This window comes from Anomaloglossus baeobatrachus, chromosome 3 (assembly GCF_048569485.1).
Source record: "Anomaloglossus baeobatrachus isolate aAnoBae1 chromosome 3, aAnoBae1.hap1, whole genome shotgun sequence".
NCBI lineage: Eukaryota > Metazoa > Chordata > Amphibia > Anura > Aromobatidae > Anomaloglossus > Anomaloglossus baeobatrachus.
The window spans coordinates 88996737-89068598 of NC_134355.1; the positions used below are offsets into that span (position 1 = coordinate 88996737).

Consider the following 71862-nt stretch of genomic DNA (forward strand, 5'->3'; position numbering starts at 1 on the left):
CTTTAAGGGCTTCATACCTTTTTTCTAGAGTAAAAAAAGCACCTAATATATACACGACATAAGTTGTTTGTGCATTTCCAGATCTAAAAACTGATGGCTGAAGTGTTGGGAGAAGCAGTTTCTTTACCAAAATCCACATAAAAAACCATGGCAAACACTGAATGAAAAAGTTTCCTATTGATTTCAATGGGGAAATGATCCTATAGTTCACATGGTGCTATTTTTTTTCGTTCATTTATGTGAAGAAGGAACACGACAATTCTTTAGGTGTTTCTGCTTAGAAGAAATGCTGGAAATTTAATGACTGAATCAACTTTTGTGCATGTTCCCGTAGTTCCTTGCCTTGTCCTCTGCGGGTTTCGGTGTATCCAGCCTCCTGTTCTGGCGTCTTGATTCATTTGTTGCCTGCAGCCAATCACAGGCTACGGATGTCACATAGGACGAGAGGCCATCACTGGAGCCCGGGTTTTACAGAGTCCTTCAAAGGACCAGGCAAGGGAACGATTGCACTGCCAGAGGATACAGTTACGTCCCTGGTCATAAAGAGGTTAATAGATAATATTTCCCACATGTCTACTTAATATCAGCACAATTTTTGAAACACAATTTTTTTGGTAGGAAGTGAGAAGGGATCAGAGTTCATTGCAAATTTCTCATTTTTCCAACAATATTTACAGAACCATTTTCTGAGGGACCACATCACATTTGAAGTGACTATAGAGAGGCCTATGTGACAGAAATGACCTAAAAGTGACACCATTCTAAAACTGCACCCCTCAAAGTGCTCAACACAACATCCAAGAAGTTTATTAACTTAAAGGAAAAAATGAAAATTTTACTTTTTTCCCCAAAAATGCAGCGTTAAATTTGTTGTGCAATTTCTCCTGATACCCCATATGTGGTGGAAATCTACTGTTTGGGCGCACAGTAGGGCTCGGAAGGGAAGGAGCGCCATTTGACTCTTAGGGCTCATACGCATGTTGCGTACTTACATGTATTTACGCTGCGTATTGCACTGCAGTGTAAATGCATGCGTCCTGCGTCCCCTGCACAATCTACAGTATGTAGATTGTGCATAATCCGTGCGCACATTGCTTTTTTGAACGCAGCGATTTGGATGCCAAAATTTTGACCTAAATCCGTGCGTTCATAAAAGCAGAATGTCAATTATTTGTGCGTTCTGGATGCAGCTCCCGCTCTGTCTATGGTGGGGGCAGCAGCCAGAGCGCATGAAATCAGCTTTTTTTAACAAAAATACTGCATCCATTACACAGTGTATCTGCAGCGATTTGAAGCACACATGTGCGGTCAAATCGCTGCAGAATATTCAACAGATACGTGCGCATGAGCCCTTAAGGCCCTGTTACACGCTACGATTTATCTGACGATCTCGTTAACGATCTGACACAGCCAGATCGTTGATACGACTTGCTGAGATCGCTCATAGGTCGTTTATTTGCAGTCACACCTAACGATCGCACAAGCGACGCAAAATCGTTCAGCGATATATTGTTTGACCCAGGCGGTCGTGTGGATGTTGTTCGTCGTTGGCAGGGTGTCAAATGTACCAATATGTCTGCTGCGATCCAAACGACGAACAATATTTTGAAAATGAACGACGTGTCAACGATCAACGATTTTCATCCTATTTGCGATCGTTCAGAGTCGCTCATAGGTGTCACACGCAACGACGTCGCTAACGATGCCGGAAGTGCGTCACGAAAACAAAACCGTGACCCCGCTGACATATTGTCAGATAAATCGTAGCGTGTAACGCCGCCTTTAGAGCGCAAAATTGTCTGGAATAGATAGTCGACGCCTTGTTCCGATTGGAGAGCCCAGATGTGCAGCGGTGCTCCTCCATAAGTGACCTCATTTTGGAAACAAGATCCCTCAAAAATGTATCTAGATGTTTAGTGAGCACTTTCCAGGTGCTTCACAGAATTTTATCACGTTGAACCATGAACATAAAAAAAGAAAAAAAATCTAATTTTTCCAACCAAAATGTTGGTTTAGCTCAAAATTTTCTATTTTCAAAAGGGTAACAGGAAAATATGGACCAAACAATTTGATGTGCAATTTCTTCCTAGTACACCGATACCCCATATGTGGTGGAAAGCTACTGTTTTGACGCACGGCAGGGCTTAGAAGGGAAGGAGCACCATTTGACTTTTAGAGCGCAAAATCTTCTTTAATCGATAGTGGACTGAAGTTTAGTTTATCATAAATTATTGAAAACGATCAAGTGTGAACAGATACCTATCAAAAACACTGCGGACAGCAGCTAATATAGTTTGTCTTTACAGGCATACACATAACATGATGATAAGGATATCCTAGTTACAATGGAAATTAATCATAAGTGATCAGAAAAGATGAAATATAAACAGATCTCTATCTACAGACCCCTTCAGTGTACCTTTCCTCATACTTACCTAGCCCTTTCCTTCAGAGTGCTGATATTTCTCTTTTCTTGTGTGGTCTATCATCTGGCACATTTCTGTATTGATGTTTTTAATAAAAAAAATGTAGCCATTGATCCTCTCTGTTGTCGTGTTTTACATTAGAGCGGCTAATATGGGTCCTTATTACCCCAACACATAATAACAGGGATAGCAGATTTATATTTTTTTATGCTTTGCTACTTTTACACACTAAAAACTATATTTTACAAAAATTTATTTGTTTTTTCTTCACCATCTTCTAAGAATTGTAACTTTTTTTTTTTTATTAGGAGCCATATTAGGAGTTGTTTTTGGTATTTTCATTTATACCATTTTTTTAAAACTTTTTGATCGCTTTTTATTACGTTTTGTCTGTGTCAGTATGATGAAAAAGTGACATTTTAGTGTTTTTTATTTATGTTTTTATGGCGTTCGCTGTACGAAATAAATAACGACAGTCTTATAGATTGGCATCGCTGCTCTGGAATGACCCAATTACCGTATGTGTATGGAGGTTTTTTTGTTTGTTTTAACAGCAAACACTGCTTCTTTTTTTTTAGTGGTGAAACTGTTTTTTGTGGGTTTTTGGGGTTTGTTTGGGAGGGGGAAGTTCCACATTTTAGGTATTTTTATTTTTTATTATTATTAATTTTTTTTTTTTTCTTAACTTCTTCACTTAGTCCAACCGTGGGACATAAATATTTTTTACTCTGATTGCTGGTGTCATTCACTGCAGGACTCGTGTCCTGCTTTGCCAGAGACCCGTCTGTAACTCACCAACAGAGCCTGTTAGGCTCTGCTTATAGCAGGATCTAAGGCTATGTGCCCACGGGACTCTGTATCTGTGGATTTTTCTGCAGCTAAATCCGCAGCATTCCCCCGGAATCCGCACCTTTTCATAGGTGCTGATTTTGTGCGGATTTCGTTGCGGATTTTGCAATTTTTTTTTTACATTCAATTGAATAGGCAAAATCCGCAGGTAAATCCGCAACAATAATTGACATGCTGCAGATTTTTCCGCACAGAAATCCACATGATTTCCGCTGCAGAAAAATCCGCAGCGTGGGCACAGCATTTCCCAAATGCCATAGAAATGGCTGGGGAGTAGCTGTGCTGCAGATTTCTGAAAAATCTGTGGCATTTCCACGAGAAATCCGCGGCAAAATCCGCGCATTTTCCGCAGCGTGGGCACATAGCCTAACAGCCCATTGTATTCTGGGACATCAGATAACTTCAGGGTACCATGTCAACCATCAGCACCTGTGATTACGATTGTGGGGTGGCGGGCAATGATGTCAAAGGGTGTCTTTTAACCCCCTTAGATGCCAGTGACGCGATTGACAGTGGTATTTAAGAGGTTACTCAGCTCCAATTGGTCCCGAGATGGATCAGGGTGTTATATACAGCTGTTGCTCATAGGGGGCACTATTCGCTTATTCCTCATCGCAGTTTTAGGCTATGTGCCTATGGGACAATGTACCCGCGGATTTTGCCACAGGTTTGTCCGCAGCTGCTGCCCAGAATCCGCAGCTATCCATTGCTGCGGGATTCGAGCATTTTTGTTGCGGTAAACCTGCGGGACAAGTGCGGAAATACCTGCGGACGTCCTGCTCTCCATCTCCATTGTGGAAAGGCGGGAGATCCACAGATATTTCAGCATTAATAATTGACATGCAGTTACGTGCAGCTGCGGCAAAATCCGCAGCATATTCCACAGCCGCACATACCGCAGCATTGATACAGCACCCCCCAAATCCCATAGGATAACATGGGGAGTGTCTGTACTTGCTGGAACCTGCGCATACGGCGTTAATGCAAGTCTATGCAAAAAAAAAACGCAACCTGCGGCAAAAAAAAAACGGTTGCGTTTTTTCTGCAAAGCGCCGGATTGTGCCGCACAGGAAAAAATGGATGTGTGAAAGCAGCCTTACTGATACAGGCACATTGATTGGGTATTGCACATTGAGTATTTGGTCAGTTTTAACCTCAGTATTCGTAGCCAAAACCAGCAGTGGTGCTCGTGTTTCTATTATACGTTTCCTCTGATTGTTCCACTCCTGGTTTTGGCTACAAATACTGAGGTAAAAAGTCACCAAATACTTAGTGTGCACGTGGTCAGATTGACCCCTGTGTGTGTACTATATACACCCACTACATAATACAAGTCAGCGTGTACTACCTCGAATTCACCACCAGGTGGCGACATTACCCCTGGATTATATAAGTGTTCCACTTTCTGCCTCACGCGCTATACCTATACAGTAGTTTCCTGATAACCATAAAGGTGGTGATAACTCATTTCTTCTACTTGTTACCTTTCTATGTCTATAATATTCGGGGCCTCATCTACAGGGATCAGACCACGGGGAGAACTGGAATCGGCGGCAACGAAATGAAAAAGGGCAACAGATCTCCTGTGGTAATACACAGTGCCCAAACTAAAGATGGCCGCTGAACTACGGCGTCTGTGTAGGGTCAGAATGTGTTGGGGTTTTTTTTGTTTGTTTTTTAAAGTTAGTTTAAATTCTCACTCATTAAATGGCAGCTGGATAAAAAGGGGGAGTGGTTCTTTTTCTAATAAATTACATTTAACTGTCCAGATGCTTGGGGTTTTGGGTTCTGATTGTGAAAGGGTTGCCTTATTCCCTGGTGGTTACATGCTGGCACAGCCACGTGAAGGGCCGCACACATACAATTCATGGATATGTGCTAAACTCTAGATAGACTGGGATCTGACCGATAGGACCCCTTTTATTCTTGTTACAATGATTTAGCCAGCTGTGTTCTTGTAGCCCGTCACCGTGTTCTTGCGTTCAGTCGCTGTGTTCTTCCAGTCCATCGTCGTCCTCAAAGACAATCTGTCACCATGTTCTCGTGGCCCATCGCCATGTTCTTGTAGTCCAGTCCGTCGCTATGTTCTTGTAGTCCGTCACCACGTTTCTGCAACCCGTCCCCATGTTCCTATAACCTAGCGCCATTTTTTTGCAGTCCGTCGCCATGTTCTTGTAGTCCGTTGCCATGTTCTGACAGCCTGTTTCTATGTTCTTGCACCCTGTTGCCATGTTCCTACAGCCCGTCCCCATGTTCCTGTGGCCTAGCGCCATATTCTCGCAGTTCATCACCATGTTCCTGCACTGCGCTGACATGTCCTTGCAGCCCATCGCCATTTTCCTGTAGTCCGTCGCCATGTTCTCGCAGCCCGTTGCCATATTTCTTCTGCCAGTTGCCATGTTCTTGTAGTCCATCGACATGTTCCTGCAGCCCACTGCCATATTTTTGCTGCTCATCGCCATGTTCTTGCAGCCCGTCGCCATGTTCTTGTAGTCTGTTTTCTTCCCCTCGTTTTCTACTATCCCGATGGAGCTGTTACACAACAACCAATCACCGCTCATGTTCCATTGAATCTTACATTGCCCAATATGAGAAGCGCGCTCCTATTGGTGGAAGGTTGTCAGCGAGATTCCCGGCAGAGAAGGTGACCTGTGCGCGGTGCTGTCGCTTCCTGCCGGTGTGCACGCAGGTGAGGCTGAGCTGTGGGGCCCGGTGTGCACGCAGGTGAGGCTGAGCTGTGGGGCCCGGTGTGCACGGTACAGGTGAGGCTGAGCTGTCAGGCAGGTGGCTGCGCCTCCCATAACATATCACACTCACTCAGTGCGGACTTCTCTTTACACAGTGATAACAGTCCTGTCAGTGTCACGTGATGTGGAAAGCTGCAGCCTGAAACTCCCTGCAAACCCATCCGTGTGTCTGCACCGGGCTTCAGGGGAAATGCTCTGATAATGTCACCACTGGAGTCCGGCAGCACGTGGTCACAGCTTATTGGTTGCTACGGGCAACGGTTCACTTTCGCTAAAGCTTTTTAATATACAGGTTGAAAAATGCTTCTGTCTGTCAGGTTGAACCAACCTGCCCCAGTTATACATTCGCCCACCATTGGGGTTGGCAGGAGGAAAGCATCTGCCCCTCCTCTCCAAGTTTCTGGGCCATTGCTACGTCTTGTGGGTGGGCACCACAATCTCACTGCTCTAACTGTAAAGAACCCTTTCCTATATAAATGTTACTCCACAGATAGGAAACGATTAGCACGTTGGGGACATTTTGTAAACGTCATTCAGCTACGCCGGTCGTGCGCCGTACCAAAAATACAACTACAGGAGGAGAATATTGGAGTACAAAATCATTTTATTCTTTAACCCCTTAAGGACGAAGCCAGTTTTGTCCTTAATGCCCAGGCCATTTTTTGCAATTCTGACCAGTGTCACTTTATGAGGTCATAACTCTGGAACGCTTCAACGGATCCCGGTGATTCTGACATTGTTTTTTCGTGACATATTGTACTTCATGATAGTTATAAATTTAGAACGATATTTTTTGCTTTTATTTGTGAAAAAATCGGAAATTTGATGAAAATTTTGAAAATTTTGCAATTTTCAAACTTTTAATTTTTATGCCCTTAACCCAGAGAGTTATGTCACACAAAACAGTTAATAAATAACATTTCCCACTTGTCTACTTTACATTAGCGCAATTTCTGAAACAAAATGTTTTGGGGTTAGGAAGTTAGAAGGGGTCAAAGTTCATCAGCAATTTCCCATTTTTTCAACAAAATTCACAAAACCATTTTTTTAGGGACCACATCACATTTGAAGTGACTTTGAGAGGCCTAAGTGACAGAAAATACCTAAAAGTGACACCATTCTCAAAACAGCACGCCTCAAAGTACTCAAAACCACATCCAAGAAGTTTATTAACCCTTCAGGTGCTTCACAGGAACTAAAGCAAAGTGGAATGAAAAAAAGCAAAAAATAAAATTTTACCTAAAATGTTGCTCTACCCCAAATTTATTCACTTTTAGAAGAAATAACACAACAAAATGAACCCCAAAACTTGTTACCCACTTTCTTATGAACGCGCCAATACCCCACATGTGGTCAGAAACCTTTGTTTGGACAAATGGGAGGGCTCGGAACAGAAGGAGCAATATTTGAATTTTGGAAAGCAAATTTGGCTGAAATAGATTGCGGGCACCATGTTGCATTTACATGTCCGCCAAGGTACCTAAACAGCAGAAACCCCTTACAAGTGACACCATTTTGGAAACTAGACCCCTTAAGGCTTCTATCTAGGGGTATAGTGAGCATTTTGGATCCACAGGTACTTCACAGATTTTGATAACGTTACGTTGTCACATTGAAAATTTTCATTTTTTTCTCAAAAATGTTGCTTTAGCATCAATTTTTTCACTTTTTCAAGAGGTAATTCCAAAAATGTGACCCCAATGTTTGTTACCCACTTTTTTATGAGCGCGGTGATACCTCACTTGTGGTCTGAAACCTTTGTTTGGAGAAATGAGAGGGCTTGGAACGGAAGGAGCAATATTTGAATTTTGGAAAGGAAATTTGGCTGAAAAAGATTGCGGGCACCATGTCGCATTTGGAGGACCCCTAAGGTACGTAAACAGCAAAAAAACACCACAAGTGACCCCATATTGGAAACTAGGCCCCTCAAGGAATTTATCTTGATGTTTGGTGAGTACCCTGAACCCCCAGGTGCTTTACAGAAGTTTATAACGTTGAGCCATGAAAATAAAAAAATAAAATTTTACCACAAAATTGTTACTTCAACCAGGTAGCTTTTTTTTTCACAAGGGTAACAGGAAAAAAATCACCATGAAATTTATTGCGCAATTTCTCCTGAGTTTGTTGATATCTTGTATGTGGTGGAAATCAACTGTTTGGGCACACTACAGGGCTCAGAAGAGAAGGAGTGCAATTTGACTGCAAAATTGGCTGGAATCAATAGCGGACGCCATGTTGCATTAGGAGAACCCCTGAGGTGCCTAAGCAGTGGAGGTCCCCCACAAGTGACCCCATTCTGGAAATAAGACCCCTCAAGGCTTTAATCTAGGTGTATATTGAGCATTTTGAATCCACGAATACTTCACAGAATTTGATAAGCTTAGGTTGCCATATTGAAATTTTCATTTTTTTCACAAAAATGTTGATTTAGCGACACATTTTTCACTTTTTCAAGAGGCAACAACAAAACGTGTACCCCACAGGTTGTTATCTAATTTCTTGTGAGCGCAGGGATACCACACATGTGGCCAAAAACCTTTGTTTGGATAAATGGGAGGGCTTGGAATGGAAGGAGCACCATTTGAATTTTGGAAAAGTTGAAGTAAATTGCGCGCACCATGTCACATTAGCAGGGCCCCTTGGGCACCTATACATCAGAAACCCCCCACAAGTGACCTCATTTTGGAAACTGGACCCCTCAAGGATTTTATTCAGGAGTATAGTAAACATTTTGAATCCACAGGTACTTCACAAAACTGTTGCTGTAGCAAAAAATTTCTCACTGTTAAGGGGGCTTTACACGCTGCGACATCGCTAATGCGGAGTTGTTAGGGTCACGGAATTGGTGACGCACATCCGGCCGCATTAGCAATGTTGCTGCGTGTGACACCGATGAGCGATTTTGCATCGTTGCAAAAACGTGCAAAATCGCTCATCGGTGACATGGGGGTCCATTCTCGATTATCGTTACTGCAGCAGTAACGATGTAGTTCGTCGCTCCTGCGGCAGCACACATCGCTATGTGTGACGCCGCAGGAACGAGGAACCTCTCCTTACCTGCCTCCCGGCCGCTATGAGGAAGGAAGGAGGTGGGCGGGATGTTCCGGCCACTCATCTCCGCCCCTCCGCTTCTATTAGGCGGCCGCTCAGTGACGTCACTGTGACGCCACACGGACCGCCCCCCTTAGAAAGGAGGCGGTTTGCCGGTCACAGCGACGTCGCCGGGCAGGTAAGTATGTGTGACGCATCTGCGCGATGCAGCGATTGCCCGTGTCGCACAACAGATGGGGGCGGGTACCCACGCTAGCGATATCGGGACCGATATCGCAGCGTGTAAAGTAGCCTTTAGGCTATGTGGCCATGATCCAGCGACACGGCGTCTAGTACCCAGTGTCGGCCTCCTGCAGAAATGTGAGTGTTGTCCACGGGAGAACGCAGCTGCCCATGCCCACGATTTGGGTTCAGGCTGCTGTGGACTTTAGTTCTATTCTACCTGCAGAGAACACTCATCTCCGCAGCATAAATTGACATCCTGAGGCTCGGGAAGCTGCGCCACAGGTCGATTTATGCTGCGGAGAAAAGAAACAGTGGGCACGGGATTTCTAAAAATCCTGCCACTGTGCTTCTACTGCACAACGCAGCGTTATGGACGCAGGGAAAACACTCTGCGCCCAAAACGTTGCAAACCCTGATTGTGGGCACACAGCGTAAAATGCTACAATGGATGAATGGATAGATGTCAAACATATATAACGTCCCACCCCCCTGCATATTCTAAGCTGGCGCCCTTTAGTGCCTTTCATGTGACACTAAAGGATGCCTAGCCTTGTATTTAGCCCAAAAAAAAAAGAATTAAAATAAATGACGTGGGGTCCCCCCTATTTTTGATAGCCAGCTAGGGTAAAGCAGACAGCTGTAGCCTGCAAACCACAGCTGACAGCTTCATCTTGTCTGGTGATCAATTTGGAGGGCTCCCCAAGCTGTTTTTTTTTTTTTTAATTATTTATAAATAAATAATTAAAAAAAACAAACAAACGTGGGGTCCCCCCAAATTAGATCACCAGCCAAGGTGAAGCTGACAGCTGGGGTCTGGTATTCTCAGGATGGGAAGAGCCACGGTTATTGGACTCTTCCCAGCCTAAAAATAGCAGGCCGCAGCCGCCCCAGAAGTGGCGCATCCATTAGATGCGCCAATTCTGGCGCTTCGCCCCAGCTCATCCCGCGCCCTGGTGCGTTGGCTAACGGGGTAATGAATGGGGTTGATACCAGGTGTGTAATGTCACCTGGCATCAAGCCCAGCAATTAGTTATGTCACGGCGTCTATCAGATACCCGACATAACTAATTGACAGTAATAAAAAAAAAAATTGACAACAAAAAAAAATTTATTTGAAAAAACACTCCCCAAAACATTCCCTGATTGACCAATTTATTGAAAAGAAAAAAAAAAAATCCACAATAATCCATTTGGACGTCCCACGTCGACTCTGGACCTTCTAGAATATGGGGGACACGTTCAGGGAACGTATCCCCCATTTTCTAGGAGGGCAGACCCTCCATTTGAGGAGAGTGGGTGCAAAGAATCTGCACCCACCCTCCCTGGGTCACAGCTGCAGAGTGCGAGCAGCCAGCACAGCTCTCTGAACACAGGAAGCTGACAGCTGCGCTCTGCTCATGTGACCGGAGTCTGCTGAGAAGGAGCCGGAGGAGGGGGCCGCGGAGGATCAGAGCTGCGACAGGTATGTATGACACCGGGGGACACCGGGGAACACCAGGGGGGGGGGTAGGGGGGGACCCGGCAGGGCCTAGGGAGCAGGTTTCTGTCGCATGTGTTATGGCACATACGACAGAAACCATAGGAACAGTGGAAATGCGGCCGGCGCGCTGCTGTGATCGCCGGTGCGCGCGGCCATCTTGGATTTTCGGGAGGGGGTTGGGGGTCGGGGGGGGCACTTTGGGGACACCGGGGGACCGGAGGGAACCGGGAAAAAGATTTATCTCCCATCTGGCATGTTTGATCATGCCAGATGGGAGATAAATCATTTTTTACCGGCGCGGTCATTTACTATAACTTGATGATCGGTATACGGTGTATACCGGTCATCAGGTGAGCGGGGACCGGAAAAACCGGCCCGAATCATGATCTCCAGGGTCTCAGCTACCCCCGGCAGCTGAGACCCCGGAAATTTTCTGACTCTGGGGGGCGCTAGACCCTTTTTTCCGACCGCCGTTAAAAAGCGGCGGATCGGAAAAAGTACCCTTATTTACCGCCGTTAAAAGGCGTATCGGCGGTCGTAAAGGGGTTAAAAATCATGTGTAAATAAATAAACATTAGATATATAAAAAGCAAAGCAAGGTGCTGCTATAAAGTACGGGGACAAATAGAGTATGGAAGCCAAGTGGCCTAGTATGAGCTGCACCAGTGTAATATAAAGGAGAGTGAACACCCTGTAAATAGAAGGGGTAGGACCCATAGTATGGACAGGCTGCCCCACTAACGCCGGTGATGATTCGGTAGGCACTTATGTGACGCCCTGGACCCCAGGGGTCACAGAATAACACATACACTCACACCCTCCCCCCCGGTCAGGAACATCAAACAAAACCCTTGTTGCCTCCCTCCAGGGTCTGATGTCCACACCAGGTGGGGCGGAGCCAGGCGGTTGGCCCCACCCACTGAGGAGTTCACAGGCCTGGAGGCGGGAAAAGTTAGTTCAGTCTTAGTTGAGTGGAGGAGTGTGAGAGGAGAAAGTCTGTGTGTGCCTGGGTCGGAGCCCAGGCACGATCAGCAAGGTCGGCAGACGGTGGTGGCTGTCTGCAGGAGTTGGTGGAGGTTTGCGGAACTGTAGGACCGGGGTCGGGCGGTGGCCCGCCGGTACCGAACCGGGGAGCAGATTAAAGCCAAGCACCAAGGCAGGGTACTCAGACCCCGATTAGGCTCGGAAGCCGCCGCAAAGGTTGAATTCTCTGATTGCGGTCTGGACCTCAGGGGTTCATTCCCAACCAAGTCCCGTCAGAAGGCAACAGCCCAACCCGTCCCGATAAGAGTCACCGCCAACGGCCAGAGATCCAAGGGCCAGCGCCTGCGGGCAAAATGGGCTCTCCCGACACGTACAAGCCGGGGAGCGGACCACCCGTGGGAATCCATAGGGGTCAAACACTTACACACAGGTGCAGAGAAAGACAGCCGCCATCAACCCATCCGGGAAAAGTGAAGACGCCGCAGCCGACTGCGGGCCCCGTCCATCCAGCCGTTTGGTTTACCAGAGACTCTGTTCTTGTCTACCTGAGTGAGTACACCAGTGCCATCCGGCGCCACGCTGCACCGCAACATCGCACCCGCGTCCACGCTGCCTCCCCACATCGGCACCTGCATCTATCCCTACTCCCCAACCGGGGCCCCGGGACCAACAGCCCCTACCCACGGAGGGGTCAACACCTTAGCTGCTCTCCGCCATCGCTCCCGGGATCCCCTGTCACCAGCAGCGGTGGTGCACACCATCACCACAACCCGTGGGTGGCGTCACAACCGACATCCCACCACCAAACCTCCCCCTTTTCACTCGTGGGCGAGGAGGCGCTGCTCGAGCCCCCGGGTCCGGCCCCGGGCTCGAGCCGCCGAGGGGCAGAAACACTGGACCCGAGTGCCAGCGAACCCTCAGGCGAGCGGCGTTCCCGACCCCTCCGCCCGCGACACTTACATGTGTGAGGAGGTTGTTTCGCCCTTCCTCCTCAGGAGTATTGTGTTGGGGAAGGGAGAGCCAGATTTTCAGAGTGTAATTGCACCAGTCCATGACTGGAGTAGTATTTCTGCCCTGCCTAACGCTGGTGGTTTTGATGGATCGAGGGTGTAGCTACCTGCTGGCTCCTTCCCTGTTCTACTTATTGAGACAGGGCTAATAAAAACTGCAGTGAAACCGGCCAAAGTCGCAACATATTTGCACATTTCCACGTTGCACAAAAATGTGACTTTTTGTACCAGAAATCGTAGCTGTAGGCTTTGTACACACGGCATCTTTAAGACGCTGACTGAGCTTTTTCAGGTAAAGCCACTTCAGGAACAGACCGGCAGTCATTGTCTTGAAGTGGCTTCATCAGGGATTTTACCGGCGTTCTTATTGCAAATATTTTTTATTAAACACCTTTTAGATGGGGAACATGTTTTCCGAAAGAAACTTTTAAAGGCAACCTGTCAGGTCCAATATGCACCCAGAACCATGAGCAGTTCTGGGTGTATATTACTAATCCTAACTGTCCCTCTATCTGGTAGCATGGATAAAGAGATCTATAGAAAAAGTATTACTTAAGATCTTTTACCATATGCTAATGAGCGCAGGGACTAGTCCCCTAGGCGTTAGTCACCCCTCATTAGCATGTTAGTATGTCCCTGTGGGCATGCTATCATGCTAATGAATACACAGTGTCACAGGATGATATCACTCACCTCTCTGCCGCCATCGCTGGATTTTGGCTCAGTGCGCATGACCCTGGAATTTCGCTCATGTGCACTACTTCAGTTTGAAACCAGGACACATACACCCGGCTTCATAGTGCGTATGATCCAAACTCTGGGGTCATGCGCACTGAGCTGAAATCCAGCGTATGGCAGCGGAGAGGTGAATGATATCATCCTGTGACACTCAGTATTCATTAGCATGTTAGTACACCTACAGGGGTGTACTAACATGCTAATGAGGGGCGACTGGCTGGGGAACTGACGCCCAGTGGACTAGTCCCCTCGCTCATTAGCATACGATAAAAGATCTTTAGAAAAACTTTTACTAATGATCTCTTTATCTATGCTAGTGTATACAGGGACGGTTAGGCAGGGATTAGAGATATGCAGCCAGAACTGCTCGTGGTTCTGGGTTCATATTGGACCTGACAGGTTCCCTTTAAGGAAAGTAGATGGTAAATATTCGTATATATGTTTCTTCCTGTGGTCCAGCCACTGCTTGAGTCTCAGTGTTTTGTCTGCAGTGGTGACATCATGTTACTGCTGCAGCCAATCACTGAGCGTTGTGCTGAGATGGAGAGAGCAAGCAATAGCAACAGGGAGAGATCTCAAGAGGTGAGATGTGAAAAAGTACCAACCGTCTCCGTGAAAGAGGGAAAGCACACGATGAGGAACTAAGTGCAGGATAGAAGCTGTGCTGCTATATGAGCAACGAGGACAGCAGAATGCCGGATGCATAATCCTCCAGTTCAGCCTGTATTACTGGGAGAGACAATTCCACATGAGAATAAGCTGAAACGTGGATCAGGCAGAAAACAGCATTTCAGGGGGTCTGAAAATGAATGAGGGAAAGAAGAAGATTGCTGTGTGAAACTTACTGCAATATGTAATGGATATCAAAAACCTTTTTCTATGTCGGAGGTCTCCATAGCCATTTAGCATGCTTTTAGAGCAGGGTTCCCCAACTCCAGTCCTCAAGGCCCACCAACAGTGCATGTTTTCAGGATTTCCTTAGCATTGCACTGCTGTTGGAACCAGCACCTGGGCAGGTAATCACATTAACACCTGTGCAATACTAAAGGCCCCGTCACACTAAGCAACATCGCTGCTAACGAACAACTTTTGTGACGTTGCTAGCGATGTTGCTGTGTGTGACATCCAGCAACAACCTGGCCCCTGCTGTGAGGTCGTTGGTTGTTGCTGAATGTCCTGGGTCATTATTTAGTTGTTGCTATCCCGCTGTGAAGCACAGATCGCTGTGTGTGACAGCGAGACAGCAACAACTAAATGTGCAGGCAGCAGGAGCCGGCTTCTGCGGAGGCTGGTAACCAATGTAAACATCGGGTAACCAAGAAGCCCTGTCCTTGGTTACCCGATATTTACCTTTGTTACCAGCCTCCTCCGCTCTCACTGTCAGTGCCGGCTCCTGCTCTGTGCACATGTAGCTGCAGCACACATTGGGTTAATTAACCCGATGTGTGCTGTAACTAGGAGAGCAGGGAGCCATACTCAGTGTACGCTGCTCCCTGCTCTCTGCACGTGTAGCTGCGTGCACTGGTAACCAAGGTAAATATCGGGTTGGTTACCCGATATTTACCTTAGTTACCAAGCGCAGCATCTTCCACGCGGCGCTGGGGGCTGGGGGCTGGTCACTGGTTGCTGGTGAGCTCACCAGCAACTCGTGTAGCCACGCTCCAGCGATCCCTGCCAGGTCAGGTTGCTGGTGGGATCGCTGGAGCGTCGCAGTGTGACATCTCACCAGCAACCTCCTAGCAACTTACCAGCGATCCCTATCGTTGTTGGGATCGCTGGTAAGTTGCTTAGTGTGACGGTACCTTAAGGAAATCCTAAAAACCTGCACTGTTGGTGGGCCTTGAGGACTGGAGTTGGGGACCTCTGTTTTAGAGGACTGAAATTGGCACAACTGGATATTCTTGTAGAAAATCATGCGTCTTTCTCCAGTCCCCGCTGTGTTATTTCCAGTTTGTAGCATTATTGTTCTTATATATATTTTTTGTTTTTGTGTAGATTGATTCCAGTGATGGGACTAAAATCAGTATGGAAGAGCTACAAAGTTTTGATTGTTATGGGAGCAAGTCTTGGAGTAGTGCACTGGGGCTGGATTAACATGCAATCTAATCCAGTATTTCATCCTGAGGGTCAAGGTCGATTACCATCCATTTTTCGATTTCTTTCGAGTAAAGAAATGGATCCAAAAGAGAAATAGTGGTGTGATTGTGGTTCTTTAGGTAGGTGTCTATTGCATCCATATGTATTAACAACTATTACATACAATAGTATATTATGGCCCTCAAAAACTAAAATTCGGGTCATTAATTTATGTCTTCTATATGTAAAATTAACTAATCTGTAGTAAAGTTTACACACTCCTTAGGCTATGTGCGCACGTTGCGTACAGTTCACTGCAGAAACTTTTGCAGCGATCTGAAGAGCACATGTGCGCTTTAAATCGCTGCAGAAATGTCCGTAGTGAAGCAGATTCCATGCGCTCTGCCTGCAGCTCCTCCCATAGACCGAGCAGGAGCTGCCGGCAAAGCGCACGGAAGAAGTGACATGTCACTTCTTTTTACGCAGCGCTTCGGCAGCAGCCGAAGCGCTGCGCTCTAAAACGCCACGTGCGCACGGCCCCTGCACAATCTCCATAGACTGTGCAAGGGACGCAGGACGCATGCAGTTACGCTGCGCTACAAAGCGCAGCGTAACTGCATGTATTTACGCAACGTGCGCACATAGCCTTAGGCTGCTTTCACACTACGTTTTTTTAACATGCGTCCTGAACGTTTTTTTAACGCAAAAACGGATCCAGTGCAAATGCAGTTTCATTTCAATGCATTTGCAATGGACTCGCGTCAACATGCGTTCACCTGCGTTTGTGTGCGTTATAGTGAGGATCCAGCGACTTGCAGTTTTTTAACATTTTTTAAAAACGCTACTTGTAGCGTTTTTGAGCTGCGTCCAAATACTGCAAATCGCTGGATCCTGACTATACTGCACGCAAACGCATGTGAACGCTGGCATGCTGATAGACAGGATCCTGCTTGCTCTACTGAGCATGCCTAGAAACCAGCCTCGGGTGATCAGTCTCTCTCTCCCCCTCCCTCGGTCTCTCTCTCCCCCTCCCTCTGTCTCTCCCTCCCCCTCCCTCTCTGTCTCTCCCTCCCCCTCCCTCTCTGTCTCTCTCTCCCCCTCCCTCTCTGTCTCTCTCTCCCCCTCCCTCTCTGTCTCTCTCTCCCCCTCCCTCTCTGTCTCTCCCTCCCCCTCCCTCTCTGTCTCTCCCTCCCCCTCCCTCTCTGTCTCTCCCTCCCCCTCCCTCTCTGTCTCTCTCTCCCCCTCCCTCTCTGTCTCTCTCTCCCCCTCCCTCTCTGTCTCTCTCTCCCCCTCCCTCTCTGTCTCTCTCTCCCCCTCCCTCTCTGTCTCTCTCTCCCCCTCCCTCTCTGTCTCTCTCTCCCCCTCCCTCTCTGTCTCTCTCTCCCCCTCCCTCTCTGTCTCTCTCTCCCCCTCCCTCTCTGTCTCTCTCTCCCCCTCCCTCTCTGTCTCTCTCTCCCCCTCCCTCTCTGTCTCTCTCTCCCCCTCCCCCTCTCTGTCTCTCTCTCCCCCTCCCCCTCTCTGTCTCTCTCTCCCCCTCCCCCTCTCTGTCTCTCTCTCCCCCTCCCCCTCTCTGTCTCTCTCTCCCCCTCTCTGTCTCTCTCTCTCCCCCACCCCCTCTCTGTCTCTCTCTCTCTCCCCCACCCCCTCTCTGTCTCTCTCTCTCCCCCACCCCCTCTCTGTCTCTCTCTCTCCCCCCACCCCCTCTCTGTCTCTCTCTTTCCCCCACCCCCTCTCTGTCTCTCTCCCCCACCCCCTCTCTGTCTCTCTCTCTCTCCCCCACCCCCTCTGTCTCTCTCTCCCCCACCCCCTCTCTGTCTCTCTCTTCCCCACCCCCTCTCTGTCTCTCTCTTCCCCACCCCCTCTCTGTCTCTCTCTCTCTCCCCCACCCCCTCTGTCTCTCTCTCCCCCACCCCCTCTCTGTCTCTCTCTTCCCCACCCCCTCTCTGTCTCTCTCTCTCTCCCCCACCCCCTCTCTGTCTCTCTCTCTCTCTCCCCCACCCCCCCTGTCTCTGTCTCTCTCTCTCTCTCCCCCTCTCTGTCTCTCTCTCTCCCCCCCACCCCCTCTCTGTCTCTCTCTCTCTCCCCCCCACCCCCTCTCTCTCGCTCTCTCGCTCTCTCTCTCGCCCCCTCTCCTCTCTCTCTCTCTCTCTCTCTCTCTCTCTCGCCCCCTCTCCTCTCTCTCTCTCCCGCCCCCTCTCCTCTCTCTCTCTCCCGCCCCCTCTCTCTCACCTCCTCCTCAGAGCTGCGGATACTCGTAACCAAGGTAAATATCGCGTAACCAAGCAAAGCGCTTCTCTTAGTTACCTGATGTTTACGTTGGTTACGTGTGCAGGGAGCAGGCAGCCCGGCTCCTAGCAGCTGCGGACGCTCGTAACCAAGGTAAATATCGGGTATCCAAGCAAGTTACCCGATGTTTACCTTGGTTACGAGCCTCCGCAGCTGTCAGATGCCAGCTCCCAGTCTATCACATTCAGTTCCACTGACTCCCGATCACATGACTCCAATGCCCGCCCATAAACTTAAAGTGACAGGATCCTGCAAAATAACACATGCGTTTTTTTGCTGTAAAAGCAGGATCCGCTTTTACAGCAAAAAAACGTTCATGACGCATGTTAAAAAAAAGTAGTGTCAAAGCAGCCTTAAATGGGTTCACCAAGAATGTGATAATATGGCCCCCTTCAAGTAATTCAAACAACAGCCTGTCCTAGTCACGTGTCGGGGTGGGCTGCAGTCCAAGGAAACGGCTCCCAAGACCTGTGTCTCAACTGACAGGAGCTGAATCCTAAACACACACATTCGGTTGACTGCAGGTTGGAAAAAAAAGTCTTTTGTGCTGTCAGTCTAGGAGATTTATTTTGTTTATTTCTTCTCCTGTCACAGTCCTTCTCCCGCAGCTCAATATAGAATAAAGTCTGGCTCACTCAATAAATTGCTGGTGCCTCCGAGAAAAATTAGATTAGTGGCAAAAGGTAACTCGGGCACACAAGAAAAATGAGAGTCTGAAACAATGATATTTGAACTTCAGTTCGCTTGTTTTATTGATGCAAAGGACCAAAAATTAAGGCTATGTGCGCACTTACCGGATTTTGCCGCGGATTTTTCGCGGATTTGCTGCATGTTTCGCTGCAGAAAATGTTCATAACATCTCTGCAGTGAATCACCAGCAAATCCTTTGGAGAAAAAAAATCCTGTGCGCACTGGGCGGAATTTGACAGCTGCATGTTTTGCTGCGGGAATCCCGCAGCAAAAACAAGTGCATGTCACTTCTTTTCCGCACATCGCTGCGGGATTTCACTCCATTGACTCCAATGTAATCGTGAAATCCCGCAGGGAATAACGCAGGCAGCAAATTCTGTGCGGTTCACTGCGTTTTCCTGCGTTATTCCCTGCGGTATTTTGCGGTTTACCTCCGGTAATGTACATCGCCTGTCTGCGGTTTTGCAGGGAAGTGATGTCATTACAGGAAGAGGAAGCCGTGCAGAGTAAACACACACAGACATCACAGACATAGAACACATAGACACAGACACATAGAACACACATAGAAAGAAAACGGAAATATAGAAAAAAAAGAACATGGGCTCCGCTGCATATTTACCTTCCAGCTGAGGTAAGCACACAGCGGCGGCCCGGTATTCTCAGGCTGGGGAGGGAGAGGGGCAGGGGTAATGTCCCCCGCCTCACTCCCCCTCCGGCAGCCGAGAATATCAGCCGCAGCTGCCCCGGGACTGTCGCATACATTATGCGGCAGCACCGGGAGTGTCCTTGGCTCTTCCTGCCGCCGTGTAGCAGTGGCGGTCAGGGTAATATAACAAGGGGTTAATGGTGGTGGGGGATCACCGCCATTAACCCCAGGCTTGATCATGGCAGCGTCTATGTGACAGCTGACATGATCAACCCGTAAGTAAAGTGAAAAAACACAGACACCGAAAAATCCTTTATTTTAAATAAAACCAACAAGCCTCGTTCACCATTTTATTAACCCCTCCCGCACCAAAGCTCCGGCGTAATCCACACAGCTCCGGCATAATCCACAGCTCCGGCGTCCTGCGCTGCTGACATCCAGCCGCGACTGTCACAGACACAGGCTGAATGCAGCAGACAGCAGAGGTAATTACCGGTCATTTCCCACGGCCGGTAATGTGAACTCACTGCCGACCGTGGGAAATGCAGCGATCTGTCATCTATCTATCCCTCTATCTATTCTTCTGTCTCTTTATCTATCTATCTATCTACTATCTCAGAATTAAATGATTTTTTTTTTTTTTTTTTTCTTTCAATGTGCTTTATTGCATTGAATGCAATAAAGCACATCCCAACCCGCACGCGGCAAAACCGCGGCAAACCGCATGCGATTTTCGGGTGCGGTTTCCCGCGGTTTTTTACCGCGGGTGCGGTAATCTTGAGAGCATGCGGAATTTTCTCAAGGAAATTTCATTTCCCAGTGCGCACAGAGCCTAAATCTGACGTATCGGCCTTCACATATAGGCCTTCCTCAGAGATGGTCTATACGGATATGAAAGAAAATATGCATTCGAGTAACTACTCAAATAGACGGAGACTTCATGATCTTACACGACTGCCTTTGTAAACATCAAAGAACCGATAGGTTGCGCACAGGTAATGTGAAGATGACTGACTGGAAGAATCGGTTATGTAATGCTAATCAAATAGTATGTGGTAGGAGCAGGGCTGCCAAACTGACATGTGTTTTTCCACAAGTATCAGAACGCTGGACTGGTGACTAATGTGATCACTTGATCAGACTAGTGCGAAAAAATTCTTTTATTTTATGGAAATCAGGCCAGTACCCGAAGGGTGTAAGAAGCCTAATGCTATCGTCTTGATCCTATTAGATAGTGGGCCCAGACAATTCTGAGTCAGGGGATAATGTGACTGGAAGGACGGGATGAATTCCTTGTAATGGAGAGACGCAGGTAACATACGGGTATCGATCGGCACACCGGAGTCTCTCCATTACAAGGAATTCATCCCGTCCTTCCAGTCACATTATCCCCTGACTCAGAATTGTCTGGGCCCACTATCTAATAGGATCAAGACGATAGCATTAGGCTTCTTACACCCTTCGGGTACTGGCCTGATTTCCATAAAATAAAAGAATTTTTTCGCACTAGTCTGATCAAGTGATCACATTAGTCACCAGTCCAGCGTTCTGATACTTGTGGAAAAACACATGTCAGTTTGGCAGCCCTGCTCCTACCACATACTATTTGATTAGCATTACATAACCGATTCTTCCAGTCAGTCATCTTCACATTACCTGTGCGCAACCTATCGGTTCTTTGATGTTTACAAAGGCAGTCGTGTAAGATCATGAAGTCTCCGTCTATTTGAGTAGTTACTCGAATGCATATTTTCTTTCATATCCGTATAGACCATCTCTGAGGAAGGCCTATATGTGAAGGCCGATACGTCAGATTTAATTTTTGGTCCTTTGCATCAATAAAACAAGCGAACTGAAGTTCAAATATCATTGTTTCAGACTCTCATTTTTCTTGTGTGCCCTTCTCCCGCAGCTGGCCAGTATGTATCCATACAATACAGCTCCGCTAAGATACAGGTCTGAACAGTTTTATATTTTTTTTTTTTTGGGAAAAGTTATAAAAATAAGTAAAAAAATAAGAAAATTACCCTTACTTATTCCATGTTTACTCTAGTGCTGCCCCCAGTCATTGTTGACGCAGGGATTGGCTGCAGTGTTCACATTCCATAGTCATAACTTCCCGCTGCAGCCAAGTCAACAATAGAAATGCGCGAACCTGAGGTCTGGTTTACGAACCGAACGCCAACTAAAAAACACAGGTCTCGGATTCTGAGCGAATGCTTTACGTACGAACTTAACTTGTGCGAGCAATGCTGTGCTTGGGTACGCTCTATGCTCAGCCCTGTGTGAAATGCTTGCTGTTTTTGAACGGCGCACACTGGGGGTAACAACAGCGTGATCGGATGTAGTGGGCACAGACAAAAACAAAAGTAGTTTGAAAAAGCCCACCTACTTTCCCCCAGAAGTGATCTGCTTATGCCGGCTGGCTGTATGTGGGCGGAGACTCAAACTGCCCTTCAGCAGTTCCAAACCTCATTATGCAAGGTTCGGTCACATAGGGGTTTGGTTCGTTCGTGGCCAGCGAATTGAACCTCCATAATTTTGCCCATCTTTAGTCAACAAGATGGTGGCCAGCAGTGAAGAGGGAGGGCTCAAGTAGCAGGGTAATTCTGACAGTAGGGTTTTGTTATGTAATCTGAGAGCAGCATAGTGTAGGGGCAACCAAATACACAGCTCACTACCCCAAGAACAGCATCCCCACAGTGAAACATGGTGGTGGCAGCATCATTGTATGGGGCTGTTTTTTTGGCAGCAGGGGCAGAGCAAATGTTCCGAGTCGAGGGGAAGATGAATGGGGTGAAACAAAGGGATGTTCTTGAGGAAAACCTGATTTTCTGTCATTGATTTGAGACTTGATGGAGGTTCACCTTCCAACAAGACAATGACCCAAAGCATACTACTAAAGTAACACTTAAGTGGTTTAAGGGGAAACATGTAAATATATTGGAGTGGTCAAGTCACAGCCCAAACCTTAATCCAATTGAGAATCTATGGTCAGACTTGAAGGTTGCTGTTCACATGAGGAAAGCATCTTAGGCCGCGTCTTAGCACTTGGCTCATGCTGGCAGCACAGCAGGAGCCGAGTGTCACTGCGACTGAGGTCTGATCATGTGATTGGACCACAGCTGCGGGGGGGTGGGCCGCCTCTGAGGAGGGTCGGGCCAGCACTGCAGCGGAGAGGGAGGGATTTATCTCCTCTGTTGCCGGCTATTGCCATTCTCGCTCTGCACTCGCGGTATAGCGGTGTATTGCGAGTGCACTGCGGAGGATCGCATTACACTCGCAAAATGCTGCGATTGTTTTCTCGGTCCGATTAGGGCTAAGAAAATAATCGCTCATGGTTGCTGGCACATAGAGTAATATTGGTCCGAGTGGAATGTGATGTTTTATCGCATTCCACTCGCTCCGATTTTCATGCTGTGTGGCTTAGGCCTAACTTGGAGGAGCCTTCAGTGAAGGCCTCATACTGCTGAGTCAGCGTTGCCGCTTTTTGTATTTTTAGGATCGTTGGGGTCCTTGAGATCAGATCCCTATAATTGTTTATCCTAATGATCATTTTTACAATTTCCTGTAAAGCAAAGTCACAATAGTTTTTGTATTTCGGTATATATTTTGTAAAAAATTTGAATTGAATGTAATTGCAATGGTTTTTTTTCTTTCCAGATTTTGCTTTTGAATCTACTCTCCTTGACCTGGAAGCCGAGGTGCCATGAAACCGAAATCATTTTTGCGGAGGAATTGGTTCTGGGTTGCTGGGATATCCTTTCTAGGCATTCATTTTGGGACGTATTTTATTCAGAAAGTTGCTAAGAGTTCTGCTAGAGAATCTGTGGCCATCAAAGATGCTAAGAGCAGCGAGTGAACACTTCTTATACTTCCAACTCCGCCACCGGACACGGTCACCACCGGATACTGTCAGGACTTGCCAGCGCACACTGTAATGTCACACATTTCCCCCCAGTTGCTGTAAGATTAATAAATTATATGATTTTTAAATCTTAAACTGATTTATTTTCTTGAGGAATTGGAGGCTCACACAATGGAAAGAGTGGAGCAGAAGAAGCAGTCGTCGTGTGCAGCCGGGCCCGTAACAGGTGCATTGCTCAGGCAGGCATTGAGCGTGATACAGATGATGGTGACCTCCTGCTATGGCCCGTTTGGGAGACTGAAGCAGATTCATAATGATAGTGGAGGGTTTGTCACCACCACATCACAATCCTCTGCCTTACTCGGGGGCATTTCTGTCACTCACCCTGTATTACAGATACTAGTCGCATCTGTCCGTAATCATATCTCTGCCTTCAGTGATTGTGGACTCTTTACAGCCATTTTTTGTTGCACCTTGATGGACAGGTGCCTGAGGTTACCGGTCTCTACCCACAAGGTGATCAGATTGCAGCACAGTCTTATGGATATGTGCTTGACTTACCTGAAGTCAGCGGATTGTGCTTGCAAAATCAAGGTAGATTTTACCCACAGTAAATCACTGATTGACTTAACCCGGTCCGTGCTATGTAGCAAGCCAGCATGCATGATGACCATAAGAGAAGTCGACCACGTCAGTCTGCTGATTGTAAAAGCTTTCCTCTACAAAGTGCCCAATGAGGCCAGTCCCAGTCATCTGTTAGGAAGGACTCTGATCGTGGCCGTGGAAGGCGCAAGTATAATGGACTCTGCCTTCATTCCTGGTGTGCTCGTTGAAGTGCCAGCCTGGAGTCGGAGCAGACCGATACCTTCTTCCGGATTACCCTCAACCAACATTAAGTTAGCCCTGTTTTCAGGATCCTTATGTGGAGAATTTAGTGATACAGGCGATGGCACCGTAGAAGTTATGGCGGGTGTAGATCCAGAGCAAGTCATCTTGGACCAACTGATTGATGTAGGGAGACAGTTAGTGGATGATCAGGTGCAAATAGTTTTGTGTCAAAAAGTAATCCACCCATCGCTGAAACAGTATTTGAAGGAGCACAATGTACTTGCTTTGGACAGATTAGGAGCAGCTCTGATGGATCCATTAAGTCAAATGACAGGTAATAAACTAGTGATGATGTATTATACCGTATGACGTGAGTACCTTGTACTTCTGGGATGTCAGATGTTATTGTTGGTGGCATTTCCATCCACAGTTCCACTGATGTCAGAAGTTCTTACAAACATTTTTTGATTTTTAAGGTGGTAATGCATTAAATAGGCTGTACAAGTCTGGAAAAACAGCTTAAAACCGTGCTACACATACAGTGTGTCCACCCATATCCTGTCCACCGCCATTAACTTGACAACGGCGGCAGCTATAGGCATAGAAGTGGTTTCTAGGTATAGTAAAGTAGCCATGCGCTACGCAATGAAACCACCTATAGCGCCACCTGGTGGAAAATAACAGAGTTCGAATATTTATCTCGAAAACGGAACGAGAAAAAAAGTGAATTACAAAGATTGTAGGGCATCATCAATTCAATACGAATCAACACCTTGCATACAGAAATGCCTTGATATGAAACCCATGACCCCCCCCCAAAACATTGAATGCTGGTCATGCATATGGCGCTCATTTTTGATGCTCAAAGTGGCCCCCGTCAGCTGCAATGCACATCTGGACTCTGGACAGCATACTGTATCTTGCTGCACATTGTGCAATATGGTAGGTGACACATTTGCACAAGCATCTGTGATACGTTGTCGTAGGTCTTGCAATGTTGGAGGAGGGGTCGCATACAACTGCTGTTTGCTGTGACCTCACAGAAAGAAGTCCAATGGGGTCAGGTCAGGTGAGCGTGGAGGCCACTCCACGCAGCCACCATACCCAATGTCGAGTAGGAGGGTCTCCATGAGGTATCGCTTTACGTCCGCAGCCTTGTTAATTTTACACGTTCTAATCGTAACATTTCTGTATGCAAGGTGTTGATTCATATTGAATTGATGATGCCCTACAACTTTGTAATTTACTTTTTTTCTCTATCTCGTTCAGTTTCAAGATAAAAATGCTAACTCCGTTGTTTGCCACCAGGTGGCGCTATAGGTGGTTTCATTGTTTAGCACATGGCTACTTTACTATACCTAGACACTACTTCTATGCCTATAGCTGCACCTGTCACGCTGTACAAATGCTAGTAAGATGCAGTACAGCGTAATCCCCACTAGGTGGCAGCAGAGCAGTGAAGGAGAGACCAAGAAACACTGTAACGGAAAGGCAGCTGAAGTACAGCAGAGTCACTTCAGCAATGTTAACAGGCGAATCACCAGGGGGCAATAGAGTAGTCAAACAGTCAGGGTCAGCCAGGAAAGTCGAGTCACTGCAAAGGGAGGATCAATATCAAAGTCAGAAAGCAGAACCGAGTCGGATGCCGGGAGATCAGGTATACAGACAACACAAACAACAGACAGGAGCGGGAAGTCAGGGACCGGGACAGGAAGACGAACGGTGAAGAGTACAAGTCAGGACACAGCAGCAGGGAGGCAGGACAGATCGGAAACACTCACCAGAGCTAGTATACAAGCTGCAAGGCAGAAATATCACTGGCACTGACCCATAGGTAGAGAGTTTCTCAGACGGAATTATTATTTTTACAGGTATACAAAAAACTTCCTTGGTGACAGATTATACCTATTTTTAAAATCACAATTTATTAAATAAACTCTTTAAAAGCACAAACTCAACAAAAAACTACAAAATACATATATAATCACACCATATAGCGGTTGACACAGATTGTCAATCCCAGGTATAATTCCACAATATCCCCCAGGGGGAGGGGACCTTTAAGTGACCTTACACAGTAGCAGGGATATCCCCAAATGGTTATAGGGGTATATGGAAGTACTCTATTCCTAAGTTGTTTTTCTACCTGTCAATGGAGTACACCCTTATTTTTCTGGTGCCCCCATTCCTCGACACGGCTTTCCCTTTTCTGTCCCTGTTTGGACATACAATTTAAATAAATGTAAGGTCACTCCTCTTCTTCCTATTTTCCTGGGTTGTGTCAACCCACTATCTGAACATCTCAGGCTATAGTATTCAATAATATCCCAGAATATTAAACAATCAAAGTAAAAAATAATTGTTATCGTCAATTCTCAACTGTCCCTCAATAGACTGTACCCTTCCTGTCAATGGAGTACATTCTAATTTGTACATTGCCCCCATTCCTAAGCGGCTGCCCCTCAATAATTTACTGCCTCAGGTGGTGGTGCACAATAAACCAACAATGCGGGACATATCAAATGTGTTCAAATTACTTATCTGGTAATTTCTCGGGGTCCTGAGATGTTTCCCATATCAATCAATAGTTCTATTTGAAACTCGACGCGTTTCCCTCCATCTCCACACTAGACGGAGTTCATCAGGAGATTCAATGACTAGGCCTAATAGCCTCCTTCAATGATGTGCTCTCCGCGGGTCAAAAAATGCTATGTGGTGTGGAATTATACCTGGGATTGATAATCTGTGTCAACCGCTATATGGTGTGATTATATATGTATTTTGTAGTTTTTTGTTGAGTTTGTGCTTTTAAAGAGTTTATTTAATAAAGTGTGATTTTAAAAATAGGTATAATCCATACGTAGAGAGGCAAGATATAGTGTCCTGGGATCCAGAACGAGGCAAGGGAGTTAACCCCTGACATGACCAGGCCACAGCTGAGTGTAACCAGCAGCAGGGAAAAGCCGGCCTGGATCATGACACCGCCGTTCTCAAGTTAATGGCAGTGGACAGGATATGGGTGGACACACTGTATAGTCCATACTTAGGAAAAGGTAAACTAACCACTCTGTGGATGGATTCACAGACGAGGGATAAGTGGCTGACATCCACAAATGTGTTACAAAGGAAGGAAAGAAAAATCCTGTAATCTGTTCTTCTGTAAAGAGGACTGCAAAAATGCCATAGAACTGTTTTTATTTTTTCATTTTATTTTTAAAGGGAACCTATCAGCAATCTCATTAAAACACTGACTTGTAAATGTGACTGGCGACAACATATCTGAGATGACTAGTCCAAGAGGCAGGTCCCAGTTGTCTTCTCACCACCTCGCTTCCCATGATTATCAGGTCTTTCATTTCACACAAATACATAGGGAGAGACCTACTAGTCTAGGGGGCGGGGCTGAGAGAAGCCACTGGGGACCTACCCCTTGGACTAGTCATCCCTGATTCTTGATCCCTAGCTGACTTTTAAAAATATGTTTCTTTATCGTTCCTTATGGGAGACCCAAACCATGGGTGTATAGCTACTGCCTCCGGAGGACACACAAAGTACTACACTCAAACGTGTAGCTCCTCCCTCCGGGCTATATACACCCCCTGGATGACAATCTACCCAGTTCAATGCTTTGTACGGGTGGCTTGTCAACCTGCCCAAGTCCACTCTGATCCCGACCCAGGTGCTTTTGTACCTAGGGATGCAATTCGAGACTCTGCCGGCACTTGTCAAGTTGCCCTTAGTCAAACAGCAGTCCCTTCGTCTGGCGGTGCGCTCTCTGCTGAGGCACCGCCGTCATTCCATCAGACACCTCATGCAGGTGCTGGGTCAGATGGTGGCGTCCATGGAAGCGGTTCCCTTTGCTCAGTTCCATCTGCGTCCCCTGCAGCTGGACATTCTCCGCTGTTGGGACAAGCGGATCTCTTCCTTGCACAGGCAGGTGGCTCTGTCGTCACAGACCAGGAGCTCCCTTCAGTGGTGGCTTCGGCCTCTCTCTCTGTCCCAGGGCCGCTCCTTCCTGACTCCGTCCTGGGTGATCCTCACCACGGATGCCAGCCTCTCCGGTTGGGGAGCAGTATTTCTCCATCACCGAGCTCAGGGCACTTGGACTCCGTCCGAATCAGCCCTCTCGATCAATGTGCTGGAGATCAGAGCTGTGTTTCTAGCTCTCCTAGCCTTTCACCACCTGTTGGCGGGCAAGCACATTCGAGTTCAGTCGGACAACGCGACAGCTGTTGCCTACATCAATCACCAGGGCGGGACTCACAGCCGTCTGGCGATGTTGGAGGTTCAACGAATCCTCCAGTGGACGGAGGACTCCAAGTCCACCATGTCTGCAGTCCACATCCCAGGCGTGGAAAACTGGGAGGCCGATTATCTCAGCCGTCAAACCGTGGACAGCGGCGAGTGGGCCCTGCACCCGTCAGTGTTCAGATCAATCTGCCGCAAGTGGGGCACTCCGGAAGTGGACCTAATGGCATCCCGGCACAACAACAAGGTTCCGGTTTACGTGGCTCGCTCCCACGATCCTCAAGCCTTCGCAGCAGACGCACTGGTTCAAGATTGGTCTCAGTTCCGTCTGGCCTATGTGTTTCCCCCTCTAGCGCTCTTGCCCAGGGTTCTGCGCAAGATCAGAATGGAGGGCCGTCGAGTCATACTCATTGCTCCGGACTGGCCCAGGCGAGCTTGGTACCCAGACCTGCTCCGTCTGTCCGTAGAGGTGCCGTGGCATCTCCCGGACCGCCCAGACCTTCTCTCTCAAGGTCCGTTCTTCCGCCAGAATTCTGCGGCTCTCAGATTGACGGCGTGGCTCTTGAGTCCTGGATCCTAACGGCTTCAGGCATTCCCTCTGAGGTCATCTCCACCATGACTCAGGCTCGGAAGTCTTCCTCGGCCAAGATTTACCACAGGACTTGGAGGATTTTCCTGTCCTGGTGTCGCTCTTCCGACCATGCCCCTTGGCCGTTCTCCTTGCCGACCATCCTGTCTTTTCTACAGTCCGGTCTACAGCTAGGACTGTCCCTCAATTCCCTCAAGGGACAGGTGTCGGCTCTGTCGGTATTGTTCCAGCGGCGTATCGCCCGACTGGCTCAGGTACGCACTTTCATGCAGGGCGCATCTCACATCATTCCTCCTTACCGGAGGCCCTTGGATCCCTGGGACCTTAATCTGGTCCTCACGGCCTTACAAAAACCCCCCTTTGAACCGCTCAGGGAGGTTCCCTTGTTTCGACTTTCACAGAAAGTTGTTTTTCTAGTAGCCATAACTTCTCTCAGGAGAGTCTCTGATTTGGCTGCGCTCTCTTCGGAGTCACCATTTTTGGTGTTTCACCAAGACAAGGTGGTTCTTCGTCCGTCTCCGGACTTTCTCCCTAAGGTGGTGTCTCATTTCCACCTTAACCAGGACATTTCATTGCCTTCTCTTTGTCCGGCCCCTGTGCATCGCTTTGAAAAGGCGTTGCATACCTTGGATTTGGTGCGGGCGCTCCGAATCTATGTGTCACGCACTGCCGTTTTTAGGCGGTGCACCTCACTTTTTGTGCTAACCACTGGTCAGCGCAAGGGTCTCGCTGCTTCTAAACCGACCCTAGCTCGTTGGATCAGGTCGGCTATCACCGATGCCTACCAGTGTTCTCAGGCGCCTCCCCCGCCAGGGATTAAGGCGCACTCGACCAGAGCTGTCGGTGCCTCCTGGGCTTTCAGGCACCAGGCTACGGCTCAGCAGGTTTGTCAGGCTGCCACGTGGTCCAGTCTGCACACTTTTTCGAAGCACTACCAAGTGCATGCTCATGCTTCGGCAGATGCGAGCTTGGGCAGACGCATTCTTCAGGCGGCTGTCGCCCATTTGTGAAGTTAGGTTTTGCCTACTTCTCAGTTGGTTTATTCCCACCCATGGACTGCTTTGGAACGTCCCATGGTTTGGGTCTCCCATAAGGAACGATAAAGAAAAAGAGAATTTTGTTTACTTACCGTAAATTCTTTTTCTTATAGTTCCGACATGGGAGACCCAGCACCCTCCCTGTTGCCTGTTGGCAGTTTTTTTGTTCCGTGTGTTTCACCGGCTGTTGTTAGTAGTCAGAGTTACGGTTATTCCGAGTTTTACTCTATCTCTACTTATGGGTGGATGTCCTCCTTCAGCTTTTGCACTGAACTGGGTAGATTGTCATCCAGGGGGTGTATATAGCCCGGAGGGAGGAGCTACACGTTTGAGTGTAGTACTTTGTGTGTCCTCCGGAGGCAGTAGCTATACACCCATGGTTTGGGTCTCCCATGTCGGAACTATAAGAAAAAGAATTTACGGTAAGTAAACAAAATTCTCTTTTTTCTCTGGCTTGCAGAATAAAACATACATAGCTTTAATAATATAGTCAGTCCCTGATTCATGTGATTCAGTCAGCATGAATCTGCTGTCAAGTTCACCTGTCTGATCCCTAGCATAATACATTGAAATCTCTCTGTTTTTATGTGCAGTGTCCTATTAATAATCGGAGTACCAACATGGCCTCACTACTATTACAACCAAGCACAATACAGTCATGGAATCGAGGGTGTTAGAGCACCATGGTGTGTCATAGAGCCCGTCCTTTTGTCTAACTGCTTAGATGCAGTGATCTTAATGGGAATGTGTCACCAGGTTTTTGCTCCCCCATCTGAGAGCAGTATAATGTAGAGGCAGAGACCCTGATTCCAGTGATGTCACTTACTGTGCTGTCATTTTGATAAAATCAATGTTTTCTCTTCTGCAGGTCTAGCAGTTATACAGAGCTCATAAATATGCTGGACTACCTAACAGCAGCCCAAGTAGTCCTCTAATGATAATCTATTGCTGATTAGACAGTGGATTTTATTAAAACTACTCTACGCAGCCCAGTAAGTGACACATCACTGGAATCAGGATCTCTGCCCCTACGTTATGCTACTCTCAGATTCGGTGGCAAAAATCTGGTGACATATTCCCTTTAATTGACTGTGCCATAACAGTTATATATTGGTTATAACAAAGCCAGCAGCTGCCACATTTGAAGCATGCTAATGCATTTAGCTAACAGAGTATTGCGTAGGCTGTGTACAATTATATCCTCCTCCTAAGTTTCTTTAATTATTAGATCTAGTTTTCATTGTCTGAATTCCTTTTGAAATATACTGGTTTTCCCTGCAGAAGTTCAGGTCATAAATGGAGTTTCGCAGGTAACGCCTCCTCTGGGGAAAAAGTGTGCAAATTGCCTCTCCTACACTAGGAAGAAAACTCTGCGGTGCCACCTAAGGATAACTGGCCCAGAAGTCAAACATGTCTAGGAGTTAGAGATGAGTAAAGCGGGCTTTACACGCTGTGACACCGCTAACTGATGCTAGCGATGTCGAGCGTGATAGCACCCGTCCCCATCGTACAGCCGATATGTGGTGATCGTTGCCATAGCGAACATTATCGCTACGGCAGAGTCACACGCACATACATGCCTAGTGACATCGCCGTGACCGGTGAACCGCCTCCTTTCTAAGGGGGCGGTTCGTTCGGCGTCACAGCAACGTCACTAAGCGGCCGCCCAATCAAAGCAGAGGGGCGGAGATGAGCGGGACGTAACATCCCGCCCACCTTCTTCCTTCCTCATTGCGGGCGGGACGCAGGTAAGGAGAGGTTCCTCGTTCCTGCAGTGTCACACTTAGCGATGTGTGCTGCCGCAGGAACGACGAACAGCATCGTACCTGCAGCAGCAACGATAATTGGGGAGAGGGGGGCATGTCACCGATGAGCGATTTTGAACGTTTTTGCGACGATTCAAAATCGCTCATAGGTGTCACACACAACGACATCGCTAACGCAGCCGGATGTGCGTCACAAATTCTGTGAACCCAACGAGATCGCTTTAGCAATGTCGTAGCGTGTAAAGCCACCTTATGCCTGAGGTTTGATTTTTGTACCAAACAAAGCAAATTAGAGTTTGGGTGCTTTACGCATGTAAAACACTCACATGAGTATCGCTGTGCTCGGGTACACTCAGTGCTCAGCCATGTGTGAGACGCTTGCAGTTTCTGAACAGCACGCACTGAGGGTAACATCATGATCAGATGTAGTGTGCACCCAAAGAATAAATATGGAAAAACCTCACCCACCCTCCCCAGTAAGTGATCTGTTTATGGCTGGGTGTATGTGGGCAGAGGCCCAATTACAGACTTCCACTGAGGTTCATGTCATGTCCAGGTCCAAAACTGAACTTTATCTAAAGTCCATCTGAACCAAAGTTCCAGAGGTCCGCTCATCTCCACTAGGGGTGTCTCCGGAGTGCAGCTATATCATTTACAATCCTCTGAATTGTGAACTATTCGGGGAGTATCCGGTGCATTACATGAATGCTTTATATGGCGCAGTCTTGTGTACAATTATCTGTTGTAGACCTTTGCTTTTTTTCTCCTTTATCACAGGGGCACAGCCTGTGGCTTCCCTCTGCTCGCTGTCCTCTGCTTGTTATGGCCGCCTCCAGCAGATCAGTAACATGTCCTATGGGAATAAGCAGTACCTGCATCTTCTCCCCGATACCACTGCTGTGTGCAGCATTGTGCTCTGCAACCGGAATGAGACCTCCCTAAAGGAGCTGACGGTAAACTGGTTACAGCGTGAATTGCAATCAGTCAAGAGAACGTAATAATCTGATCAGTATTCCTATGTTCTACGATAAGGAAGATTGATGGGTCACACCTTTCTGCTGGGGCAGATACCAACAACAATTCTTGACCAGTGGACCCCTCCAGTACCCCAATATCTCCTAATATTGGGCTGTTTGGGGGCTTATTTGTTGCGCCCCAAGTGCCGTTTCACACATCCGGCTTTTCACCAGATTGGTGGATCTGGCGCACTCCAGTACAGTGTGATACAGTACAATGGCAGCGCAACAACTTCTGGGTCACATGCTCTGGTCACATGACAGCATGTGACCGGAGCTTGTCGCGCTGCCATTGTACTGTATCACACTGTACTGGAGTGTGCCGGGTCCACCAATCTGGTGAAAAGCCGGATGTGTGAAACTGCCCTAAGCTGACATTTACTGATGCCATTTTGGGGTAGATACAAGGCTTTGATCACCTTTTAATGCAATGTTGCGGTGACTTAAAACAACGTTATTCTGGGTTTTTTTTTTCTTGTTACTACATTTATCGATCGGATTAATGTTATCTTTTGATAGATCAGATGTTTCTTAACGTGGCAATGCCAAATGTGTTTGGTTGTTTTGTTTTTTTCTTGTTTAGTTTTTCTTTTTAATATTGTTTTTAAACTTTTTTTTTTACTGTATTTAATTTAAGCCTTAGGCTATGTGTCCACGAGAGAATGTTGCTGCGGATTTTTCTGCATGAAAATCCGCGGCTTTACCGCAAAATCCGCACCTTTTCAAAGGTGCGGATTTGCCGCGGATTTTGGTGCGGATTTTTTTTTTTTTCTCAATTCTGAAGCCAAAATCCGGATCAAAATCCGCAACAATAATTGACATGTTGCAGATTTTTCGGGATCAAAATCCGCACCAAATCCGCTGCGGAAAAATCCGCAGCATGGGCACAGCATTTCCAAAAAGCCATAGAAATGGCTAGGAAGTGCCGCTGCTGCAGATTTTCGGGAAATCCGCGGCTTTTCCACGAGAAATCCGCGGCAAAATCCGTGCATTTTCCGCAGCGTGGGCACTTAGCCTTAGACGACTTGAAGCTGCGAGTGTCTGCTTGCCTTTGCTATACAGAGCAGAGCATCAGCACCAGTGCTGCTCTGTACACCAGAAATCATGATCTCCTATTAAAGGGGTTGCTACTAATTGGACCACCCCTTCTGTTTCCCCCAGTTAAAATAAAAAACCTTATACCCTCCTCCTGTTCTGGCACAGTTCCAGCGCTGTCGGTAATCGTGGTTCAGGGCTCACGTGACATTGTGACGTCGCTAGACCCCTGCATCCAATCACCATCAGCTTCCTTCCCCCCACCTTCGGACCAAATGAGTTAATCAACAGGAGGTGATGCTACGGCTGCTACTCATTTGCTGTTGATTCCTCATTTAGTCCAAAGTTGGGGAGAGAGAAGTCGCTAGTGATTAAACGCAGGGCTCACGTGACGTCACAATGCCATGTGAGCCTTGAACAAGGACAATATGGGGTCTTTTATTTTAACTGAGGGAAACAAAAGGGGCAGTCCAAGTAATGGACAACCCCTTTTAACAGGAGAATCTTAATTACATAAGCTGACCCCTGACTGTCATGACAATCCCAGTGGTGCCCCGTGATCACTTGAGAGGTGCATTGATGGGTCGGATCAGTGAAGCACTTAATGTCTGTGCGTATTAAATGATAATGTCAGTGATTGAGCAGCAATTAACTGGGTAAGGCCCTGTGCGCACACTGCGTTTTTACCCGCGGTTTTGCTGCGGAAATTTCTTGAGAAATGTTTGTAACCTTTCTGCAGACATTTCCCAGCAAAACCTATGGGGAAAAAAAATAGCTGTGCGCACACTGCGTTTTTTTCTCAAGAAAATTCTCAAGAAAATTCTTGAGACGCGGCTGTGGAGATCCTCCCTCTGTGATTGGCTCACTTCTGGTGTGTTGAGACTGGATTGGGATGTAGAGACCGGATGGGGTCCGGGGAGCTGTGGGGGGGATCAGTGAGGGTGTTGCCACTTACATTAATGGGCTTGGACCATAATTAATAATTTTTATGATCAGGACGCCTCTTTTAATTGATGTTTGTGTGGTACAGCTTCTCTATTTAATAGTTTTTCATTCATCTTCTCATTCTAGCGGACGTGTCAGACAGCTGAGCACACATTAAGTCTTCTTCTTAAGGAACCCTGGCTCCTGCTCGGTGGAGGCTGCTCTGAAGCCCACGTGGCCGCTTACATCCGCTATAAGGTACCTGGTGATAAACGAAAAAAGAGCAACTTATATTAAGTCTGCAAGTGATTATATGGAGATTCACCACGGGAGTGATGTTTCAATCCTTTCATGACCTTTCCATTTTCCGTTTTTTTTTTCTCCCCTTCTGCCAAGAGCTGTAACTTTTTTTTATTTTTCCATCAACATAGCAGTGTAGGGCTGTTTTTTTGCTAGACGATTTGTACTATTGAAAGAAACCATTCATTTTACCATTTAATGTACTAGAAAACTGGAAAAAAAATCCAAGTGCCTGTTGCCGAGTTTCAAAGGAGACTGTGATTTTTGCTATATGCAGCAATAGTATCGCATTGCTATTTATAGCACAAACAATCAGATGATCACAACTTCAAGTCCCCTAAGGAGAATATTGAGAACAGTGAAAAGTAAAAAGAAAAACAAAAAAAATGTTTTAAGGGACATCTGTCACCCCATTTGACGTATCTAACCTATGAACATGAGCATACAGGTAAAAGAATGCTGAAAAAAGTCCTACCTGTATGTCTCATATCAGATACCTTCTTGTGGAAAAATCATATTTTTATCCTTCTATGTAAATGAGGTCTTCCAGGCTATGGAGCCAATGCTGCCCTGTAGATAGCGTTGCTTCATTAGTGTACCTGTTGCTTCCCATTAGTGTTACAGTATCCCTGTGACATCAAGTTGTGGTCCTGAAATCCCGCGCCTTCGCACCGCAATTTCCGATGTTCCACTGTAGTGTTTCACACTTCTGTGGGAATTGGTTTTGTGTTTCTTCTGCGCAGGTGCTGGATCACTGGAGCAGGAGAAGCAGTGATTCTCCAGCGCCTGTGCAGAAGAAACACGAAACTAATGCCTGTAGAGGGGCAAAACCCTACAATGGAGCGTCTGCAATTGCTATGCGCAGGTGCGGGATTTCAGGACTACAACTGACGTCATGGGGATAGTGTGACACTGATCGGAGTCAACAGCTATGCTAATGAAGCAAAAAAGCAGCGCAATTTACCGGGCAGCATCCACTCCATAGCCTGGAAGACCACATTTACATAGAGGAATAAAACCTGATTTTTTTCAACAAGAAGCCATCTGATATGAGCCATACAGGTATGATTATTTTCAGCATTCTATTACCTGTGTGCCCATATTAATAGGTTAGATACATCAAATATGGTGACAGATTCCCTTTCAAACATTTTTTATTTTTACTTTTCACTGTTCTTAATATTTCCCTTAGTGGACTTGAAGCTGTGATCATCTGATTGTTTGTGCTATAAACAAGAATGCCATACCATTGCTGCATATAGCGAAAATCACAGTCTCCTTTGAAGCCCGGCAACAGGCAGGTTTCAAAGGAACACTGTAATGACAAGCATGGAGGTCTTCAGCAGATCCCTGGCTGTTGCACCCCCATGCTAATGCATGTAAAAGTAGTTTTCCCACTTACAAAGTTCATTTCACTCAATAGATCTTGGAATAATAATAATTTCCACAATTAGATAAGTTAAACAAACTGTCCCTGTGCTGAAATAATGTTATATACGTGCCCCTACTATGTACTGTGTAATGGCAGTGTCTGACCGTACAGGACATGGTCTGATCATGCCACATCTCCTGGGCAGGGAGGAAGTATAAAGTATACAGACTTTACAGTATCAGTTTGCAAATAATTATTTCTTAGATATATATTTTTTTTAAAACAGGCAGGGGAATGTTTTACCTCACAAAAAGAATCAGCTGTGATCTTGTCCTGTAATGTCTGTATACTTTTTACTTCTACCCAGGAGATGTGGGCTCTTCATACCATGTCCCTGTACGGTCAGACACGGCCATTACACAGTACATAGCAGGGACACATATATAGGATTATCTCAGCACAGGAACATTTTTTTTTAACTCTTTCACTACGCGTTTGGGGGGTTTTCCACTCATTCCAAGAGCCATAATTTTTTTTTTTCCCAGTGCTAAAGCACTGCTAGGTAAAGCTAAAGTCACGATTTCCTATGAACACAAGCCCTATGTTAGTCAGGTCCTGGCTGTAATTGACAGTCGTTACCTGCTGAGTATGGGGCGGGATCGCCCAGTGAGCCACCTCCATAAGGCCGCTTCTGACTTGCGTCATACACATACGGCAGATGCCGTGAATGGGTTAAGGTGGTGCTTTAAAGGGGTTGTCTAACTTTAGTCTAAAATTCTTTTATCAGATACCATATTAGGGATATATTGGGTTACAAAGAGGGGGTGTTTAGGATTCGCCTCTCTAATGGGTAGGAGATCTAACCTACATTAGTTTAGTTCAGCAAGTGATGTGTTTGAGCTGGACACTATGGCGGAGTGTTTGGTGCACACACATACAGGATTTGTTTGGCCGATAGATGACTGAGGCCCCCTAGTTACAAAACCGTTGCCATAAGAAGTTACAGGGCAGGTTCTGTCTTGCGGTTTTGTGCTATACAGGAGGACATTGTAACAGGAGTGTGAGACTTCTATAAAGGAGGCTTCGCTATGGAAGAATCTGTCCTGTCGTTCATTACTGTGTAATACTTAATTTCCCCTGTGGTGGCGCTGCAGAAAAAAATAACACTTCATGCCAGGTTTACAGTTGACTTCTGGGGGTCCCATAAAGGAGACACTTTGTGAACACTTCTTACAAGTTGGGATTTTCCAATGCATACAAAACCTTTTTTGTAAAAATGAACAGATTATTATATAATTAGGGTAATTTCAGCATTTACTGTTCTGTTTTCAGGTTTCCACTCTCCACAGCAGCCATCTTGAAGAGCTGCGGTGTACAGCGTCTGAGTATAAGCTGGTGGCTGACTGCTTCTGCTCCGCATTACAGGTCGCAGCTCGAAGTTTAGAACATGATGGCGGGGAAATCCTTACAGATCTACAGGATGGACACGTCTGGTCAATACCTCCTAAGGCCAATGATGGTGAATATACAGAAGCCGCACATATGTGTGGCTGTCGGCTTCTCCAGAAGAGCGATGGTCTACAGTGGGCTGTGCTTGGGAGCCCATGTCCTCTATTCAGCCCCCGGACACGCACAGAAGGCTCCCCAGACTTACTAGCCAAAGAGACTCTGATTTTAGATAGCTTCACTGCAAAGTGTAACGGTATCAGGGTGGCTGTGGACACGGCCAGTCTCATCTTGGATTTGGCGTACGTCGTTAAAGATGAGAACTAATATAAAAAAAGTAAAACTGTTACATTATTTTTTTCATGTCATAAAACCAACTATTTTTCTGTGAATAAAAGTCCTTGAGTAAGTGATGAATAATGAATCCATATGTATCTGGACAAACAGATCTACAGGTCCTTAAAGGGGTTGTCCAGCCTTGTGGTACTGATGACCTATCACTTGGCTAGGCTGATAAATATATGGGTGTTAATTCACAACCTGGCACCTACACCGGTCAGCTATTTGCAGCTCTAGCACTGACCAAATGTAATTGCGGAACAGAGCTATTTTATTATTATTTATTCATTTATATAGCGCTTTACATACATTTGCAAAACTGTCCCCATTGGGGCTCTCAATCTAGAGTCCCTATCAGTATGTCTTTGGAATGTGGGAGGAAGCCCACACAAACACGGGGAGAACATCTAGGGGCTAAACAGCCTCTAAATTTAGAGTGGGCAGATTTTGTTAGACTAACATTTTGTTGGAAAAAAGTAAACATATTTTTTAAAGGGACTCTGTCAACAGGTTTCTGCAATGTAAACTGTAGACCACATGATGCAGGAGTTAAAAACGAGAATTCATCCCTAGGTCTGTTATCATAGTCTTTTTATTGTTTACCTGCAATGTTAGTTTAAGCCTCTTATCTTTATCATTAGTGGGTCTCAGCAGCTTTACTGGACTCTGCCCCATTCTGTGATTAGCAGCTTCTGGCTATGGAAATTTGCACTGAAAACCTGGTGTGGGCAGCGACAGCTCTCCCAGCACTGCTACATACACAATCTAAAATCTCTCACTGTATTAGAATGGCTGTGACCACTAATCTAAGTGATATCATTGAACTCAGCCTCTTTGCCTACATCATGCTGCTCTCAGATGGGGAAGACAATACCTGCTAACAGATTCCCCTTAAGTCTTATTAAATTTGTTGGATGTTTCATCTGTTCATGCACCAGCTTTTAGGTGTAAATACATAACATTCGTGGCATTCGACCCAAACCCCATATTTTAGAAGCTCCTTTGAAACATTTTCTGAAGTGTACTTACACATCTGAAAAAAAAAAAGGTGTTGCTCTACAAAGTGAGCAATAGGAGAGAAGCTCTGCGTCACCGATATATAGGTGCTCAGGGGAAAAAACAGACAATTGTGGAAAGAGAACCCCGGCACACTATTACTCCCAAAAGAAAATCATGCGACTGTTCATATGCAAATTTCTTTTTATTGATCAAATTGTGCTGTAAATTATGAAAAATGATTCGTCCAAACAAGTCGACGTTTCGGCTGTAGGCCTTCGTCAGACTGGACTTTATCTGAACATGATAACAGAAACAAAAAATCAATATCATACATATAAGATTGACAAAATGTGACACAGTTTCCAACAACAAAATGATAGTGAATCAATAACATCTTAGAACGGGTAGAGACACATCATATCATATTGTAATACAATTCCGTGGTATGACAAAACCACCCTCCATAAATATAGTACAAAAAAACTGTACAATTCATAGTAGCGTGGGTATGCTAAGCATTGGGTCGGGGATATACAAAATTAGTGCTCATGTGACAGTGGCTAGTCAGAATGGAGAGCCGACCATAAGGGGAAATAGGAAAGAAAGAAAGAAAGAAAGAAAGAAAGGATCAGAGGAGAGAGGAAGAAATAAGAGAATGAAAGAAGATGTAAAGCAAGTATAAACGAAAGGAGGTAGTTTGACTGAAACTGACATCACAGAATGTCCAGTGTGCCACTCACCACTGTTAGTATGACAGTATGTAATCACATCAAGGCGTGTGCCAAGGACTAAACTGCGGAGGACAATGCGTCAATATGATATATACTATAATAAAGAAGACATATATTAGGTAAGGTTCATATTAAAAAACACCTACATAGAGTTCTATGGGGACAAACGGTGATAAGTGGATACCTGTTTATGAAATTTATATGATCATGCTGATAGTGAATTATAAACCAAGGACTCTTATGTAGATGCAGGAAATGCCTGTGTCACATGCTGTGCCAATGGGGATATCACCCCTAAGGGTTAATAGCAGGTTCCTGGACCTCAATGCAAGGAATTAATGAATAATTACATAGATGGAAATCATTAAATTAATTAATGTGTCAATGTAGTCATATTCAGGCATATGTGTAAGGATAATTGTGGTGAATACCTAACGTGAATTGCACACAAGAGGAGAATCGCTTTCCCTTTCCTCACAATTCACAGTCGGACTGTTGTGTAATCCATATTCTGCAGACCAGTGGGAGGGGTTATGACTGGAAACTGCTGGGGTGCAGACCAATGTATGGTAGAATTATAGATGAGCTCTATATAAGGAAGAAGAGGCAGGTACCAGATAGCATGTCTGAGCTACATATTGGCAATGCTAGTAAATAAAGAATATATAAGAGTGTTACCTATGTTCAGGTCAATACTATGCAAAATCACCGGTTAGACCGGAGACGTCAGAGGCTGTCACCTTGGGGTTACAAAGAGGCAATAAGAGAGATTGTAGGTAGCATAAGACCGTTATACATAGCAGGTGAAAAGGAAGCTAAGTGAGTACCATGTAAGAAAGCAGATACCTGATCATTTATTTGTAATGGCAAATTGGTGATATTACCCAGTAAAAGATATCTGGCCGTTTATGTGCACTATCACCGGTAGGACCGGAATCATCAGAGGCCGTTTCCTTAGGGTCATAAAATAGAGGGAATTAAACAGAGGAGGATCAAGAATAAATGCAGGCAGCAAGAGGGAATCATTAATAGCAGATAGAAAAGAAGGTCGGCTACCATTACTTACCACACTGGTGCAGGACGTGCGGTCTGTGTGTGGAGGATCCTGCACTGTGTGTTGTTACAGCGTGCAGACGTTTTAAAGGAAGTGTGGGCGTGTACTGTTATAATCACTTCCTGTCAATGGAATACAGGAAGCAGGGCCCGTGGAACGCACGCCGCACATGCGCAGTACGTGCCACCGGCCCGGCCCCCTGCTGGTGCATCATAGGGACTGGTATCTTGTGCCTGGATGATTACTAGTTTGAATAACCACTGTTCACGTGCATAAGTGTAGGTGAAAGACATAATCCTAGTCCAGAGTGCCATGGAAGATATGGGAGAGGTGCAGTTATCCAGGAAGTGCTGGCTCGTGCTCATTATCAGGGCATGTTAACGTTTCTGTAAAAGAGAGGAATACATGTTAGTGTGACAATAATAAATATGTATAAAGGTCATACATAAAAGGGATATGTGCTATAGGAGAAATTAACCCATATCCATGGGTAACAAATTGGTATATGCGATATAACAATACGATTAAACGAAGAAGTATATGCTAAATGATTATCAATATCATGCATAAAAATATGACCATTCATTAAAGGAACATGACCATTAATCTGCATCAGTATTCGGACCCACTGATGATACATAATAGTACATTAGGATAGAGCCTCATATCTTCGGTTCAGACCATGCGGTTCAAGTGTTCCTAGGGTGTGGATCCACCTTGCCTCCCTATCACGGAGGCGTTTAACCCTATCTCCGCCTCTACGTATAACATCTACGTGATCAATCACTTGAAATTTGAGCTGGGATATTTGATGACCCGCTGTCAAGAAATGATTAGGTATCGGCAGGAGGGAGTTACCGCAACGGATGTCTGATTTATGTCGACTAATGCGGTCCCGGATATGTTGAGTGGTTTCCCCAACATACCCGAGACCGCAGGGAGACTTATTGTAGTACACTACAAATGTGCTGTCACATGTGTGGAACCCTTTAATTTGAAAATTTTTTCCTGTTCTAGCATGTGTAAAAGTATCACCTTTGGTGACATTAGCACACTGTGCACATCCCAAACATGGGAATGTGCCTCTCTGTTGTGTGTCTAAAAATGTCTGACGTGATACTATTTTTGTGGATCCTATATCGGCACGTACCAATTGGTTCCTTAGGTTAGGTGATCTACGATGACAGAAGAGAGGCAAGTTGTGAAAGGCCTCAATTTTGGGGTATGCCGCTTTCAGGAGAGGCCAGTGCTGGCAGATGATTCTCTTCAATAAGGGTTGAAAAGGATGGTATGTAGTTACGCATGGTACCCGATTATATACTGTACTCCTTTGACTAGTGGTGGACCCTTTATTTTCAGCTATCTCCCGTGGGTAACCCCTTTGTTGAAATTTAAGGCTCATCTCTTCATGTCGTTTTAATTTAGTCTCTGGTTTACTGACCAGTCTGTCAACCCGTGTATGCTGCGATATAGGTAATGCTTTTTTAACATGTCTAGGGTGATTACTAGTGTAAAAAAGGAGGCTGTTCCTGTCTGTCGGTTTCACAAAAATATCAGTGACCAGAAGGCCAGTGTCCTCTTTTATCACCATACAGTCCAAATAATTAATTTGGGTCTGATCTTGGTGGATAGTAAAAGTCAGTCCGGGCATGAATCCGTTAAGATCAGTGAAAAATGTTTGAAGGCTGTTAAGATCCCCATCCCATACCAAAAAAATATCATCAATGTACCTTCGCCATAATAAGGCGTGTCTATTGATGAGTGGGTTGGAATGGATGAACCTATCTTCAAAGGAGGCCATAAAGATATTAGCATAAGGGGGTGCCATGTTCGATCCCATGGCGGTCCCCCTGCGCTGCATGTAAAATTGATCTTGGAACATGAAATAATTCTTCTCAAGGACTATTTCAAGAAGATCAAGGCAGAATTGTTTATTATCAATAGGTAAAGTAGTATGCTCACTTAGGAACCAGCGTACTGCATCAATGCCTTCCTTGTGTGAAATACTCGTATACAGACTGTTGACGTCTAGGGTCACCAAAATAGCATGGATAGGGATGTCATGCAAGTCCTTAATGATGTCGGGGAAATGTGAGGTGTCTTTCACATATGATGGTATAAGGGGTATGAATGGAGATAGTATTCTTTCTACGGTCTTAGCCATAGGGGAGAGTACTGAGTCCGTTGACGCTACTATGGGTCTACCCGGTGGGTGGGTGAGATTTTTATGTATTTTCGGTAGAGTATAGAACACCGGGATGGTGGGATGTGAATTAATGAGAAAGCTGGCCAATTTCTGCTCTATGACACCTAACTGTAAGTATCGTGAAGAGGTGGCTTTTATGAGAGAAGAGATCTGTAATGTTGGATCTCTCGGGATAGGCTCATAGGTGCTTATGTCAGCCAATTGTCCTAGAATCTCTGTAATATAATAGTCTCGGTCTAAGATGACTGTTGCCCCACCTTTGTCTGCTGGCTTAATTATGATGGTTGTATTATCCCTAAGATTCTGTATAGCCCTGGACTCCTCGATACTCAGATTGTGATTTAACTGAAAATCACCCTTATGTATACTACCATTCAGTTTATCCACCTCACTATTGACCAATGAAATGAAAGTCTCAACAGGATGGTAGTGTCGTGGTGGCATGTATGTGCTGGCAATTGTCAGGCCAAGGTTTTTAAGGTTAAAACAGACACTACCACCCAGTGGAGGCTCAGGTCTAGTGCTTTCTGTACCAAAATGTACCTTCAGTCTCAGAGATCGAAAGGTTGTAAGAAGAGATGTTGAGGACAAGGTTGGTGTTACCTGCGATCGAGTCCATATCTTGCCCTCTCTGTTGTTGGGATATCCTCCTCTTCCCCCGCCTTGTCTTCTTGCAGGTGGTCTGCGTTGTTCTAAAAAACTCGGCTGCTGGCGAGATGTCCCATATTCTTCTGAATCGCTGGTGGAGGCATACCCTCCATATCTGTATGAACGCTGGAATCTGAATCCTTCTCCAGACCGCCATCGGTATACAGTGCCCTTGGCGTAATCTTTTTGGTCACGAAGAAATTTATGCCGTTTTTTTGTTTCCAGATTACTGCGAAAATTGGTTATGAGGTCGTTGGCCTTTGTCTGCAGTTGATCCAAATCTGACGCTGATAAGGATTGTTTGAGTTGTTCTTCAGTGGATTTTATATTCTCAGTAACTTGCTGAATCTCCTTCTGCAAAAACTCTATCGTTAGTGTGATTATATCTATTGAGCACTTGTTCAAAATGGCTTCGAACTTATCACAAAAAAGAGGATTTTCTGAGAAGAGGGTTGGTCTGAGGGATACCCTCAGGCCTCTGGGTATCCTTTTTGTACGGTGGTACTCTGCTAATGTTACCAGGTGGAGGTCAAGGGCAGCTTGTCTTTGGAGTTCTTTTTCGTAGTCTCTACCTCGTAGCTCCTCAGGTGGTATCATCAAGAACTTACTAGAGGTAGTAACCTTGGAGACTATATTCGAGGTTTCTTCGTCATGATAAGAAAAAGTTGAAAAATTTGGTTGTGACATTTGAAAAAATGTTGGAGAGGGAGATCAGGAGCAAGAGCCAAAAATTATTTGGAGCAATAGGAGAGAAGCTCTGCGTCACCGATATATAGGTGCTCAGGGGAAAAAACAGACAATTGTGGAAAGAGAACCCCGGCACACTATTACTCCCAAAAGAAAATCATGCGACTGTTCATATGCAAATTTCTTTTTATTGATCAAATTGTGCTGTAAATTATGAAAAATGATTCGTCCAAACAAGTCGATGTTTCGGCTGTAGGCCTTCGTCAGACTGGACTTTATCTGAACATGATAACAGAAACAAAAAATCAATATCATACATATAAGATTGACAAAATGTGACACAGTTTCCAACAACAAAATGATAGTGAATCAATAACATCTTAGAACGGGTAGTGGCACACTGGACATTCTGTGACGTCAGTTTCAGTCAAACTATCTCCTTTCGTTTATACTTGCTTTACATCTTCTCTCATTCTCTTATTTCTTCTTCTCTCCTCTGATCCTTTCTTTCTTTCCTATTTCCCCTTATGGTCGGCTCTCCATTCTGACTAGCCACTGTCACATGAGCACTAATTTTGTATATCCCCGACCCAATGCTTAGCATACCCACGCTACTATGAATTGTACAGTTTTTTTGTACTATATTTATGGAGGGTGGTTTTGTCATACCACGGAATTGTATTACAATATGATATGATGTGTCTCTACCCGTTCTAAGATGTTATTGATTCACTATCATTTTGTTGTTGGAAACTGTGTCACATTTTGTCAATCTTATATGTATGATATTGATTTTTTGTTACTGTTATCATGTTCAGATAAAGTCCAGTCTGACGAAGGCCTACAGCCGAAACGTTGACTTGTTTAGACGAATCATTTTTCATAATTTACAGCACAATTTGATCAATAAAAAGAAATTTGCATATGAACAGTCGCATGATTTTCTTTTGGGAGTAATAGTGTGCCGGGGTTCTCGCTCTACAAAGTGAAGCTGAGTGCTACTACTTTATAAAAAAAAAAAAAAAAATACTCTCCATGCTAAAAATGGTGATCAGGAAATAATTTTTTTCTCAGTTTTAGGGAGATTTGCATTCTATGGGCAGGGGCAGAAGCCATATTTTCAGTCCGAGTTAGATCTGACAAAACATTAGATAGTGGATCAATGTTAGTCTATGGGACCAATCACTTGTCAGAAAATGTCTCCTTAAGCGGGCTTTACACACTACGATATCGCTACAGCGATCTCGTTGGGCGTGACTCCTGGGAGCAATTTTGGATCGTTGCATAAACGTCCAAAATCGCTCCTCGTTGACATGGGGGTCCTCTCCCAATTATCGCTGCTGTCGCTTGAGCGAAGTTGATCCTCGTCCCTGCGGCAGCACACATCACTACGTGTGACGCCGCAGGACCAAGGAACCTCACCTTACCTGCCACATGCCAGCAATGAGGAAGGAAGAAGGTGGGCGGGATGTTCGTCCCGCTCATCTCCGCCCCTCCGCTTTGATTGGGCGGCCGCTTAGTGACGTCGCTGTGACGCTGAGCGAACCCCCAACCTTAGAAAGGAGGCGGTTCGCCAGTCACAGCGACGTCGCCAAGCAGGTAAGTACGTGTGACGCTGCCGTAGCGATAATGTTCGTTACGGCAGCGATCTTCACATATCGGCATAACGATAGGGGCAGGTGCTATCACGCTCGCCATCGCTAGCATCGGCTAGCGATCTCGTAGCGTGTAAAGCCACCCTTAGACAGTATTTGTCCGTGGAAATATTGCTGCTTGTCCCAGTTTGATGTGATATTCGCACTCCGCAATAGAAGTCAATGTGCATAGAAATCATGGGACTACACTCTTATGATATGGAAAAAATGGATAGGAGAAAAAAGCTGTGGAAAATAAAGCGCAATAGGGTCTTACCCTTATAGGTACAGGGCGAAGGTCGGGGGAGCAATAATACTCACCAACTGTAGTTGTGACAGTCACAACTACTATAATCGCATGTAGAAATGGATCACGGCAGCGGCAACCCAAGTGGCAGATAACAGAGAAAAGTAGAAAACGGGTTTCTGTAAGCCGCGCCAATGATCACAAGTCTGAAGATCAGATTAATGTGGCTTTATTGTTGCATAGGTCTACGCGTTTCAGGAGCTCTGCCCCCTTCCTCAGGACCATAGAAAAGACAACAGATTTGATGTTGTCTTTTCGATGGTCCTGAGGAAGGGGGCAGAGCTCCTGAAACGCGTAGACCTATGCAACAATAAAGCCACATTAATCTGATCTTCAGACTTGTGATCATTGGCGCGGCTTACAGAAACCCGTTTTCTACTTTTCTCTGTTATGGAAAAGATGGAAAATTTTGTTCTTCATCTTCTCACACTATGCTCCAATTCTCTCATCAAAGAAAATTGGTGTACAGGGTGCTAACACTTGGATTAAGTTCGTATCAGAGTTTGTTCAGAGTGTAATTTGCATAATCAGCCCGATTCTTTCGGATGAGGGAATCTACAGCTGTCTATGTGGCGCCGCTTAGGCTCCAGTCGCCACAGAGTACTGCACCTCATTTAAGGTGCGGTATTTGCCTCGGGTAAGGAGGGGATTAATCACCGGTGTTCCACATTCACACCTTACATAAAGCTTAGGATCCTTCTCACTGGGAAGTTAGACTAGGGTAGGTAGGGGGTTGGCCAACACAAAGCTTGGGACTGTCCCGGTCATTAGGACAGCCTACTGAGGGGTGGATTCCACTTGGGGTAGAAATAGGAGCAACCTCACACAATCACTAGTTAGTGGACCCGGGACACCAGTTCTGGGACATGACACCATCATCACTTTCTTCTCTTCTCTTCATGGGGCCTGCGGCTTGGAGCGGAGCGCTCTGCCCAGGTTCCTCACGGCTGGAAGGGCAACTCTGAAAAAGGATTTTCTTCTTTCAAACACCGGTGACTTCTAACTTATACGAGGTCAACGGGGTACATCACAGCGGGTGACCAGTACTACCTGGGAAAGCGGCAAAAAGAGTCGGTAAAGACACCTGGAACCGCAGCAACTGACTCGGACTCTTATTACTGGCGCCCCCGCGCCTCGGCGCCAAAGGCCATCGCTATCACTATTCCCCCTCATCATCCTTCCCGGGGCCCGCTCCACCTGTGGGGAGTGATACCATCTTCAGCTGCTGTTACCATCCGCCCCGGAGGACAGCAACAGCGGCGGCTGATCTCTGGTCGCATACCACAGGTGGCGTCACAACAGTTATCCTACTACAACCCCCATCATCCTCTCTCCTTATTGGTGTACACCTTGGGGCACGAAGCCAGGCAGGCCACCGCGACATCCCAGACCACCACACCGGCCCGGTTACGAGTAACTCAGGTATGAGACCCCATACCTGACTCCCCCTGCTCCCTGGGTGCTACATCACCTACTTGTATGGGTAAAATCGTCTACACAAATTTATACCAGCGTAAGTTGGGCATTTTTATATAGTCTGAAATGAAGACAGTTAAGATACCACTCACTTTGATTAGGGGTCCCCAAACTGTGGCTTGCAGACCCATGATCTGTGTCTCGTGGCTTTCTGCAAACAGCTATGAAGAGCAGATGACATTTGTGAGAGTCCCCACACAGCAGAGCAGATGTGAATGTAGGTAGGAAGTCCCTAGATCTTGGTATACTGCTTCGGTGTGGTGATTTCTGTGGGAAAACTTTGGCTGTCAGCATTCTGGTAGGGGGGCTCTGGGTGTCACTACTGAGGAGCGGGAGCAAAATGTGGCTCGCGACCCGTTCTCAGAGCTGAATGTGGCTCCAAACCCTCTCTCGTACCTGGATGTGGCTCTCAAGGTCAGAAAGGTTAAAGGGGTGGTTCACCCATATTTTTTATTGTCTAGATCGATATTATATTGAGAAACAATGTTTCTCTCAAATACCTTGTGTTGTCAATAGTGCCTGTGAGAGGCGCTATTGCAGACCGCTGCTCCCCGTCCAGTGACGTACCCGTCCAATGCTGCCTCGTCACATCCGTGCAGCCGGCTACATTCTGAGCCCATCTGCTCCCTGCTCCTCCTCCCTCCTCCCTCACAGCACGTCTTTTGCTTGCAGCGTTCTGCGAGGAGGGAGGAGGGAGGCGGGAGCAGGAGACGCGCCGTGCTGTGCTAGGAGGGAGGACGGAGGAGGGAGGGGGGAGCAAATGGGCTGTGACAGCAGTGAAACACCGCTCACAGCTCAGAGTCTGGAAGACTGTGGCCGGCTGCACGGATGTGACGTGGCAGCATTTGACGGGTACGTCACTGGACGGGGAACAGCGATCTGCAATAGCGCCTCTCACAGGCACTATTGACAACACAAGGTATTTGAGAGAAACATTGTTTCTCAATATAATATCGATCTAGACAATAAAAAATATGGGTGACCCACCCCTTTAAGGATCACTGAATATGATTATAATGCAGACACTTCCTCCAGACTACTTCTGCCTCAGATTTTGTAATCAAACCCTAATGTACACCATGTACTCCATTTTTTACTGCCAGAAATCTTGCACATACACGACGTGTTACTTGTTTGTGCACACTCCGTGAGGCCAGGGAGGGTAAAATCGCATTTGTGAGATTTCCGGTTGATCATCTCAAAATGTGGCATGGATGGAGGACTTCAATTGCTCCCAGGGGGAAATATTAGTGGATCTGAGGTAAGACTGATGTGGGGGAAATGTTGAGCCCGCTAGACTAGTCCTGGCTCATTTATTTTTAAAATTACACAGGTTATTAAATGGACACTGATCAGTAGTGTTATTATACCCCAAGGTTATGTGCTCTATACATCTTGTACCCACATTGTTTGTTATATAGAACAATGTTTCAGGAAAATACCAGCAGACATCTTTTGGAATGTCTTTGACTCCAGCATGTTTGGTTTTTTTTTTTTGTTTGGTTTTTTTTACACTGTGTGGTAAGTGAGTGTCTTGCAAGCAGAAGATGCTACAAGTTTAACTGCTTCAGTTCGTTGATAACCTGATGTGGTTACAAGAAGACTGGACATATTCGCAGCAATTCTGTTTTTACACTACAGTGCAGTTGTTCAATCTTTTTTTTTTGCTTTCTCAGTTAATTTTTCAGGTGAAAAACGCCTAAAAAAAGTGACTTTTTCTCAAGGAAATTCCGGTCCCTTTTAAAGAATCCCGCACCTGCGGTAAAAAACTGCACCAAAACCGCAACGAAATTCGCATCTGGTTTTGCCGTGGTTTGGTGCGCATTTGTCGCATTTTTTCCGCAGGTTGGTGTGGCGCCCTGGACAAGCCACGGGCCACAGGTAACAACACACACACACCCCCACCCCAGCAGTTCACAGCAGTCATCCCCAGTGAGACCTGATTTTCTCCCTCAGGTTCAGACAGACACACCAGGTGGGCGGAGTCAGGCAGATGGAGACGCCCACCGAGGAGTCTAGCTGGCCTGAGGCAAAAAACAGCTCAGACAAGTCCAGGCAGAGGAAGAGAGAGGAGGTCTGCAGAGAGGCAGACGCAGACTGGGGCCTAGGTTGGAGCCTAGGTCCCTCGTGTAGCCAGTGAGGCAGACGGTAGTGGCCGTCTGCAGGAGCCGGGAAGACAGTCTTGGTGGAACCGTAGGTAGCCGGGACAGGGTAGTGGCCCGTCTGGTACCGAACCGGGGAGCCAGCTGGAAACCGGAGTGCAGGAGGAGCGTACACGAATGGGCAGGAAAGGACTTACACTACTAAACTGGGTCAGGGGAAAAACACCGCAGCCGTCTGTGGGACCCGTCCATCCAGCCATTTGTTTGACCAGAGACTCCGTGTAAATTACTGGCTGAGTACCACTGTGCCGTGCGGCACTGCGCTGCCCCCGCGACCCTGCACCTCACCAGGCCCCGTAGCCCGCCTGTCATCCCTCCCTCACCGGGCCCCGGGACAACCAACCCCCCCTACCCACGGAGGGGAGAACCAACATCCAAGCTGCTCCCTGTCATCGCTCCCGGGATCCCCGTCCAGAGCAACGGTGGTGCCACAACCTCACCACAACCGTGGGTGGCATCACGGACAATATCCCTAAACCAAACCACCCCCTTTCACTCACGGGCGAGGAGCGCCGCTCGAGTCCCCGGGATCCGGCCCACCGCTCGAGCCACCACCGAGCAGCAGCAGCAGCAGCCGGACCCGAGCAGTGGGTGAGCGCAGCGTCCCCTCCCCGCCCGCGACATTGGTCCCTGTGGATTTTTACCATTATCTATGGCAAAAATCGCAGGTACCTGCAGAAAAAAAGTGACATGCACATTAATTCGGCAGTGGAAAATCTGCGGTTAAATCCGCAGGTATAAAAAAAACGCAGTGTGCGCACAGCATTTTTTTATACCCATAGGTTTTGCTGGGGAATGACTGCAGAAATGTTAGACATTTTCTGCAGCAAATCCGCGGTAAATCCGCAGCGTGCGCACATAGCCTAAAGCCACATTTACACTGAAAAATATCGTGAATGAGCGTTCTCAGCATAATCTTTCAGTCTATACAGGCCGCTGATGACAAGCAAAAGTTTGTGAAATTATCTTTTTATGCAGTGTAAAATATCCTTGTTCTTGGCGGTGTTTCATCCTGTGCAATCAGGACTCGCACTGCCGAGAAAAATGGCAGCCTGTGTCCACTGAGCAATCTATTACAGGTCGCTCAGTGCGTATCATTTACTACGATCTGGCTGTGTAAATAAGCTACCAAACTATCGCCGATCGGTAAATGTTTAGGGACTGGTTGTCATTCAGTGGTGCCAGTCAGTCTGTGTAAATGTACCACACTTTACATTTTGATCTTTCTTCCTGTGTATTCCACGTTACACTATTATTTGTAGCCAGCAAAAATTCCAAATACATCCAGAAGGTGGCACATCTGAGTTTTGCAATATCTTGCCTATTTAATGTGCATACATCTAATTCATCAACTATTTTCTGGATTCAATGCAAACCTTTAGCCATATTTGTACGTATATCTTAGAATTAAGAATGAGATTAATTCAATAGCTTTGGTGAGGACAATCCCATAGGTGAGGTCTATTGATGATCGAGCACTACCATGCTCGGGTGCTTGGTAGTCATAACGAGCAGTTGGATGCTTGAATGGGCACGACTTGAGTACACGAGTAAAACGTAAGTCAATGGGGAGTCAAGCATTTTTCCGAAAGAGTTCCTTTTCATTTTCATTAATCTCGGTACATATGTCACACCCATCCAAGCGTTCAACTGCTGATTACGCGTACCGAATACCCGAGCATGGTAGTGCTCTCTCATCACTAGTTACGAGTACAGAGCACCCGAGCATGGTAGTGCTCTCTCATCACTAGATACGAGTACAGAGCACCCGAGCATGTTAGTCCTCGCTCATCACTAGTTACGAGTACAGAGCACCCGAGCATGGTAGTGCTCGCTCATCACTAGTTACGAGTACAGAGCACCCAAGCATGATACTGATTGCTCATCACTAGTTATGAGTACCGCGCAACCGAGCATGTTAGAGCCCGCTCATCACTAGTTACGAGTACCGAGCAACCGAGCATGTTAGTGCCCGCTCATCACTAGTTACGAGTACCGAGCACCCGAGCATGGTAGAGCTCGCTCATCACTAGTTACGAGTACCGAGCACCCGAGCATGGTAGTGCTCGCTCATCACTAGTTACGAGTACCGAGCACCTGAGCATAGTAGTGCCCGCTCATCACTAGTTACGAGTACCGAGCACCCGAGCATGGTAGTGCTCGCTCATCACTAGTTACGAGTACCGAGCACCCGAGCATGTTAGTCCTCGCTCATCACTAGTTACGAGTACAGAGCACCCGAGCATGGTAGTGCCCGCTCATCACTAGTTACGAGTACAGAGCACCCAAGCATGATACTGATTGCTCATCACTAGTTATGAGTACCGCGCAACCGAGCATGTTAGAGCCCGCTCATCACTAGTTACGAGTACCGAGCAACCGAGCATGTTAGTGCCCGCTCATCACTAGTTACGAGTACCGAGCACCCGAGCATGGTAGAGCTCGCTCATCACTAGTTACGAGTACCGAGCACCCGAGCATGGTAGTGCTCGCTCATCACTAGTTACGAGTACCGAGCACCTGAGCATGGTAGTGCCCGCTCATCACTAGTTACGAGTACCGAGCACCCGAGCATGGTAGAGCTCGCTCATTACTAGTGAGGTTATGTCAAAGACAACAATGGAACAAGCAGAGACAAATGTAGTTTGCACTATGTCTCAATACTCAAGGTAGACAATTGGGGAAAGACTACTGTGTGGGGTGAAAAATGCATTTTATGTCCCTTTACTTTATTATACATACAGGACAATCAACATTTCATTAAAAACAAATAGTGTAAGATAAAAAAAACCTCTTTTATATTCCAGCTCTGCCAAAAAGGATAAGATGAAGGGTGAGCCATTTCTGCGTCTCGGTAACACATTGAAGTGTTCTGTGTCTTCCGTGACATGACTTTTTAGCTTGTATTACATCTAAAATATGTCTGTTTTAGATACCACCTGCAATGCCCAAGAAAAAAAAAATCTTTACTCAGAATTCTACATTGTGCTCTTACTCCTGAGTAATGTATGGCTAAATTGACAATGGTGTGTTGCCATTCACATTGTCAGTGGGGGAGGCTCTACACTGCCTGGCTGTCCAATCAGTGCGGAGGGTGGCACTTTACTGACAGGAGGTGGTAACAACCAGTTGTCAATTTTATTTCCACATTTCCAAGGTGAATAACAGAGGAACCACACACTGTTTTAGTAACAGGTGGTGCAATGTTATTGCTCGAGGAATAACAGCATGAATATGCCATAATTATGTGTTGCCCAGGGAAGGGGGTACTCGGTCCCGGGCGGTTGCAAATGGGAATGTCACTCTGGTGGCCGTTGCCCGGTCCCGTGCCCTGGGGCTTCTCTTGTAAAAGGGGGGAATTATTTAAAGTGGGGGTGAAAGTTAGCATACGTGACGCCACCTGCGGTGATGCGGCAAAAGGGAATGAATGCGGCCGCTGCTGTTTGTGAGGGGCTGGGGTTGGTGGAATCGGCAGCTAGTATGCTAACCCCTCCGCAGGTAGGAAGAACCCCAGTGTCCCTTTTGGTGCTGGATGAGGTTGAATCACGCTGGAAGAAGGGAACGACACAGTACTTGTAAACCAATTCTCCTCAACTCAGTAATGCATCCGGGGGACGGCTGGTTCCAGTCCCCTCTTTCCCAATGCTGGTTCAGTATCCAGGGCTCTCTCTCACTTCGTGGCACCGTGGTTAAAGGTTGGGACCCTCGTAGCCTGGAGCGTCTGCTGGTCCCTCAACTGACCTTGGCAGTTTCTGGTCCGACCGGCGGCAGCGTGAACCCTATCAGAATGCGTTGAGCTACTTTTCCTGACTCAGTCGTGCTGTCCGTACCTCGGGGTTTTGTGGATGAGTCAGGCCCTTGAAGGTTTCCTACTCTGCAGGTTTTTAGCAGTTTGCTTGCAGCTGTCACCTACTCTAGGGCCCTGTGCCCCGTCTGTGCCTCCCTCTCCGAGACCCAGATCACTGGGTACCCGACCCATCTAGAGGCACACCCGACCCTTACATTTCCTGGGTCTGTCTACACTATCTGAGCCCTTGCGTACCTCTGTGTCTTGTATGTCAGACACTCACCGTCCCCTCCCACTGGGCATGACCGGGATGGCCTCACCCTTCCCGGGGCCATCCCCTAAGTCCCCCTCCCGGGGCAACCTACCCAATGGGACGTAGTAAAAGTGGGATTTAAAGGTGTTGGTGTTGCCAGCATTGGTACTCAGGGGACCCAGGGGGTAGGCACTGCATCCTAGAAAGGGGTGCAGCTCCTTGTAGTGCCCAGATGCGTTCAGGAACGCTACAATTACACAACACTAAAAAGGTTGTCCCACCCCAAATCTAAATGTTTTTCTTTAAATCTAATCTGTGCTGTATGGTAATATACAACACCCGTATTGTTTCTATCATTCGTTCCTCCTGAATTTCACTTTATTCCCTGCAAATCGTTTGTTTACTTGCAGCTCTACCAAACTTGGCAGCTGCCTGGGTTTTTAGTTTTTCTAACGTCACAGCCAGAGCCGCAGTATGCAGCTGCACTTTCTTACTGCCCACCACACACTCATTGGCTGTCAGTAATCTGCCCCCACACTGCCCTCTTTCATTTGTTCCAGTATTGTGCTGTGACAGCTCCTCCCATCTGTAGAAAGCAGAACAATCTCTGTGAGGGACCCGCATCCAGGTCTCCTCTTGCCTATTTTACTCTGCACCTTCTCATGGAATAAAACTTCATCAGCACAGCATTTGGAGTGCGGTCTGTTTTTCCTTACCTTGGAGAAAGCAGAACAATCACTACACTCCAAACCACATCCAAAAGGTGATAGCGCTTCAAATGTCCCCACATTACCCAACATATACGTACTTTTAAGTGAAAAGTCTATAATGATGTGTGTATGCAAGAATGTAACTGTGGCGCCCTGGACTAGCCAGGTCGTCACAGGTACTACAACACACACCCCCACCCTGAGACAGGAACATCAGCCAGACACAAAATCCTTGTTGCCTCCCTCCAGGGGCTGAAGTCCACATCAGGTGGGGTGGAGCCAGGCGGTTGGCCCCACCCACTGAGGAGTTCACAGTCCTGGAGGCGGGAAAAGGAAAGCAGATCAGTTAGGGAGGTGGAAGTGAAAGGAGTGAAGTAGTAATGGAAGAGTAAACTGACCGTGTCCGGGTGTGTGGCCCGGGCACTAAGAGCAAGGTTGGCAGACGGTGGTGGCCGTCTGCAGGAGAGGCAGATGAACGCGGAACCGTAGGACCGGGGTCAGGCGGTGTCCCGCCGGTACCGAACCGGGGAGCGAAGTGAAGTCAGCACACACCGGCAGGGCCTGCGGACCCCGACCAGGCTTGGAGTCGCCGTAAAGAGGTCAAATCCGTTAGTGACCAGAACCCCAGGGGTTTCCTAACATTCAAGACCCGATAGAAGGCAACCGTCCGACCAGCAAAAGGAAATACAGCTACCGCCACAGCTAGAGTTCCAAGGGCCAGAGCCTGCGGGCAAAAGGGCTCCTCCGGCACATACACAAGCTGGGAATCCATCGGGACCGAACATACACAAAGGTGCAGGGAAAGGCAGCCACCACCAACCGTCCGGGAGAAGTCACAGCAGCCGGCTGCGGGACCCGTCCATCCAGCCGTTTGGTTTACCAGAGACTTTGCGTACATTTGTGGCTGAGTGAGTACTACCGTGCCGTCCGGCACTGCGCTGCGCAGTCCAGGCGACCCTGCACCTTGCCAACCCTGCCTCCCCGTCACCTCACCGGGCCCCGGGACCACCAACCCCTACCCACGGAGGGGGGAAAAAACATCCCAGCTGCTCCCTACCATCGCTCCCGGGATCCCCGTCACCAGCAGCGGTGGTGCTTAACCTCACCACAACCCATGGGTGGCGTCACGGACCAAATCCCCAAACCAAACTACCCCCCTTTTACTCACGGGCCAGGAGCGCCGCTCGAGTCCCCGAATCCGGCCCACCGCTCGAGCCACCGAGCAGCCATCTCAGCAGCGCCGGACCCGAGCGTTGGCGAGCGCAGTGCAGCGGCGTCCTCCCTGCCCGCGACATAAATATATATGTGTGTGTGTGTGTGTGTGTGTATATATATACAGCTGTGGTTGAAAGTGTTCCAGAAAATTAAGTATTTCTCTCAGAAAATTATTGCAGTTGCATGTTTTGATATACACATGTTTATTTCCATTGTGTGTATTGGGACAACACAAAAGAAACAAAGGAAAAAAGGCAAATTGGACATAATTTCACAGAAGACTCCAAAAACTGGGCAAACAAAAGTGTTGGCACCTTTCCAAAGTTGTGGGTAAACAACCATGTTTCAAGCATAGGCTCCTTGTCCAAACTCACCTGTAGCAAGTAAGAGGTGTGGGCAATATGAAGTTCACACCTGAAACCAGATAAAAAAAGGGAGAAGTTGACTCAATCTTCTCATTGTGTGTTTGTGTATGCCACATTTAGCATGGAGAACAGAAAGTGGGGAAGAGAACTATCTGATGACTTGAGAACCAAAATTGTTGAAAATATCAATAGTCGCAAGGTTACAAGTTCATCTCCAGAGATCTTGATGTTCATTTGTCCACAGTGCGCAACATAAGCAAGAAGTTTATTACCTATGGCACTGAAGCTATTCTCCCTGGAGATGTGACTCGCCCACCCCAGGGCTATGGGACACTCGGTGCCGGGCCGGACTAGTCCGGTGGTAGTCAGTGGTGGCTGGGCCCGGCTCCGTGGCCCTGGTGGGTGTCAGTTGAATATGTGGCTGATGAGTTGAAGTTAATGTTCGTGACGCCACCTGTGGTATGCGGCTATTAAGCCGCCGCTGCTATGGGAGAACTCCGGGGTGATGTTATGGCAGCTATGATGTTACTGCTCCCCACAGGTGGAGCGATGCCCCGGGATACAGTTGGTGCCCGTGAAAGTCTATGGTGTTGTGTGGCTAACACGGTGCAGGGCCGACAGGCGAGGAAAGAACCAGGCACAAACAACAGTCTCTTTACCTTCTCCTCTTTTACTCTGGGAACAGTCCAGTCCTGGGAGACCGTTACAGGTGGTGATGGGGATCCGGTCGGCCTGGAAGTACTTGGGATGATCTTTCTGGCCAGCTGAGTATGAGGCCTACTCCTGTACTTTGCTTTGTGATGATAGGACCCTGCTTCTCTGAATCCAGCAATGGCCCTCTTTGCTGCTGGGACCGATGGCACGTCCCTTCTTTCTGTAGGTGGCTGCGCAGACCCTCTCTCTGGTGCTTCTCCGCTGGAGTCCACACCGGGCCCTGATGCTGCAGCTGTACCTTGGATGTTTCTGGGCCAGGGGCTTGCAGCTCTCCTGCCCTTCGGACTCGGCTACCAGGGACGGATTTTATACCCTGGCAACCACAGACTCCGATGTCTGAGTCTCTCTGCTGCCTCTCAGCTATTCCTGCTTCTCTGGGCCAAGCTGCTCCAGCTCTAGGCCCCAGATTCACAGGACAGCTCACTCTGCGTCTGTTCACTTTCACTACTCCCTTCAGACTGACTCCACTTCCTCCCTCTGGTCAGGTAGAGGAAGGCTCCCTGGAATTCCAGGTTCAGAGCTCCCCCTGCTGGCCGGAGGGAGAACTGTGTTGGGCGTTAAACCTGCTGGCCAATGGATCTCCCAATTACCTCCAGGCTCAGCATTAACCCTTTGAGAGGGCAATGCTGTTGTGGCGACCAGGTCCTAGGGCGCCACACTCCCCCTTAGTTAAATTCAGTACTCCCGGACTGTGGAAACAAAACATAACATGTCATACATTTCATCCCAATATGGGAGGCACATTCTCTTTAACGTTACAAATTCAAACAGTACTATAAGAGTCCAGTGTGGCTCCCTGCCGGGTGTCCATTACACTGCTCCATGGGGGACCCGCCGCGATAAAACCCCCAACGTAGGCTCTGGGCGTGCGTCAGAGCATTGATGACCCCACTCTATGCACGCCGGACGGGTTTTTCTTCAGGGGTGTTGAGCACACTGGTGCTAACTATAAACAATTTAGGTGTTGGCCACCCATAGTCCAGTGGCCCAATTGTCCAATTTCGCAATCACAAAAAAAAACATTTTGTACACGACATTACAGACTTTTCACATAACTATTTACATTCTAATAAATACTCTTTCTTTATATAGTTGATTCCCTATACCTTAGAGGGGGTTGTCCCCGAGTGCTGCGTTGAGACCTGCGTAGCTCTGGTGTTTGTCCCTGACTACTTAGTGTGTCTCCTATCTCAGCACTACCGGTAGGCCTAACCCCAATAGGTATGCATGATGATTGCCTATGTGGTCTAGGAGTCGCCAAGGGTATGACAGGTTCACCACTGACAGGGGGTTGATCCTCCTGTTCCACTGCTGGCGTGTCACCGCGTGTCGGGGCGGACGGTTCTTTGGGTGGATCCGGAACCTGTTCTGTTTCTGGCTCGACCAACTGTGGGAACGTCAGGACCGGTACCACTACGGCACCATTTATGCGGGTCCAAGTCTTGGGGAATTTGCCGAGGATCGTTTGTATCATCTCTTCCCCTTCTTCTCGAACTTCCTCCACTTCCCTTTGAACTTTGCACCGCTCAGGGCACGTCTTCAGGCGGTCTCTGGATATTGCTTGACAAGTCTTGCCTTCGTCCTTGCTTATGAGGCACACCTTACTGTTGTCAAAGTTGGAGGGGATAATGGTGTAGGGCTCGTTCTCCCACTGATCATCCAATTTATGCGTCCTCCGCTTCTTCTTGAGGACTTGTTCTCCAGGTGCTAAGGGAGTTGCTGGGGCCGTTTGATTGTACTGCTGCTCTTGTCTTGTTCTGGCTTGAGACAGGCTCCTCTCTACGCATTCCTGGACCTTACGGTACTGCTGCTGCCGTTCTGTATCCCAATCCTCTATTTCTTGAACCGCCTCAGGCGACACAGTCCCCATCTCAAAGTCTACAGGCAACCTGCCAGGTCTGGCTCGCATCAGGTAAGCGGGGCTGCAGTTGGTCGAATTTACTGGGATATGGTTGTACAGGTCGACCAGATCTGGCAGCTTCTCTGGCCATTGGTTCCTTTCTTCCAGAGGTAGAGTCTTCAGCATATCAATAACCACATGGTTCATTTTCTCGCACAGTCCATTGGTTTGGGGGTGGTACGGTGTTGTTCTGATTTTCTTACAACCGTACATGTTACAAAACTCTTGGAACACCTCCGCCTCGAACGCAGGGCCTTGATCGGTCAGTACCCTTTCCGGATAACCGTGAGGCCGGCAAAAGGATGCCTGGAACGCTTTAGCTGCTGTTCTGGCTGTCTGGTCCTTCACAGGCACTACTACCAGGAAACGAGAGTAATGGTCCACAATTGTGAGGGCGTACACATAGCCTGACCGGCTTGGTGTTAACTTCACGTGGTCCAGGGCCACCAACTCCAGGGGCTGCTTCGTAACAATTGGCTGTAGGGGAGACCTTTGGCTGGCATCATCCTTCCGCCTCAGGTTACACGGGCCACAGTCTCGGCACCACTTCTCGATCACCTTTCTCATGTGCACCCAATAGAACCGATCACGGAGTAGGGCCTCCAACTTCTTCCACCCAAAGTGGCCTGCGTTATCATGATAAGCTGCTAGGACCATTGGAGCATCCCTCTGCGGAACCACGATCTGCCAGACAAGTTCATTTGTTCGCCAGTTGACGTGTCTCTTGCAGAGCTTGCCTTGGTAGGTGAACAGTCGTCCCCTCTCTTTCCACAACTGCTGGGCTTCTTCTGGAGCATCTGGACCAAGATGAGTCTCAGCTTGTGCTAGCTTTTCTTTGACCAATCGCACCGCCGGGTCACCGTTCTGTGTCTCTTCCCAATTATGGTGGAGTAATGGGTTAACCGGGACCTCGTGTTGGCTCGAGCGCTTCACTCCCACAGCATGCTCACACTGGGAAACGCCCTGATGATGGAAAGCCGGTAACTCTATCTCTTCGAGTTCATCCAGGTCTTCTCCAGATTCGGGTAAGTGAGGCATTCTGGACAGCGCATCAGCATTGTTATTCTTCTTGCCAGCCCGGTACTTGATGGTAAAGTCAAAGTTAGACAGCCGGGCCATCCATCGCTGTTCCAACGCCCCTAACTTGGCTGTTGCCAGGTGTGTCAACGGATTGTTGTCCGTGAAGATGGTGAACTTGGCCGACGCCAGATAGTGTTTGAAGCGTTCAGTCACTGCCCAAACAATAGCGAGGAACTCCAGCTTGAAGGAACTGTAATTTTCTGGATTCCTTTCTGTGGGCCGAAGCTTCCTACTGGCGTACGCTATCACCTTCTCCCTGCCTCCCTGCACCTGGGACAAAACGGCTCCCAGGCCCACGTTGCTGGCGTCTGTATACAGTACAAACGGCTGGCTGTAGTCAGGGTAGGCCAGAATTTCTTCTCCCGTGAGAGCCCCTTTCAGCTGGACAAAGGAGGTTTCTAGTTGGCTGCTCCATTCAAATGGAGGGCTCTGCTTCTTAGCCTGCTTTGGTTGGCCCACCAGGAGATCTTGAAGGGGCGCTGCTATCTTGGTGAAACCATCAATGAACCTTCGGTAGTAGCCCACCAGCCCAAGGAACTGCCGCACCTCCTTTACCGTGGTGGGTCTTGGCCAGTCCTTGATTACGGTGACTTTCTCCGGATCAGGTGCCACACCTTCTGCGCTGACCACATGACCCAGGTACTGTACCTTTGGCTTCAAGAGGTGACATTTGGACGGCTTGATCTTCAGGCCATATTTTGACAAAGACTCGAACACTTCTGCTAAGTGCTTCAGGTGGTCTTCATAAGTCTTGGAGTAGACTATGACGTCATCCAGGTACAACAGCACGGTTTCGAAGTTGTGGTGGCCCAAGCAGCACTCCATCAACCGTTGGAATGTCCCTGGGGCGTTGCAGAGCCCGAATGGCATGCAGTTGAACTCGCAGAGGCCCATCGGCGTCGTGAATGCAGTCTTCTCCTTGTCCGCCTCTGCCACGGGAACCTGCCAATACCCACTGGTGAGATCCAAGGTGGAGAAATAGTTAGCTGACTTTAAAGCTGTTAGTGACTCCTCTATTCTGGGTAGGGGATAAGCATCTTTATGTGTAATGCGGTTAATTTGCCTGTAATCTACACACATTCTCATTGTACCATCCTTTTTCTTTACGAGCACTAGTGGAGCTGCCCAGGGGCTACAACTATCTCTGATAACCCCAGCCTCCTTCATTTCCCGTAACATTTCTTTGGCACGCTGATACTGTGCGGGGGGTACAGGGCGGTATCTCTCTTTAACGGGGGGATGATCACCCGTGGGGATTTGATGTTTAACCCCTTTCACCTGCCCAAAATCTAGGGGGTGTTTGCTGAAGACCCGCTCGTACTCCTGTACCACCCGGTAAACCCCATTCTTTTGGTGTGAGGGGGTGGAGTCGGTGCCCACATGTAAGTTTTGGCACCAGTCTTCCAGCTGCCCCTTGGAGCCCTTGTCTTCCGCCTGGTCGGACGGGATCAAGGGTTCCACTGCTTTGATGGTGTTGTTGCTGACAGTGTACAGTTTTGCTACAGTGGCGTACCGGGGCAATTTGGCTTCCTCCTCCCCACAATTCAGGACACGGATGGGCACTCTCCCCTTGCGGACGTCTGCTACCCCTCTGGCTATCAGGACTCCAGGCCTACTGTCTGAATACACCGGTTCTACCAAGGCATGGTAATCCTGACCCTTGAGGCCTATTGCTGCCCGACACCATATCAACATTTCACTTCTTGGGGGTATTGCAATGGGTAGGGGGTCACTTACCCTCACACTGCCAATTTCTCCTCCGGCCAGCTCCACCTGCTGCCTCCTCATCAGGGCTCTGATCTCCCTCTGTAGGGCACGCTGCTGCCCGGAGCTGGCAGTTTCAGACGCCTGCTGCAACAAAATTATCACTTCGGCAATACAATTTTCTATCACATTTGTACCAATGGTTACCAGCGGGTCAGATTCTTTGCGATCAATATCTACAATTATCATCCCCTGACATGGCAATTCCACCCGCCCCACTTTAATGGTTACTTCTTTATACCCAATTTGAGGTAAGGGCTGACCATTACTGGCCACAATTGTTAAATCATCATCTGGGCCATGGTCAATGTCTGAATCAGCCCAATATCTTTTGTACAGTTTATAGGGGATGGTCGTTACCTGGGACCCAGTATCCAGGAGGGCATTCAAAGGGATCCCATCCAGCACAATAGGAAGGACCGGTCGTCCTCCCACATACTTGCTGCGGCTGGGGGTTGAGCCGGGCTTCCTTACACCTGGGGGTCGGCTCCTGGCCCCAGGCTCGGCCCATTTAAAGGACAGTATCGTGCAATGTGGCCCGCCTGGCTGCAGCGGCGGCAGATCGGTTGTCCCGTTGAATCATACCAGTCTGTGTCTCTGCCTCGGGTCGGCGGAACCCTCCTCTGTCGCATCCATGGGACGTCATCTGGGCTGGAGGCCAACTCGATTTTTGCAGGCGATGGGGTCACTTGTAGGGACTGCACGATCTTGGCAAGGGCAGCTACAGTCTTGGTCAGCTCCTGGAACTGCTGTCTGAGCTCTGCAGTGGGATCCTTATCCAGGGACTGCGCCTCAGCCCCTGCAGTGGCTCGTGTTGCAGGCACCACCCCGGGGTACGTGATAGCAAGAGGCCGGAGGGGCACTGGGTCATTCGGTGTAGATTCTCTCAGTACCCGGATGGCCTGGTCCTTAAACTTTGCAAAGTCCAGAGCAGGGTTCTGCAGGACCATGATACGCAGCTGGGTCCTGTGGGCATCTGACAGGAGCCCCTCTATGAACTGCTCAGTTAGGAGTTTGTGTTCTTCACGTACACTCTCTGGGTCCACTTGTTTAACCGCTTTCAGGGCCTCCTGCAGGTTTAAGGCATAGTCCCTTATGCTGTCTGTGGGCCGCTGCTTGCACCCAAAGAATCTCATCTTTATCTCTGCTGCGGTGCGGGTGTCAAAAGTACTCTTTAGCTTGGCCAGTATCTGGGTTACTGTCCCTTTATCTGTATCAGGCCAGGACTTCACTTCACGCTGGGCTGCGCCGGCTAGCTGTCCCATTAATATGCCCACCTTCTGGCTCTCAGTCAGCGGATACACCCGGAATAAGCTGTGCAGGCTTTCTCTGAAGTCGCTCAAGGTATGGGACTCCCCGGAATACTGCGGCAGCCATTCTGCGCCCGGTATGTACGGCATGGTGATCGGCATTACCGGCGCTACAGCGGGGGATGGGGCGACGGCGACAGGGATCGCTTCGGCGGGCGCTGCGGCGTCTCGGGCTATGGCAGCCACCTGCCCTCCCTCTGCGTCGGACATCTTCCTCCCCCTTAGTGAACCTTACCAGGCTCCGTTCACTTTTCAAATTTCCTTCCGGGTCGCGCGGGGTTAACAGCGCTCTGCTCTGATGGCGCGCTCCCTTCGCGCTCTTTGTCAGGCACGCCCCCCTTCTTCCTGCGCTCAGTGAGGATAATGGCGGCGGCAGTTTTCAAACAGTGAAACACGCAGTAATACAGTCTTTAAAGCGCAATTATTCAGGCGCACAGTACCCGGTGGAACCGGGCACGAAATCCTGTTCGTGACGCCAAAAGTTGACTCGCCCACCCCAGGGCTATGGGACACTCGGTGCCGGGCCGGACTAGTCCGGTGGTAGTCAGTGGTGGCTGGGCCCGGCTCCGTGGCCCTGGTGGGTGTCAGTTGAATATGTGGCTGATGAGTTGAAGTTAATGTTCGTGACGCCACCTGTGGTATGCGGCTATTAAGCCGCCGCTGCTATGGGAGAACTCCGGGGTGATGTTATGGCAGCTATGATGTTACTGCTCCCCACAGGTGGAGCGATGCCCCGGGATACAGTTGGTGCCCGTGAAAGTCTATGGTGTTGTGTGGCTAACACGGTGCAGGGCCGACAGGCGAGGAAAGAACCAGGCACAAACAACAGTCTCTTTACCTTCTCCTCTTTTACTCTGGGAACAGTCCAGTCCTGGGAGACCGTTACAGGTGGTGATGGGGATCCGGTCGGCCTGGAAGTACTTGGGATGATCTTTCTGGCCAGCTGAGTATGAGGCCTACTCCTGTACTTTGCTTTGTGATGATAGGACCCTGCTTCTCTGAATCCAGCAATGGCCCTCTTTGCTGCTGGGACCGATGGCACGTCCCTTCTTTCTGTAGGTGGCTGCGCAGACCCTCTCTCTGGTGCTTCTCCGCTGGAGTCCACACCGGGCCCTGATGCTGCAGCTGTACCTTGGATGTTTCTGGGCCAGGGGCTTGCAGCTCTCCTGCCCTTCGGACTCGGCTACCAGGGACGGATTTTATACCCTGGCAACCACAGACTCCGATGTCTGAGTCTCTCTGCTGCCTCTCAGCTATTCCTGCTTCTCTGGGCCAAGCTGCTCCAGCTCTAGGCCCCAGATTCACAGGACAGCTCACTCTGCGTCTGTTCACTTTCACTACTCCCTTCAGACTGACTCCACTTCCTCCCTCTGGTCAGGTAGAGGAAGGCTCCCTGGAATTCCAGGTTCAGAGCTCCCCCTGCTGGCCGGAGGGAGAACTGTGTTGGGCGTTAAACCTGCTGGCCAATGGATCTCCCAATTACCTCCAGGCTCAGCATTAACCCTTTGAGAGGGCAATGCTGTTGTGGCGACCAGGTCCTAGGGCGCCACAGATGCACATCAGAGAAAAATTGATGAAAGGTTGCAACACAGGATAGTCCAGATGGTGGATAAGCAGCTCCAATCAAGTACGACAGAAAGTCAAGCTGTCCTGTAGGCTCAAGGTGCATTAGTGTGAGCGCAAAATATTCGTCAACATTTGAATGAAATGCTATGGCAGGAGACCCAGGAGGACCCTACTGCTGATACATAAACATAAAAATGCTAGACTGCAGTCTGCCAAAATGTACATGAGTAAGCCAAAATCCATCTGGGAAAGCATATTGTGGATAGATGAAAACAGCTTTTTGGTAAAGCATATCATGCTACTGGTTACTGAAAACAGAATTAGGCCTATAAAGAAAAGAATAGAATACATACAGTCAAATATGATGGAGGTTCAAAGATGTTCTGTGGTTGTTTTGCTGCTTCTGTCACTTGGTGCCTTGACTGTACAAGACATCATGAAATCTGAACATTACCAAAGGATTTTAGGTTGCAATGTAGTGCCCAGTGTCAGAAAGCTGGGTTTGCATCCTAGGTCCAGCAGGATAATAACTCCAAACATACTTCAAGAAGCCATCAAAATGGATGGAAACAAAGTGCTGGAGAGTTCTGAAGTAGCAGCAATGAGTCCAGAACTGTTAGGAATAGTGGTTCGGTACTCCATTTTGGAGTGGATCCGATCCAGTTTTACGCCACTCCGATCGTAAGCTCTGGTATTATCCTGCTGGCTTAAAGCGGTACATCATCAACTTCCCCAGGATACCAGGAAGGGATCTGGTCGCCCTGGGGGTGGAGCGTGCACACACACAGGTAACCCGTGCAAATATTTAAGGTTTTGAATGCCCTTTGTTTTTGTCTTATAATACTTTGTAGTGTCTTATTTATCCTTAATGGTTTATGTTTATTTCTGGGCATTTTATAACCGGAAGATATAAGCTTTCTACAGGATTCTAGTAATATATCTATAAACATGCGTTCCGCATCCCCATTTACCAGGACATAATCCCAGTTTACAAGACTAAGGGGGGCTTTTCACGTTGCGACATCACTAGCAATTGCTAGCGATGTCGTGCGCGATAGCACCCGCCCCGTCGTACATGCGATATGTGGTGATTGCTGCCGTAGCAAACATTATCGCTACGGCAGAGTCACACGCACATACCTGTTCTGCGACGTCGCTGTGACTGCCGAACAATCCCTCCTTCAAGGGTGCGTTCGGCGTCACAGCGACATCACCGCGACGTCACTAATCGGCCGACCAATAGAAGCTGAGGGGCGGAGATGAGCGGGACATAACATCCCGCCCATCTCCTTCCTTCCGCATTGCCGTCGGGACGCAGGTAAGGAGATGTTTGTCGCTCCGGCGGGTTTACACACAGCGATGTGTGGAGCTGCAGGATTGACAAACAACATTGTACCTGCGGTAAAACCGACATTATTGAAATGAACGACGTGACACAGATCAGCGATATTGTACGCTTCTGTGCTCGTTCATCATCGCACCTAGGATTTACACGTTGCGATGTCGCTACCGGCGCCGGATGTGCGTCACTAACGACGTGACCCCGGCGATATATCGGTAGCGATGTCGCAACGTGTAAAGCCCCCCTAAGTTTTTCCATTAATTTGTTAAAATCAGCTTTCCTAAAGTTCCAGGCTTTTAAACTTCCTCTTTAAAATGTTCTATTGTATATTGCATTGACACTTACCATATTATGGTCGCTGCTGCCAAAATGCTTCCGGACCTGTAGATCTGAAACTTGCAGCATTTCAGCCTCTACTTGTTCCGCTATATTTGGGGGTTGTCACAAGGAGGTTTTTCCAAGCATTGCCAACTGTCATGGCATCAGATCTGTGGAAACTCCAGATTCTTGCACTTCTAAAGTGGGCTTTACACGCTGCGATATCGCTAGCGAGATCGCAAGCGATCGTACCCGCCCCCGTCGGTTGTGCGACACGGGCAAATCGTTGCCCGTGCCGCACAACCTCGCTTAACTCCGACACACGCACTTACCTGCCCTGTGACGTCGCTGTGGCCGGTGAACCGCCTCCTTTCTAAGGGGGCGGTTCGTGCAGCGTCACAGTGACGTCACACGGCAGGCGTCCAATAGAAGCGGAGGGGCGGCCGTAACATCCCGCCCACCTCCTTCCTTCCTCATTGCCGGTGGAGGCAGGTAAGGAGATGTTTGTCACTCCTGCAGTGTCACACACAGCGATTTGTGCTGCCGCAGGAACGACGAACAACATCACTAATAAGCAGAAAACGATTTTTTGATTCAGGACGACCTCTCCGCGGCAAACGATTTTGACCGCTTTTGCGATCGTTTAAGGCCGCTCTTAAGTGTCACACACTGCGATATTGTTAATGATGCCGGATGTGCGTCACAAACACCGTGACCCTGACGATAATTCATTAACGATATCGTAGCGTGTAAAGCCCGCTTAACTTCTCTGATGTCTGTGATCAGTGCAGGGAGACTTGGGCATAAACTCACAGACTTGTAGTTCCTAGCCAGGCTAGCAAGACTTAATCTCTACTAGTCTGGTTGTTAATCTCCTTTTGTCACATACTATGGGAGACCCAGTCAATATCCAGTCAGATTCACTCTCCTCCTATATATGCTGGCTGGTCTGTTTTATAGTGCCAGCTATAGCTTGTCTATTCTGGTCTGGAGAGGTAGATTCACCCAGGCTTACTGGTGGTTGTGAAACCACAGAAAATGATCAATATGCAATGCATCTGAACACCGAAAAAAATCCCCTACTGGTTAGTTGTAGACTGGGAACTAGGATAGTCACCACAAAAAGAAGGTGAACAACTCCCAAATTAGCTATAAACTTTTAGAAGAATGGAGCCATATAGTCACCAAAGATATATATTATTACTGGTGGTTGTGTGTAATATTGCTGTGAAATGTTAACCTTTTTTGTGTTTGTGTTGCTGCCTTGCTTCACTTGCTCTTCATTGTAGTTTCTTAATGTTAGTTCCTGAGAGTGTGCAGTGTTATGAGCTTCTTTTATTCCTGTCTGTCTCTAAATCCGTGTGTTTCCTTACACTCCTGCCCCATATTTCCATATGGGGGGGAAACAGATTAGCTTCATTTACTAGACACAGGCATCTCCACCATCAGGGATAATCCTGCTGACAGGGATAGTGTAGGGTCCCCTAGCATGATGGACAATATAGTAGACCCTTGTCCCTTGTCCCCAATCCTACAGTCACATTGTGAAATTGGCTTATAGTAACTTCATTTAGCAGCTTTCCTTTATTACCATCCCCATGTATAATTACCCATACTGACTCTACATTGTAGTAGCAGCCCCCAATGGCATTATAAGGAAGTAGACGGGATAGAAGGCGCACACAGTTAATGTCCCACAGAGTATCTGCAGGTGAACAGCGCCATCTGTTGGTCAGAAATAACACAGAAAGGACATCAGGAACTTCAGAGTGAAGTGTGTGTTTTCAATCTGTGGCTGTGATCCTGAGGAAGAATTCTGAGACTTCAAAACGTGTAGATCAACAAACCACTATTTTTATCATTACCACATGGTCTGAACTTCTATTTATCAGCGCAGAAATGTACCACATCTATTCCTTTACCGTTACCCATGGACTCACTAAGTCTGTGGTCTGCAGCAGCTCCACTCTACATGCTAATTCATTAAGCTCTAATGTGAGCATATACCTACTTTTATTTCATTTTAATACCAGATAAGACCCTATTGCACTGTTTCCTTTCAGCTTCTTTAGGGAGAAAATAATATATGTAGCAGAATACTGATGAGTTCAATGTTTTACATCATTTAGCCTGTATATATTCAAAACTATGACTTGGATGCGACTGCAAGGGGTTAGTTCCTTTTTCTAATCACTCAGCACTGCACTCATTTTTCTTCCACCTTCATATTGAACATAAATCATATCTAAGACAGTTCACCCATCCCAGATGCCGCACCACTTATTGGATATGGGTGGGAAGTCCCAACACCCCCACTGGTGTCCAGCAGTCAAAGAATTAAACACTCTCATATATATATATATATATATATATATATATATATACAGTATATATATATATATATATATATATATATATATATATATATATATACACACACAGTGCCTTGCGAAAGTATTTGACCCCCTTGACTTTTTCAACCTTTTCCCACATTTCAGGCTTCAAACATAAAGATAAAAATTTTAATGTTATGGTGAAGAATCAACAAAAAGTTGGACACAATTGTGAAGTTAAACAAAATTTATTGCTTATTTTAAACTTTTTTAAAAAATAAAAAACTGAAAATTGGGGCGTGCAATGTTATTCGGCCCCTTTAAGTTAATACTTTGTAGCGCCACCTTTTGCTGTGATTACAGCTGCAAGTCGCTTGGGGTATGTGCCTATCAGTTTTGCACATCGAGAGACTGAAATTCTTGCCCCTTCTTCCTTTGCAAACAGCTGGAGCTGAGTGAGGTTGGATGGAGAGCGTTTGTGAACAGCAGTTTTCAGCTCTTTCCACAGATTCTCAATTGGATTCAGGTCTGGACTTTGACTTGGTCATTCTAACACCTGGATACGTTTATTTGTGAACCATTCCATTGTAGATTTTGCTTTACGTTTGGGATCATTGTCTTGTTGGGAGACAAATCTCCGTCCCAGTTTCAGGTCTTTTGCAGACTCCAACAGATTTTCTTCAAGAATGGTCCTGTATTTGGCTTCATCCAATTTCCCATCAATTTTAACCATCTTCCCTTTCCTGTCCCTGCTGAAGAAAAAAGAAAAGCAGGTCCAAACCATGATGCTGCCACCACCATGTTTGACAGTGTGGATGGTGTGTTCAGGGTGATGAGCTGTTGCTTTTACACCAAACATATCGTTTGGCATTGTGCCCAAATAGTTCGATTTTGGTTTCATCTGAACAGAGCACCTTCTTCCACATGTTTGGTGTGTCTCCCAGGTGGCTTGTGCAAACTTTAAACAACACTTTTTATGGATATCTTTGAGAAATGGCTTTCTCCTTGCCACTCTTCCATAAAGGCCAGATTTGTGCAGTGTACGACTGATTGTTGTCCTATGGACAGACTCTCCCACCTCAGCTGTAGATCTCTGCAGTTCATCCAGAGTGATCATGGGCCTCTTGGCTGCATCTCTGATCAGTCTTCTCCTTATTTGAGATGAAATTTTTGAGGGATGGCCGGGTCTTGGTAGATTTGCAGTGGTATGATACTCCTTCCATTTCAATATGATCGCTTGCACAGTGCTCCTTGGGATGTTTAAAGTTTTGGAAATCTTTTTGTAACCAAATCCAGCTTTAAACTTCTCCACAATAGTATCATGGACCTGCCTGTTGTGTTCCTTGGTCTTCATGATGCTATCTGCGCTTTAAACAGAACACTGAGACTATCACAGAGCAGGTGCATTTATACGGAGACTTGATTACACACAGGGGGCTTATATTTATCATCATCAGTCATTTAGGATAACATTGGATCATTCAGAGATTCTCAATGAACTTCTGGAGTGAATTTGCTGCACTGAAAGTAAACGGGATGAATAATATTGCACACCCCACTTTTAAGTTATTTATTTTTAAAAAAGTTTAAAATAAGCAATACATTTCGTTCAACTTCACAATTGTGTCCCACTTGTTGATTCTTCACCATAACATTAAAAATTTTATCTTTATGTTTGAAGCCTGAAATGTGGAAAAAGGTCGAAAAATTCAAGGGGGCTGAATACTTTCGCAAGGCACTGTATATATATATATATATATATATATATATATATATATATAAAACAAAGGTGCATCAAAAGTACAAAAAGAAGCAAAGTACGGTAACAAACAAAAACCATCAAAACAATTACAACAGAGATGCCTTATACTTACAAGTCTTAAGCGGGCTTTACACGCAACCACATTGGTAGCGAGATGTTGTTGGGGGTCACGAAATTCATGACGCACATCCGGCCTCGTTAGCGACGTCGTTGCATGAGAAACGCACAAACGACCGTTAACGATCAAAATTACTCACCTAATCGTTGACACATCGTTCTAATCCCAATTATCGTTGCTGTTGCAGGACACAGGTTGTTTGTCATTCCTGCGGCAGCACACATCGCTATGTGTGATACCGCAGGAACGAGGAACATCACCTTACCTGCGGCCGCCCGCAATGAGGAAGGAAGGAGGTGGGCGAGATGTTACGCCCGCTCATCTCCACCCCACCGCTTCTATTGGGTGGCCGCTTAGTGACGCCGCTGTGACGCCGAATGAACCTCCCCCTTAAAGGAGAGATTGTTCGGCGGCCACAGCGACGAAGGTGAACAGGTAATTGCGTGTGACGCTGCCGTAGTGATATTGTTCGCTACGGCAGCGATCACCCCGTGATGCGCCACCGACGTGGGCGGGTGTTATCGCTCGCGGCATCGCTAGCGATGTCGCAGCGTGTACAGCCCGCTTTAGAGCCTCTTCTCAAACAGAACATCCCTTCTTACCACTCTACTCATCTTCCAAGATGTCCAGGTTTTGTGCTCGAGAAGACTACGGTACATTGGAACGGAAATAGAGCTTCAAAGTTCAGATTGTTTTATGTCGTCCTGAAGAAATCTGTGTTATTGTTAATAATTAAGGAATAATACATAATTGAAGTTACAATGGTAGCAAGAAACCAAAGAAGATCTTAATCCCTCCCAAGGATAGAAAAAAAGCAAAACAATTTAGACTGTTGTGTAACAAATTGGGGTGCCGGCTTGGTTTCCGCGTTTTCATCAGACGCAGTATTTCTTCTGTGTTCTATTATTCATCGGCATTTGACAGAAAAAAGACAAATGAGTAAATTTGCATTGGATTGTATGAAATGAAACACTAATATTTCTGAGCTTCAGAAGGTGTAACTGGGTCATGAAGATCTTTTTCATCGCTTGAAATTCTTGACAGAGTTTCCTTCCAGCAGAGAATGCACTGAATACAAATGAACGGAATATAATCAGCAGGCAGAAGAAAACATTGTACCAACTGATGAATATTTCAAGTCTACCTGTCTTGTACGTTGGACTGAAATTTTACAGTCTAGACTGGAAAATCACACGTAAGCTCCAGTCATCTGCTTGTATACTACAGTTTTGTGGTGTCTCAACAAATTTCTTATATTGGCTATGTGGATGGTGAGGCAGAGAGTTCTATAAAATCATCATAAATGTTGCAAAGGTTGCTGTAAAAATAGAGTTTTTAAAGGGAGTCTGTCGCCAGATTTTTGCTATCTGAGAGCAGAATGATGTAGAGGCAGAAACCCTGATTCCAGCATTGTATTAATTACTTTACTGGCTGCTGCAGTT

The 71862-nt window shown here is 47.1% G+C and overlaps 3 protein-coding genes across 6 annotated transcripts; all 3 read left to right on the top strand.

Moving 5' to 3' along the window:
* The first annotated feature begins 5884 nt into the window (after positions 1–5884).
* Positions 5885–15704, top strand: LOC142296077 (uncharacterized). 3 transcript variants are annotated; one of them, XM_075339292.1, is made up of 2 exons: positions 5885–5964; positions 15506–15704. In XM_075339292.1, the coding sequence occupies exon 2, from the start codon at positions 15519–15521 to the stop codon at positions 15702–15704; it is 186 nt and encodes a 61-aa protein (XP_075195407.1). In that variant the 5' UTR covers positions 5885–5964; positions 15506–15518. The 3 variants fall into 3 exon arrangements, with proteins under 3 accessions (XP_075195407.1, XP_075195408.1, XP_075195409.1); XM_075339293.1 differs by having other exon boundaries at positions 5915–5999; XM_075339294.1 differs by having other exon boundaries at positions 5964–6037.
* A 7216-nt stretch (positions 15705–22920) lies between these two features.
* Positions 22921–23207, top strand: LOC142296078 (uncharacterized). Its single transcript, XM_075339295.1, has one exon. It carries the CDS (start codon positions 22921–22923, stop codon positions 23071–23073), a length of 153 nt encoding a protein of 50 aa, XP_075195410.1. The 3' UTR covers positions 23074–23207.
* Positions 23208–23237: 30 nt separating this feature from the next.
* MKKS (MKKS centrosomal shuttling protein) lies at positions 23238–38059 on the top strand. Of its 2 annotated transcripts, none has more exons than XM_075339290.1 (4): positions 23238–24241; positions 32325–32500; positions 34670–34780; positions 37527–38059. In XM_075339290.1, exons 1-4 carry the CDS (start codon positions 23251–23253, stop codon positions 37965–37967), a joined length of 1719 nt encoding a protein of 572 aa, XP_075195405.1. In that variant the 5' UTR covers positions 23238–23250; the 3' UTR covers positions 37968–38059. The 2 variants fall into 2 exon arrangements, with proteins under 2 accessions (XP_075195405.1, XP_075195406.1); XM_075339291.1 differs by having other exon boundaries at positions 37620–38059.
* The last annotated feature ends 33803 nt before the right edge of the window (positions 38060–71862 follow it).

Bases quoted from the DNA above. Each gene is read 5' to 3' on its own strand.
- LOC142296077 (XM_075339292.1), top strand. From the start codon at position 15,519: ATGGGACTAAAATCAGTATGGAAGAGCTACAAAGTTTTGATTGTTATG.
- LOC142296078 (XM_075339295.1), top strand. From the start codon at position 22,921: ATGAAACCGAAATCATTTTTGCGGAGGAATTGGTTCTGGGTTGCTGGG.
- MKKS (XM_075339290.1), top strand. From the start codon at position 23,251: ATGGAAAGAGTGGAGCAGAAGAAGCAGTCGTCGTGTGCAGCCGGGCCC. The intron at 32,501-34,669 runs GTAAACTGGTTA...TTCTCATTCTAG, and splicing joins CCTCCCTAAAGGAGCTGACG to CGGACGTGTCAGACAGCTGA. The intron at 34,781-37,526 runs GTACCTGGTGAT...TTCTGTTTTCAG, and splicing joins CCGCTTACATCCGCTATAAG to GTTTCCACTCTCCACAGCAG.